Genomic DNA, 72,089 nt, shown 5'->3' with positions numbered 1-72,089 from the left:
AACATAGGTTCAACACTGTGAGTTGAATGCATACATCGCAAAGAAGTTTCACAGAGTACTTCTGGGTGGTTTTTATTTGAAGATATTTCCCTTTCCACAATAGGCCTCAAAGCTTTCCAAATGTCCACTTGCAGATTCCACCAAAAGCGTGTTTCGAAACTGCTCAATCAAAAGAAAGGTTCTACTCTGTGGGATGAATGCACACATCACAAAGTAGTTTCTCAGAATGCTTCTGTGTAGTTTTTATGTGAAGATATTTGTTTTTCCACAGTAGGCCCCAAAGAGCTCCAAATATTCACTTGCAGATTCTACAAAAAGAGTGTTCCAAAACTGCTCAATCATGAAATAGGATCAACCCTGTGAGATGAATGTACGTATGACAGAGAAGTTTCTCAGAATGCTTCTGTGTAGTTTTTATGCGAAGATATTCGATTTTCCACAGTACGCCTCAAAGTTCTCCAATTATCCACTCGTAGATTCTGCAAAAAGAGAGATTCAAAACTGCTCAATCAAAAGATAGTTTCTACTCCATTAGCTGAAAGACCACATCACAAAAAAAGTTTCTCAGGATGCTTCTGTGTAGTTTTTATGTGAAGATATTTGGTTTTCCACAGTAGGCCTCAAAGCGCTCCAAATATCCACTCACAGATTCTGCAAAAAGAGAGATTCAAAACTGCTGAATCAAAAGACAGTTTCAACTCTGTGACTTCAGTGCACAGCTCACAAGGATGTTTCTCAGAATGCTTCTGTGTAGTTTTTATATAAAGATATCTCCTTCTCCAAAATGGATCTCAAAGTTCTCCAAATATTCACTTCCAGATTCTATGGAAAGATTGTCTCAAAACTGCTCAATCAAACCAAAGGTTCAACTCTGTGAGATGAATGCCCACATCACAAAGAAGTTTCTCAGAGTACTTCTGTGTAGTTTCTATTTGAGGATAGTTCCTTTTCCACCACAGACCAGAAAGGGCTCCAAATATCCATTGCAGATGGTACAAAAAGTGAGATTCAAAACTGCTCAATCCAAAGGTAGTTTCAACCATGTGATATGAATGCACACAGCACAGAGAATTTTCTCAAAATGCGTCTGTCTAGTTTTTATTTGAAGATATTTCCTTTTCTACCATAGGCCACAAACGTCTCCAAATATCCACATGCAGCTTCTACAAAAAGAGAGATTCAAAACTTCTCAATCAAAAGATAGGTTCAACTCTGTGAGTTGAAAGCACACCTCACAAAGAAGTTTCTCAGAGTGCTTCTGTGTGTTTTTATGTGAAGATATTTCCTTTTCCACAATAGGCCTCAAAGCTCTCCAAATATCTGCGAGCAGAGTCTACAAAATGAGAGATTCAAAACTGCTCAATGAAAAGATAGGTTCAACTCTGTGAGTTGAATGCACACCTCCAAAGAAGTTTCTCAGAATGCTTCCGTGTAGTTTTTATGTGAAGATATTTACTTTTCCACAGTTGTCCCAAAGCTCTAAAATGTCCACTTGCAGACCCTCCAAAAGAGTGTTTCAGAATTGCTCAATCAAAGGGCAGGTTCAATTCTGTGTGACCAATGCACTCATCACAAAGAAGTTTGTCTGAATGCTTCTGTGTAGAATTGATTTGAAGATAATTCCTTTTCCACCACAGTCCGCAAAGGGCTAAAAATATCCACTTGCCGATTCCACAAAAAGAGAGATTCAAAACTGCTCAATCACAAGATAGGTTCAACTTGGTAATTGGAAAGCACACATGACAAACAATTTCTGAGAATGTTTCTGTGTAGTTTTTAAGGGAAGATATTTGATTTTCAAATGTAGGCCTCAAATCGCTCCAAATATCCACTTGCATATTGTACAAAAAGAGAGATTCAAAACTGGTCACTCAAAAGTTAGGTCCAGCTCTGTGAGCTGAATGCACACATCACAAAGATGTTTCTCAGAAGGTTTCTGTATAGTTTCTATATGAAGATATTTGCTTTTCCACAATATGCCTCAAATCTCCCCAATTATCCACTTGCAGATTCTAGAAAAAGAGTGTTTCAAAACAGCTCAATCAAAATAAACTTTCAACTCTGTGAGATCAATGCACACATCACAAAGAAGTTTCTCAGAATGCTTCTGTGTAGTTTTTTTTGTGAAGATATTTGATTTTCCACAGCAGGCTTCCAAGCACTCCAAATATCCACTCGCAGATTCTGCAAAAAGAGAGATTCAAATCTGCTGAATCAAAAGATAGGTTTAACTCTGTGACTTCAATGCACACCTCACAAGGGTGTTTCTCAGAAAGCTTCTGTGTAGTTTTTATATGAAGATATCTCCTTCTCCAAAGCAGGTCTCAAAGCCCTCCAAATATTCACTTCAAGATTCTACGGAAAGATTGTCTCAACACTGCTAAATCTAAACAAATGTTCAACTCTGTGTGATGAATGCACTCATCACAGAGAAGTTTCTCTGAATGCCTCTGTGTAGTTTTTATTTGAAGATATTTGCTTTTCCAGTATAGGGCGAAATAGGGCTCCAAATATTCACTTGCAGATTCTACAAAAGGAGAGATTCCAAACTGCTCAATCAAAACATAGGTTCAACACTGTGAGTTGAATGCACACATCACAAAGAAGTTTCACAGAGTGCTTCTGGGTAGTTTTTATTTGAGGATATTTCCCTTTCCACAATAGGCCTCAAAGCTTTCCAAATATCCACTTGCAGATTCTGCAAAAAGAGAGATACAAAACTGCTCTATCAAAAGATAGATTCGACTCTGTGAGTTGAATGCCAACATCGCAAAGAAGTTTCTCAGAATGCTTCTCTGCAGCTTTTTTGTGAGTATGTTTCGTTTTCCACCATAGGGCGAAATGGGGCTCCAAATATCCACTTGCATTTCCTACAAAAAGAGAGATTCTAAGCTGCTCAATCAAAACATTGTTTCAACACGGTTAGTTGAATGCACACATCCCAAAGATGTTTTTCAGAGTGCTTCTGTGTGGTTTTTATGTGAAGATACTTCCTTTTCCACAATAGGCCTCAAATCTCTGTAAATATCCACTTGCAGACTCTACAAAGAGTGTTTCCAAACTCCTCAATCATAAGATAGGTTCAACTCCGATAGTTGAATGCACACATCACAAAGAAGTTTCTCAGAAAGCTTCTGTGTAGTTTTTGATGAAGATATCTCCTTCTCTAAAACAGAACTCCAAGCCCTCCAAATATTCACTTCAAGATTCTACGGAAAGATTGTCTCAAAACTCCTAAATCAAAACAAAGTTTCAACTCTGTGTCATGAATGCATTCATCTCAAAGAACTTTCTCTGAATGCTTCTGTGCAGTTTTTATTTGAAGATAATTGCTTTTCCAGTATAGGGCGAAATAGGGCTCCAAATATTCACTTGCAGATTCTACAGAAAGAGAGATTCCAAACTGCTCAATCAAAACATAGGTTCAACACTGTGAGTTGAATGCATACATCGCAAAGAAGTTTCACAGAGTACTTCTGGGTGGTTTTTATTTGAAGATATTTCCCTTTCCACAATAGGCCTCAAAGCTTTCCAAATGTCCACTTGCAGATTCCACCAAAAGAGTGTTTCGAAACTGCTCAATCAAAAGAAAGGTTCTACTCTGTGGGATGAATGCACACATCACAAAGTAGTTTCTCAGAATGCTTCTGTGTAGTTTTTATGTGAAGATATTTGTTTTTCCACAGTAGGCCCCAAATATTCACTTGCAGATTCTACAAAAAGAGTGTTCCAAAACTGCTCAATCATGAAATAGGATCAACCCTGTGAGATGAATGTACGTATGACAGAGAAGTTTCTCAGAATTCTTCTGTGTAGTTTTTATGCGAAGATATTCGACTTTCCACAGTACGCCTCAAAGTTCTCCAATTATCCACTCGTAGATCCCGCAAAAAGAGAGATTCAAAACTGCTCAATCAAAAGATAGTTTCTACTCCATTAGCTGAAAGACCACATCACAAAAAAAGTTTCTCAGGATGCTTCTGTGTAGTTTTTATGTGAAGATATTTGGTTTTCCACAGTAGGCCTCAAAGCGCTCCAAATATCCACTCACAGATTCTGCAAAAAGAGAGATTCAAAACTGCTGAATCAAAAGACAGTTTCAACTCTGTGACTTCAGTGCACACCTCACAAGGATGTTTCTCAGAATGCTTCTGTGGAGTTTTTATATAAAGATATCTCCTTCTCCAAAATGGATCTCAAAGTTCTCCAGATATTCACTTCCAGATTCTATGGAAAGATTGTCTCAAAACTGCTCAATCAAACCAAAGGTTCAACTCTGTGAGATGAATGCCCACATCACAAAGAAGTTTCTCAGAGTACTTCTGTGTAGTTTCTATTTGAGGATAGTTCCTTTTCCACCACAGACCAGAAAGGGCTCCAAATATCCATTGCAGATGGTACAAAAAGTGAGATTCAAAACTGCTCAATCCAAAGGTAGTTTCAACCATGTGATATGAATGCACACAGCACAGAGAATTTTCTCAAAATGCGTCTGTCTAGTTTTTATTTGAAGATATTTCCTTTTCTACCATAGGCCACAAACGTCTCCAAATATCCACATGCAGCTTCTACAAAAAGAGAGATTCAAAACTTCTCAATCAAAAGATAGGTTCAACTCTGTGAGTTGAAAGCACACCTCACAGAGAAGTTTCTCAGAGTGCTTCTGTGTGTTTTTATGTGAAGATATTTCCTTTTCCACAATAGGCCTCAAAGCTCTCCAAATATCTGCGAGCAGAGTCTACAAAATGAGAGATTCAAAACTGCTCAATGAAAAGATAGGTTCAACTCTGTGAGTTGAATGCACACCTCCAAAGAAGTTTCTCAGAATGCTTCCCGTGTAGTTTTTATGTGAAGATATTTACTTTTCCACAGTTGTCCCAAAGCTCTAAAATGTCCACTTGCAGACCCTCCAAAAGAGTGTTTCAGAATTGCTCAATCAAAGGGAAGGTTCAATTCTGTGTGACCAATGCACTCATCACAAAGAAGTTTGTCTGAATGCTTCTGTGTAGAATTGATTTGAAGATAATTCCTTTTCCACCACAGTCCGCAAAGGGCTAAAAATATCCACTTGCCGATTCCACAAAAAGAGAGATTCAAAACTGCTCAATCACAAGATAGGTTCAACTTGGTAATTGGAAAGCACACATGACAAACAATTTCTGAGAATGTTTCTGTGTAGTTTTTAAGGGAAGATATTTGATTTTCAAATGTAGGCCTCAAATCGCTCCAAATATCCACTTGCATATTGTACAAAAAGAGAGATTCAAAACTGGTCACTCAAAAGTTAGGTCCAGCTCTGTGAGCTGAATGCACACATCACAAAGATGTTTCTCAGAAGGTTTCTGTATAGTTTCTATATGAAGATATTTGCTTTTCCACAATATGCCTCAAATCTCCCCAATTATCCACTTGCAGATTCTAGAAAAAGAGTGTTTCAAAACAGCTCAATCAAAATAAACTTTCAACTCTGTGAGATCAATGCACACATCACAAAGGAGGTTTCTCAGAATGCTTCTGTGTAGTTTTTTTTGTGAAGATATTTGATTTTCCACAGCAGGCTTCCAAGCACTCCAAATATCCACTCGCAGATTCTGCAAAAAGAGAGATTCAAATCTGCTGAATCAAAAGATAGGTTTAACTCTGTGACTTCAATGCACACCTCACAAGGGTGTTTCTCAGAAAGCTTCTGTGTAGTTTTTATATGAAGATATCTCCTTCTCCAAAGCAGGTCTCAAAGCCCTCCAAATATTCACTTCAAGATTCTACGGAAAGATTGTCTCAACACTGCTAAATCTAAACAAATGTTCAACTCTGTGTGATGAATGCACTCATCACAGAGAAGTTTCTCTGAATGCCTCTGTGTAGTTTTTATTTGAAGATATTTGCTTTTCCAGTATAGGGCGAAATAGGGCTCCAAATATTCACTTGCAGATTCTACAAAAGGAGAGATTCCAAACTGCTCAATCAAAACATAGGTTCAACACTGTGAGTTGAATGCACACATCACAAAGAAGTTTCACAGAGTGCTTCTGGGTAGTTTTTATTTGAGGATATTTCCCTTTCCACAATAGGCCTCAAAGCTTTCCAAATATCCACTTGCAGATTCTGCAAAAAGAGAGATACAAAACTGCTCTATCAAAAGATAGATTCGACTACTGTGAGTTGAATGCCAACATCGCAAAGAAGTTTCTCAGAATGCTTCTCTGCAGCTTTTTTGTGAGTATGTTTCGTTTTCCACCATAGGGCGAAATGGGGCTCCAAATATCCACTTGCATTTCCTACAAAAAGAGAGATTCTAAGCTGCTCAATCAAAACATTGTTTCAACACGGTTAGTTGAATGCACACATCCCAAAGATGTTTTTCAGAGTGCTTCTGTGTGGTTTTTATGTGAAGATACTTCCTTTTCCACAATAGGCCTCAAATCTCTGTAAATATCCACTTGCAGACTCTACAAAGAGTGTTTCCAAACTGCTCAATCATAAGATAGGTTCAACTCCGATAGTTGAATGCACACATCACAAAGAAGTTTCTCAGAAAGCTTTCTGTGTAGTTTTTGATGAAGATATCTCCTTCTCTAAAACAGAACTCCAAGCCCTCCAAATATTCACTTCAAGATTCTACGGAAAGATTGTCTCAAAACTCCTAAATCAAAACAAAGTTTCAACTCTGTGTCATGAATGCATTCATCTCAAAGAAGTTTCTCTGAATGCTTCTGTGCAGTTTTTATTTGAAGATAATTGCTTTTCCAGTATAGGGCGAAATAGGGCTCCAAATATTCACTTGCAGATTCTACAGAAAGAGAGATTCCAAACTGCTCAATCAAAACGTAGGTTCAACACTGTGAGTTGAATGCATACATCGCAAAGAAGTTTCACAGAGTACTTCTGGGTGGTTTTTATTTGAAGATATTTCCCTTTCCACAATAGGCCTCAAAGCTTTCCAAATGTCCACTTGCAGATTCCACCAAAAGAGTGTTTCGAAACTGCTCAATCAAAAGAAAGGTTCTACTCTGTGGGATGAATGCACACATCACAAAGTAGTTTCTCAGAATGCTTCTGTGTAGTTTTTATGTGAAGATATTTGTTTTTCCACAGTAGGCCCCAAGGAGCTCCAAATATTCACTTGCAGATTCTACAAAAAGAGTGTTCCAAAACTGCTCAATCATGAAATAGGATCAACCCTGTGAGATGAATGTACGTATGACAGAGAAGTTTCTCAGAATGCTTCTGTGTAGTTTTTATGCGAAGATATTCGATTTTCCACAGTACGCCTCAAAGTTCTCCAATTATCCACTCGTAGATTCTGCAAAAAGAGAGATTCAAAACTGCTCAATCAAAAGATAGTTTCTACTCCATTAGCTGAAAGACCACATCACAAAAAAAGTTTCTCAGGATGCTTCTGTGTAGTTTTTATGTGAAGATATTTGGTTTTCCACAGTAGGCCTCAAAGCGCTCCAAATATCCACTCACAGATTCTGCAAAAAGAGAGATTCAAAACTGCTGAATCAAAAGACAGTTTCAACTCTGTGACTTCAGTGCACACCTCACAAGGATGTTTCTCAGAATGCTTCTGTGTAGTTTTTATATAAAGATATCTCCTTCTGCAAAATGGATCTCAAAGTTCTCCAAATATTCACTTCCAGATTCTATGGAAAGATTGTCTCAAAACTGCTCAATCAAACCAAAGGTTCAACTCTGTGAGATGAATGCCCACATCACAAAGAAGTTTCTCAGAGTACTTCTGTGTAGTTTCTATTTGAGGATAGTTCCTTTTCCACCACAGACCAGAAAGGGCTCCAAATATCCATTGCAGATGGTACAAAAAGTGAGATTCAAAACTGCTCAATCCAAAGGTAGTTTCAACCATGTGATATGAATGCACACAGCACAGAGAATTTTCTCAAAATGCGTCTGTCTAGTTTTTATTTGAAGATATTTCCTTTTCTACCATAGGCCACAAACGTCTCCAAATATCCACATGCAGCTTCTACAAAAAGAGAGATTCAAAACTTCTCAATCAAAAGATAGGTTCAACTCTGTGAGTTGAAAGCACACCTCACAAAGAAGTTTCTCAGAGTGCTTCTGTGTGTTTTTATGTGAAGATATTTCCTTTTCCACAATAGGCCTCAAAGCTCTCCAAATATCTGCGAGCAGAGTCTACAAAATGAGAGATTCAAAACTGCTCAATGAAAAGATAGGTTCAACTCTGTGAGTTGAATGCACACCTCCAAAGAAGTTTCTCAGAATGCTTCCGTGTAGTTTTTATGTGAAGATATTTACTTTTCCACAGTTGTCCCAAAGCTCTAAAATGTCCACTTGCAGACCCTCCAAAAGAGTGTTTCAGAATTGCTCAATCAAAGGGAAGGTTCAATTCTGTGTGACCAATGCACTCATCACAAAGAAGTTTGTCTGAATGCTTCTGTGTAGAATTGATTTGAAGATAATTCCTTTTCCACCGCAGTCCGCAAAGGGCTAAAAATATCCACTTGCCGATTCCACAAAAAGAGAGATTCAAAACTGCTCAATCACAAGATAGGTTCAACTTGGTAATTGGAAAGCACACATGACAAACAATTTCTGAGAATGTTTCTGTGTAGTTTTTAAGGGAAGATATTTGATTTTCAAATGTAGGCCTCAAATCGCTCCAAATATCCACTTGCATATTGTACAAAAAGAGAGATTCAAAACTGGTCACTCAAAAGTTAGGTCCAGCTCTGTGAGCTGAATGCACACATCACAAAGATGTTTCTCAGAAGGTTTCTGTATAGTTTCTATATGAAGATATTGGCTTTTCCACAATATGCCTCAAATCTCCCCAATTATCCACTTGCAGATTCTAGAAAAAGAGTGTTTCAAAACAGCTCAATCAAAATAAACTTTCAACTCTGTGAGATCAATGCACACATCACAAAGAAGTTTCTCAGAATGCTTCTGTGTAGTTTTTTTTGTGAAGATATTTGATTTTCCACAGCAGGCTTCCAAGCACTCCAAATATCCACTCGCAGATTCTGCAAAAAGAGAGATTCAAATCTGCTGAATCAAAAGATAGGTTTAACTCTGTGACTTCAATGCACACCTCACAAGGGTGTTTCTCAGAAAGCTTCTGTGTAGTTTTTATATGAAGATATCTCCTTCTCCAAAGCAGGTCTCAAAGCCCTCCAAATATTCACTTCAAGATTCTACGGAAAGATTGTCTCAACACTGCTAAATCTAAACAAATGTTCAACTCTGTGTGATGAATGCACTCATCACAGAGAAGTTTCTCTGAATGCCTCTGTGTAGTTTTTATTTGAAGATATTTGCTTTTCCAGTATAGGGCGAAATAGGGCTCCAAATATTCACTTGCAGATTCTACAAAAGGAGAGATTCCAAACTGCTCAATCAAAACATAGGTTCAACACTGTGAGTTGAATGCACACATCACAAAGAAGTTTCACAGAGTGCTTCTGGGTAGTTTTTATTTGAGGATATTTCCCTTTCCACAATAGGCCTCAAAGCTTTCCAAATATCCACTTGCAGATTCTGCAAAAAGAGAGATACAAAACTGCTCTATCAAAAGATAGATTCGACTCTGTGAGTTGAATGCCAACATCGCAAAGAAGTTTCTCAGAATGCTTCTCTGCAGCTTTTTTGTGAGTATGTTTCGTTTTCCACCATAGGGCGAAATGGGGCTCCAAATATCCACTTGCATTTCCTACAAAAAGAGAGATTCTAAGCTGCTCAATCAAAACATTGTTTCAACACGGTTAGTTGAATGCACACATCCCAAAGATGTTTTTCAGAGTGCTTCTGTGTGGTTTTTATGTGAAGATACTTCCTTTTCCACAATAGGCCTCAAATCTCTGTAAATATCCACTTGCAGACTCTACAAAGAGTGTTTCCAAACTGCTCAATCATAAGATAGGTTCAACTCCGATAGTTGAATGCACACATCACAAAGAAGTTTCTCAGAAAGCTTCTGTGTAGTTTTTGATGAAGATATCTTCTTCTCTAAAACAGAACTCCAAGCCCTCCAAATATTCACTTCAAGATTCTACGGAAAGATTGTCTCAAACTGCTAAATCAAAACAAAGGTTCAACTCTGTGTGATGAATGCATTCATCACAAAGAAGCTTCTCTGAGTGCTTCTGTGCAGTTTTTATTTGAAGATAATTGCTTTTCCAGTATAGGGCGAAATAGGGCTCCAAATATTCACTTGCAGATTCTACAGAAAGAGAGATTCCAAACTGCTCAATCAAAACATAGGTTCAACACTGTGAGTTGAATGCATACATCGCAAAGAAGTTTCACAGAGTACTTCTGGGTGGTTTTTATTTGAAGATATTTCCCTTTCCACAATAGGCCTCAAAGCTTTCCAAATGTCCACTTGCAGATTCCACCAAAAGAGTGTTTCGAAACTGCTCAATCAAAAGAAAGGTTCTACTCTGTGGGATGAATGCACACATCACAAAGTAGTTTCTCAGAATGCTTCTGTGTAGTTTTTATGTGAAGATATTTGTTTTTCCACAGTAGGCCCCAAAGAGCTCCAAATATTCACTTGCAGATTCTACAAAAAGAGTGTTCCAAAACTGCTCAATCATGAAATAGGATCAACCCTGTGAGATGAATGTACGTATGACAGAGAAGTTTCTCAGAATGCTTCTGTGTAGTTTTTATGCGAAGATATTCGATTTTCCACAGTACGCCTCAAAGTTCTCCAATTATCCACTCGTAGATTCTGCAAAAAGAGAGACTCAAAACTGCTCAATCAAAAGATAGTTTCTACTCCATTAGCTGAAAGACCACATCACAAAAAAAGTTTCTCAGGATGCTTCTGTGTAGTTTTTATGTGAAGATATTTGGTTTTCCACAGTAGGCCTCAAAGCGCTCCAAATATCCACTCACAGATTCTGCAAAAAGAGAGATTCAAAACTGCTGAATCAAAAGACAGTTTCAACTCTGTGACTTCAGTGCACACCTCACAAGGATGTTTCTCAGAATGCTTCTGTGTAGTTTTTATATAAAGATATCTCCTTCTCCAAAATGGATCTCAAAGTTCTCCAAATATTCACTTCCAGATTCTATGGAAAGATTGTCTCAAAACTGCTCAATCAAACCAAAGGTTCAACTCTGTGAGATGAATGCCCACATCACAAAGAAGTTTCTCAGAGTACTTCTGTGTAGTTTCTATTTGAGGATAGTTCCTTTTCCACCACAGACCAGAAAGGGCTCCAAATATCCATTGCAGATGGTACAAAAAGTGAGATTCAAAACTGCTCAATCCAAAGGTAGTTTCAACCATGTGATATGAATGCACACAGCACAGAGAATTTTCTCAAAATGCGTCTGTCTAGTTTTTATTTGAAGATATTTCCTTTTCTACCATAGGCCACAAACGTCTCCAAATATCCACATGCAGCTTCTACAAAAAGAGAGATTCAAAACTTCTCAATCAAAAGATAGGTTCAACTCTGTGAGTTGAAAGCACACCTCACAAAGAAGTTTCTCAGAGTGCTTCTGTGTGTTTTTATGTGAAGATATTTCCTTTTCCACAATAGGCCTCAAAGCTCTCCAAATATCTGCGAGCAGAGTCTACAAAATGAGAGATTCAAAACTGCTCAATGAAAAGATAGGTTCAACTCTGTGAGTTGAATGCACACCTCCAAAGAAGTTTCTCAGAATGCTTCCGTGTAGTTTTTATGTGAAGATATTTACTTTTCCACAGTTGTCCCAAAGCTCTAAAATATCCACTTGCAGACCCTCCAAAAGAGTGTTTCAGAATTGCTCAATCAAAGGGAAGGTTCAATTTTGTGTGACCAATGCACTCATCACAAAGAAGTTTGTCTGAATGCTTCTGTGTAGAATTGATTTGAAGATAATTCCTTTTCCACCACAGTCCGCAAAGGGCTAAAAATATCCACTTGCCGATTCCACAAAAAGAGAGATTCAAAACTGCTCAATCACAAGATAGGTTCAACTTGGTAATTGGAAAGCACACATGACAAACAATTTCTGAGAATGTTTCTGTGTAGTTTTTAAGGGAAGATATTTGATTTTCAAATGTAGGCCTCAAATCGCTCCAAATATCCACTTGCATATTGTACAAAAAGAGAGATTCAAAACTGGTCACTCAAAAGTTAGGTCCAGCTCTGTGAGCTGAATGCACACATCACAAAGATGTTTCTCAGAAGGTTTCTGTATAGTTTCTATATGAAGATATTTGCTTTTCCACAATATGCCTCAAATCTCCCCAATTATCCACTTGCAGATTCTAGAAAAAGAGTGTTTCAAAACAGCTCAATCAAAATAAACTTTCAACTCTGTGAGATCAATGCACACATCACAAAGGAGTTTCTCAGAATGCTTCTGTGTAGTTTTTTTTGTGAAGATATTTGATTTTCCACAGCAGGCTTCCAAGCACTCCAAATATCCACTCGCAGATTCTGCAAAAAGAGAGATTCAAATCTGCTGAATCAAAAGATAGGTTTAACTCTGTGACTTCAATGCACACCTCACAAGGGTGTTTCTCAGAAAGCTTCTGTGTAGTTTTTATATGAAGATATCTCCTTCTCCAAAGCAGGTCTCAAAGCCCTCCAAATATTCACTTCAAGATTCTACGGAAAGATTGTCTCAACACTGCTAAATCTAAACAAATGTTCAACTCTGTGTGATGAATGCACTCATCACAGAGAAGTTTCTCTGAATGCCTCTGTGTAGTTTTTATTTGAAGATATTTGCTTTTCCAGTATAGGGCGAAATAGGGCTCCAAATATTCACTTGCAGATTCTACAAAAGGAGAGATTCCAAACTGCTCAATCAAAACATAGGTTCAACACTGTGAGTTGAATGCACACATCACAAAGAAGTTTCACAGAGTGCTTCTGGGTAGTTTTTATTTGAGGATATTTCCCTTTCCACAATAGGCCTCAAAGCTTTCCAAATATCCACTTGCAGATTCTGCAAAAAGAGAGATACAAAACTGCTCTATCAAAAGATAGATTCGACTCTGTGAGTTGAATGCCAACATCGCAAAGAAGTTTCTCAGAATGCTTCTCTGCAGCTTTTTTGTGAGTATGTTTCGTTTTCCACCATAGGGCGAAATGGGGCTCCAAATATCCACTTGCATTTCCTACAAAAAGAGAGATTCTAAGCTGCTCAATCAAAACATTGTTTCAACACGGTTAGTTGAATGCACACATCCCAAAGATGTTTTTCAGAGTGCTTCTGTGTGGTTTTTATGTGAAGATACTTCCTTTTCCACAATAGGCCTCAAATCTCTGTAAATATCCACTTGCAGACTCTACAAAGAGTGTTTCCAAACTGCTCAATCATAAGATAGGTTCAACTCCGATAGTTGAATGCACACATCACAAAGAAGTTTCTCGGAAAGCTTCTGTGTAGTTTTTGATGAAGATATCTTCTTCTCTAAAACAGAACTCCAAGCCCTCCAAATATTCACTTCAAGATTCTACGGAAAGATTGTCTCAAACTGCTAAATCAAAACAAAGGTTCAACTCTGTGTGATGAATGCATTCATCACAAAGAAGTTTCTCTGAGTGCTTCTGTGCAGTTTTTATTTGAAGATAATTGCTTTTCCAGTATAGGGCGAAATAGGGCTCCAAATATTCACTTGCAGATTCTACAGAAAGAGAGATTCCAAACTGCTCAATCAAAACATAGGTTCAACACTGTGAGTTGAATGCATACATCGCAAAGAAGTTTCACAGAGTACTTCTGGGTGGTTTTTATTTGAAGATATTTCCCTTTCCACAATAGGCCTCAAAGCTTTCCAAATGTCCACTTGCAGATTCCACCAAAAGAGTGTTTCGAAACTGCTCAATCAAAAGAAAGGTTCTACTCTGTGGGATGAATGCACACATCACAAAGTAGTTTCTCAGAATGCTTCTGTGTAGTTTTTATGTGAAGATATTTGTTTTTCCACAGTAGGCCCCAAAGAGCTCCAAATATTCACTTGCAGATTCTACAAAAAGAGTGTTCCAAAACTGCTCAATCATGAAATAGGATCAACCCTGTGAGATGAATGTACGTATGACAGAGAAGTTTCTCAGAATGCTTCTGTGTAGTTTTTATGCGAAGATATTCGATTTTCCACAGTACGCCTCAAAGTTCTCCAATTATCCACTCGTAGATTCTGCAAAAAGAGAGATTCAAAACTGCTCAATCAAAAGATAGTTTCTACTCCATTAGCTGAAAGACCACATCACAAAAAAAGTTTCTCAGATGCTTCTGTGTAGTTTTTATGTGAAGATATTTGGTTTTCCACAGTAGGCCTCAAAGCGCTCCAAATATCCACTCACAGATTCTGCAAAAAGAGAGATTCAAAACTGCTGAATCAAAAGACAGTTTCAACTCTGTGACTTCAGTGCACACCTCAAAAGGATGTTTCTCAGAATGCTTCTGTGTAGTTTTCATATAAAGATATCTCCTTCTCCAAAATGGATCTCAAAGTTCTCCAAATATTCACTTCCAGATTCTATGGAAAGATTGTCTCAAAACTGCTCAATCAAACCAAAGGTTCAACTCTGTGAGATGAATGCCCACATCACAAAGAAGTTTCTCAGAGTACTTCTGTGTAGTTTCTATTTGAGGATAGTTCCTTTTCCACCACAGACCAGAAAGGGCTCCATATATCCATTGCAGATGGTACAAAAAGTGAGATTCAAAACTGCTCAATCCAAAGGTAGTTTCAACCATGTGATATGAATGCACACAGCACAGAGAATTTTCTCAAAATGCGTCTGTCTAGTTTTTATTTGAAGATATTTCCTTTTCTACCATAGGCCACAAACGTCTCCAAATATCCACATGCAGCTTCTACAAAAAGAGAGATTCAAAACTTCTCAATCAAAAGATAGGTTCAACTCTGTGAGTTGAAAGCACACCTCACAAAGAAGTTTCTCAGAGTGCTTCTGTGTGTTTTTATGTGAAGATATTTCCTTTTCCACAATAGGCCTCAAAGCTCTCCAAATATCTGCGAGCAGAGTCTACAAAATGAGAGATTCAAAACTGCTCAATGAAAAGATAGGTTCAACTCTGTGAGTTGAATGCACACCTCCAAAGAAGTTTCTCAGAATGCTTCCGTGTAGTTTTTATGTGAAGATATTTACTTTTCCACAGTTGTCCCAAAGCTCTAAAATATCCACTTGCAGACCCTCCAAAAGAGTGTTTCAGAATTGCTCAATCAAAGGGAAGGTTCAATTCTGTGTGACCAATGCACTCATCACAAAGAAGTTTGTCTGAATGCTTCTGTGTAGAATTGATTTGAAGATAATTCCTTTTCCACCACAGTCCGCAAAGGGCTAAAAATATCCACTTGCCGATTCCACAAAAAGAGAGATTCAAAACTGCTCAATCACAAGATAGGTTCAACTTGGTAATTGGAAAGCACACATGACAAACAATTTCTGAGAATGTTTCTGTGTAGTTTTTAAGGGAAGATATTTGATTTTCAAATGTAGGCCTCAAATCGCTCCAAATATCCACTTGCATATTGTACAAAAAGAGAGATTCAAAACTGGTCACTCAAAAGTTAGGTCCAGCTCTGTGAGCTGAATGCACACATCACAAAGATGTTTCTCAGAAGGTTTCTGTATAGTTTCTATATGAAGATATTTGCTTTTCCACAATATGCCTCAAATCTCCCCAATTATCCACTTGCAGATTCTAGAAAAAGAGTGTTTCAAAACAGCTCAATCAAAATAAACTTTCAACTCTGTGAGATCAATGCACACATCACAAAGGAGTTTCTCAGAATGCTTCTGTGTAGTTTTTTTTGTGAAGATATTTGATTTTCCACAGCAGGCTTCCAAGCACTCCAAATATCCACTCGCAGATTCTGCAAAAAGAGAGATTCAAATCTGCTGAATCAAAAGATAGGTTTAACTCTGTGACTTCAATGCACACCTCACAAGGGTGTTTCTCAGAAAGCTTCTGTGTAGTTTTTATATGAAGATATCTCCTTCTCCAAAGCAGGTCTCAAAGCCCTCCAAATATTCACTTCAAGATTCTACGGAAAGATTGTCTCAACACTGCTAAATCTAAACAAATGTTCAACTCTGTGTGATGAATGCACTCATCACAGAGAAGTTTCTCTGAATGCCTCTGTGTAGTTTTTATTTGAAGATATTTGCTTTTCCAGTATAGGGCGAAATAGGGCTCCAAATATTCACTTGCAGATTCTACAAAAGGAGAGATTCCAAACTGCTCAATCAAAACATAGGTTCAACACTGTGAGTTGAATGCACACATCACAAAGAAGTTTCACAGAGTGCTTCTGGGTAGTTTTTATTTGAGGATATTTCCCTTTCCACAATAGGCCTCAAAGCTTTCCAAATATCCACTTGCAGATTCTGCAAAAAGAGAGATACAAAACTGCTCTATCAAAAGATAGATTCGACTCTGTGAGTTGAATGCCAACATCGCAAAGAAGTTTCTCAGAATGCTTCTCTGCAGCTTTTTTGTGAGTATGTTTCGTTTTCCACCATAGGGCGAAATGGGGCTCCAAATATCCACTTGAATTTCCTACAAAAAGAGAGATTCTAAGCTGCTCAATCAAAACATTGTTTCAACACGGTTAGTTGAATGCACACATCCCAAAGATGTTTTTCAGAGTGCTTCTGTGTGGTTTTTATGTGAAGATACTTCCTTTTCCACAATAGGCCTCAAATCTCTGTAAATATCCACTTGCAGACTCTACAAAGAGTGTTTCCAAACTGCTCAATCATAAGATAGGTTCAACTCCGATAGTTGAATGCACACATCACAAAGAAGTTTCTCAGAAAGCTTCTGTGTAGTTTTTGATGAAGATATCTCCTTCTCTAAAACAGAACTCCAAGCCCTCCAAAAATATTCACTTCAAGATTCTACGGAAAGATTGTCTCAAAACTCCTAAATCAAAACAAAGTTTCAACTCTGTGTCATGAATGCATTCATCTCAAAGAAGTTTCTCTGAATGCTTCTGTGCAGTTTTTATTTGAAGATAATTGCTTTTCCAGTATAGGGCGAAATAGGGCTCCAAATATTCACTTGCAGATTCTACAGAAAGAGAGATTCCAAACTGCTCAATCAAAACATACGTTCAACACTGTGAGTTGAATGCATACATCGCAAAGAAGTTTCACAGAGTACTTCTGGGTGGTTTTTATTTGAAGATATTTCCCTTTCCACAATAGGCCTCAAAGCTTTCCAAATGTCCACTTGCAGATTCCACCAAAAGAGTGTTTCGAAACTGCTCAATCAAAAGAAAGGTTCTACTCTGTGGGATGAATGCACACATCACAAAGTAGTTTCTCAGAATGCTTCTGTGTAGTTTTTATGTGAAGATATTTGTTTTTCCACAGTAGGCCCCAAGGAGCTCCAAATATTCACTTGCAGATTCTACAAAAAGAGTGTTCCAAAACTGCTCAATCATGAAATAGGATCAACCCTGTGAGATGAATGTACGTATGACAGAGAAGTTTCTCAGAATGCTTCTGTGTAGTTTTTATGCGAAGATATTCGATTTTCCACAGTACGCCTCAAAGTTCTCCAATTATCCACTCGTAGATTCTGCAAAAAGAGAGATTCAAAACTGCTCAATCAAAAGATAGTTTCTACTCCATTAGCTGAAAGACCACATCACAAAAAAAGTTTCTCAGGATGCTTCTGTGTAGTTTTTATGTGAAGATATTTGGTTTTCCACAGTAGGCCTCAAAGCGCTCCAAATATCCACTCACAGATTCTGCAAAAAGAGAGATTCAAAACTGCTGAATCAAAAGACAGTTTCAACTCTGTGACTTCAGTGCACACCTCACAAGGATGTTTCTCAGCATGCTTCTGTGTAGTTTTTATATAAAGATATCTCCTTCTCCAAAATGGATCTCAAAGTTCTCCAAATATTCACTTCCAGATTCTATGGAAAGATTGTCTCAAAACTGCTCAATCAAACCAAAGGTTCAACTCTGTGAGATGAGTGCACACATCACAAAGAAGTTTCTCAGAGTACTTCTGTGTAGTTTCTATTTGAGGATAGTTCCTTTTCCACCACAGACCAGAAAGGGCTCCAAATATCCATTGCAGATGGTACAAAAAGTGAGATTCAAAACTGCTCAATCCAAAGGTAGTTTCAACCATGTGATATGAATGCACACAGCACAGAGAATTTTCCCAAAATGCGTCTGTCTAGTTTTTATTTGAAGATATTTCCTTTTCTACCATAGGCCACAAACGTCTCCAAATATCCACATGCAGCTTCTACAAAAAGAGAGATTCAAAACTTCTCAATCAAAAGATAGGTTCAACTCTGTGAGTTGAAAGCACACCTCACAAAGAAGTTTCTCAGAGTGCTTCTGTGTGTTTTTATGTGAAGATATTTCCTTTTCCACAATAGGCCTCAAAGCTCTCCAAATATCTGCGAGCAGAGTCTACAAAATGAGAGATTCAAAACTGCTCAATGAAAAGATAGGTTCAACTCTGTGAGTTGAATGCACACCTCCAAAGAAGTTTCTCAGAATGCTTCCGTGTAGTTTTTATGTGAAGATATTTACTTTTCCACAGTTGTCCCAAAGCTCTAAAATGTCCACTTGCAGACCCTCCAAAAGAGTGTTTCAGAATTGCTCAATCAAAGGGAAGGTTCAATTCTGTGTGACCAATGCACTCATCACAAAGAAGTTTGTCTGAATGCTTCTGTGTAGAATTGATTTGAAGATAATTCCTTTTCCACCACAGTCCGCAAAGGGCTAAAAATATCCACTTGCCGATTCCACAAAAAGAGAGATTCAAAACTGCTCAATCACAAGATAGGTTCAACTTGGTAATTGGAAAGCACACATGACAAACAATTTCTGAGAATGTTTCTGTGTAGTTTTTAAGGGAAGATATTTGATTTTCAAATGTAGGCCTCAAATCGCTCCAAATATCCACTTGCATATTGTACAAAAAGAGAGATTCAAAACTGGTCACTCAAAAGTTAGGTCCAGCTCTGTGAGCTGAATGCACACATCACAAAGATGTTTCTCAGAAGGTTTCTGTATAGTTTTTATATGAAGATATATGCTTTTCCACAATATGCCTCAAATCTCCCCAATTATCCACTTGCAGATTCTAGAAAAAGAGTGTTTCAAAACAGCTCAATCAAAATAAACTTTCAACTCTGTGAGATCAATGCACACATCACAAAGAAGTTTCTCAGAATGCTTCTGTGTAGTTTTTTTTGTGAAGATATTTGATTTTCCACAGCAGGCTTCCAAGCACTCCAAATATCCACTCGCAGATTCTGCAAAAAGAGAGATTCAAATCTGCTGAATCAAAAGATAGGTTTAACTCTGTGACTTCAATGCACACCTCACAAGGGTGTTTCTCAGAAAGCTTCTGTGTAGTTTTTATATGAAGATATCTCCTTCTCCAAAGCAGGTCTCAAAGCCCTCCAAATATTCACTTCAAGATTCTACGGAAAGATTGTCTCAACACTGCTAAATCTAAACAAATGTTCAACTCTGTGTGATGAATGCACTCATCACAGAGAAGTTTCTCTGAATGCCTCTGTGTAGTTTTTATTTGAAGATATTTGCTTTTCCAGTATAGGGCGAAATAGGGCTCCAAATATTCACTTGCAGATTCTACAAAAGGAGAGATTCCAAACTGCTCAATCAAAACATAGGTTCAACACTGTGAGTTGAATGCACACATCACAAAGAAGTTTCACAGAGTGCTTCTGGGTAGTTTTTATTTGAGGATATTTCCCTTTCCACAATAGGCCTCAAAGCTTTCCAAATATCCACTTGCAGATTCTGCAAAAAGAGAGATACAAAACTGCTCTATCAAAAGATAGATTCGACTCTGTGAGTTGAATGCCAACATCGCAAAGAAGTTTCTCAGAATGCTTCTCTGCAGCTTTTTTGTGAGTATGTTTCGTTTTCCACCATAGGGCGAAATGGGGCTCCAAATATCCACTTGCATTTCCTACAAAAAGAGAGATTCTAAGCTGCTCAATCAAAACATTGTTTCAACACGGTTAGTTGAATGCACACATCCCAAAGATGTTTTTCAGAGTGCTTCTGTGTGGTTTTTATGTGAAGATACTTCCTTTTCCACAATAGGCCTCAAATCTCTGTAAATATCCACTTGCAGACTCTACAAAGAGTGTTTCCAAACTGCTCAATCATAAGATAGGTTCAACTCCGATAGTTGAATGCACACATCACAAAGAAGTTTCTCAGAAAGCTTCTGTGTAGTTTTTGATGAAGATATCTTCTTCTCTAAAACAGAACTCCAAGCCCTCCAAATATTCACTTCAAGATTCTACGGAAAGATTGTCTCAAACTGCTAAATCAAAACAAAGGTTCAACTCTGTGTGATGAATGCATTCATCACAAAGAAGTTTCTCTGAGTGCTTCTGTGCAGTTTTTATTTGAAGATAATTGCTTTTCCAGTATAGGGCGAAATAGGGCTCCAAATATTCACTTGCAGATTCTACAGAAAGAGAGATTCCAAACTGCTCAATCAAAACATAGGTTCAACACTGTGAGTTGAATGCATACATCGCAAAGAAGTTTCACAGAGTACTTCTGGGTGGTTTTTATTTGAAGATATTTCCCTTTCCACAATAGGCCTCAAAGCTTTCCAAATGTCCACTTGCAGATTCCACCAAAAGAGTGTTTCGAAACTGCTCAATCAAAAGAAAGGTTCTACTGCTGTGGGATGAATGCACACATCACAAAGTAGTTTCTCAGAATGCTTCTGTGTAGTTTTTATGTGAAGATATTTGTTTTTCCACAGTAGGCCCCAAGGAGCTCCAAATATTCACTTGCAGATTCTACAAAAAGAGTGTTCCAAAACTGCTCAATCATGAAATAGGATCAACCCTGTGAGATGAATGTACGTATGACAGAGAAGTTTCTCAGAATGCTTCTGTGTAGTTTTTATGCGAAGATATTCGATTTTCCACAGTACGCCTCAAAGTTCTCCAATTATCCACTCGTAGATTCTGCAAAAAGAGAGATTCAAAACTGCTCAATCAAAAGATAGTTTCTACTCCATTAGCTGAAAGACCACATCACAAAAAAAGTTTCTCAGGATGCTTCTGTGTAGTTTTTATGTGAAGATATTTGGTTTTCCACAGTAGGCCTCAAAGCGCTCCAAATATCCACTCACAGATTCTGCAAAAAGAGAGATTCAAAACTGCTGAATCAAAAGACAGTTTCAACTCTGTGACTTCAGTGCACACCTCACAAGGATGTTTCTCAGCATGCTTCTGTGTAGTTTTTATATAAAGATATCTCCTTCTCCAAAATGGATCTCAAAGTTCCCCAAATATTCACTTCCAGATTCTATGGAAAGATTGTCTCAAAACTGCTCAATCAAACCAAAGGTTCAACTCTGTGAGATGAATGCACACATCACAAAGAAGTTTCTCAGAGTACTTCTGTGTAGTTTCTATTTGAGGATAGTTCCTTTTCCACCACAGACCAGAAAGGGCTCCAAATATCCATTGCAGATGGTACAAAAAGTGAGATTCAAAACTGCTCAATCCAAAGGTAGTTTCAACCATGTGATATGAATGCACACAGCACAGAGAATTTTCTCAAAATGCGTCTGTCTAGTTTTTATTTGAAGATATTTCCTTTTCTACCATAGGCCACAAACGTCTCCAAATATCCACATGCAGCTTCTACAAAAAGAGAGATTCAAAACTTCTCAATCAAAAGATAGGTTCAACTCTGTGAGTTGAAAGCACACCTCACAAAGAAGTTTCTCAGAGTGCTTCTGTGTGTTTTTATGTGAAGATATTTCCTTTTCCACAATAGGCCTCAAAGCTCTCCAAATATCTGCGAGCAGAGTCTACAAAATGAGAGATTCAAAACTGCTCAATGAAAAGATAGGTTCAACTCTGTGAGTTGAATGCACACCTCCAAAGAAGTTTCTCAGAATGCTTCCGTGTAGTTTTTATGTGAAGATATTTACTTTTCCACAGTTGTCCCAAAGCTCTAAAATATCCACTTGCAGACCCTCCAAAAGAGTGTTTCAGAATTGCTCAATCAAAGGGAAGGTTCAATTCTGTGTGACCAATGCACTCATCACAAAGAAGTTTGTCTGAATGCTTCTGTGTAGAATTGATTTGAAGATAATTCCTTTTCCACCACAGTCCGCAAAGGGCTAAAAATATCCACTTGCCGATTCCACAAAAAGAGAGATTCAAAACTGCTCAATCACAAGATAGGTTCAACTTGGTAATTGGAAAGCACACATGACAAAAAATTTCTGAGAATGTTTCTGTGTAGTTTTTAAGGGAAGATATTTGATTTTCAAATGTAGGCCTCAAATCGCTCCAAATATCCACTTGCATATTGTACAAAAAGAGAGATTCAAAACTGGTCACTCAAAAGTTAGGTCCAGCTCTGTGAGCTGAATGCACACATCACAAAGATGTTTCTCAGAAGGTTTCTGTATAGTTTCTATATGAAGATATTGGCTTTTCCACAATATGCCTCAAATCTCCCCAATTATCCACTTGCAGATTCTAGAAAAAGAGTGTTTCAAAACAGCTCAATCAAAATAAACTTTCAACTCTGTGAGATCAATGCACACATCACAAAGAAGTTTCTCAGAATGCTTCTGTGTAGTTTTTTTTGTGAAGATATTTGATTTTCCACAGCAGGCTTCCAAGCACTCCAAATATCCACTCGCAGATTCTGCAAAAAGAGAGATTCAAATCTGCTGAATCAAAAGATAGGTTTAACTCTGTGACTTCAATGCACACCTCACAAGGGTGTTTCTCAGAAAGCTTCTGTGTAGTTTTTATATGAAGATATCTCCTTCTCCAAAGCAGGTCTCAAAGCCCTCCAAATATTCACTTCAAGATTCTACGGAAAGATTGTCTCAACACTGCTAAATCTAAACAAATGTTCAACTCTGTGTGATGAATGCACTCATCACAGAGAAGTTTCTCTGAATGCCTCTGTGTAGTTTTTATTTGAAGATATTTGCTTTTCCAGTATAGGGCGAAATAGGGCTCCAAATATTCACTTGCAGATTCTACAAAAGGAGAGATTCCAAACTGCTCAATCAAAACATAGGTTCAACACTGTGAGTTGAATGCACACATCACAAAGAAGTTTCACAGAGTGCTTCTGGGTAGTTTTTATTTGAGGATATTTCCCTTTCCACAATAGGCCTCAAAGCTTTCCAAATATCCACTTGCAGATTCTGCAAAAAGAGAGATACAAAACTGCTCTATCAAAAGATAGATTCGACTCTGTGAGTTGAATGCCAACATCGCAAAGAAGTTTCTCAGAATGCTTCTCTGCAGCTTTTTTGTGAGTATGTTTCGTTTTCCACCATAGGGCGAAATGGGGCTCCAAATATCCACTTGCATTTCCTACAAAAAGAGAGATTCTAAGCTGCTCAATCAAAACATTGTTTCAACACGGTTAGTTGAATGCACACATCCCAAAGATGTTTTTCAGAGTGCTTCTGTGTGGTTTTTATGTGAAGATACTTCCTTTTCCACAATAGGCCTCAAATCTCTGTAAATATCCACTTGCAGACTCTACAAAGAGTGTTTCCAAACTCCTCAATCATAAGATAGGTTCAACTCCGATAGTTGAATGCACACATCACAAAGAAGTTTCTCAGAAAGCTTCTGTGTAGTTTTTGATGAAGATATCTTCTTCTCTAAAACAGAACTCCAAGCCCTCCAAATATTCACTTCAAGATTCTACGGAAAGATTGTCTCAAACTGCTAAATCAAAACAAATGTTCAACTCTGTGTGATGAATGCATTCATCACAAAGAAGCTTCTCTGAGTGCTTCTGTGCAGTTTTTATTTGAAGATAATTGCTTTTCCAGTATAGGGCGAAATAGGGCTCCAAATATTCACTTGCAGATTCTACAGAAAGAGAGATTCCAAACTGCTCAATCAAAACATAGGTTCAACACTGTGAGTTGAATGCATACATCGCAAAGAAGTTTCACAGAGTACTTCTGGGTGGTTTTTATTTGAAGATATTTCCCTTTCCACAATAGGCCTCAAAGCTTTCCAAATGTCCACTTGCAGATTCCACCAAAAGAGTGTTTCGAAACTGCTCAATCAAAAGAAAGGTTCTACTCTGTGGGATGAATGCACACATCACAAAGTAGTTTCTCAGAATGCTTCTGTGTAGTTTTTATGTGAAGATATTTGTTTTTCCACAGTAGGCCCCAAGGAGCTCCAAATATTCACTTGCAGATTCTACAAAAAGAGTGTTCCGAAACTGCTCAATCATGAAATAGGATCAACCCTGTGAGATGAATGTACGTATGACAGAGAAGTTTCTCAGAATGCTTCTGTGTAGTTTTTATGCGAAGATATTCGACTTTCCACAGTACGCCTCAAAGTTCTCCAATTATCCACTCGTAGATTCTGCAAAAAGAGAGATTCAAAACTGCTCAATCAAAAGATAGTTTCTACTCCATTAGCTGAAAGACCACATCACAAAAAAAGTTTCTCAGGATGCTTCTGTGTAGTTTTTATGTGAAGATATTTGGTTTTCCACAGTAGGCCTCAAAGCGCTCCAAATATCCACTCACAGATTCTGCAAAAAGAGAGATTCAAAACTGCTGAATCAAAAGACAGTTTCAACTCTGTGACTTCAGTGCACACCTCACAAGGATGTTTCTCAGAATGCTTCTGTGTAGTTTTCATATAAAGGTATCTCCTTCTCCAAAATGGATCTCAAAGTTCTCCAAATATTCACTTCCAGATTCTATGGAAAGATTGTCTCAAAACTGCTCAATCAAACCAAAGGTTCAACTCTGTGAGATGAATGCCCACATCACAAAGAAGTTTCTCAGAGTACTTCTGTGTAGTTTCTATTTGAGGATAGTTCCTTTTCCACCACAGACCAGAAAGGGCTCCAAATATCCATTGCAGATGGTACAAAAAGTGAGATTCAAAACTGCTCAATCCAAAGGTAGTTTCAACCATGTGATATGAATGCACACAGCACAGAGAATTTTCTCAAAATGCGTCTGTCTAGTTTTTATTTGAAGATATTTCCTTTTCTACCATAGGCCACAAACGTCTCCAAATATCCACATGCAGCTTCTACAAAAAGAGAGATTCAAAACTTCTCAATCAAAAGATAGGTTCAACTCTGTGAGTTGAAAGCACACCTCACAGAGAAGTTTCTCAGAGTGCTTCTGTGTGTTTTTATGTGAAGATATTTCCTTTTCCACAATAGGCCTCAAAGCTCTCCAAATATCTGCGAGCAGAGTCTACAAAATGAGAGATTCAAAACTGCTCAATGAAAAGATAGGTTCAACTCTGTGAGTTGAATGCACACCTCCAAAGAAGTTTCTCAGAATGCTTCCGTGTAGTTTTTATGTGAAGATATTTACTTTTCCACAGTTGTCCCAAAGCTCTAAAATATCCACTTGCAGACCCTCCAAAAGAGTGTTTCAGAATTGCTCAATCAAAGGGAAGGTTCAATTCCTGTGTGACCAATGCACTCATCACAAAGAAGTTTGTCTGAATGCTTTCTGTGTAGAATTGATTTGAAGATAATTCCTTTTCCACCACAGTCCACAAAGGGCTAAAAATATCCACTTGCCGATTCCACAAAAAGAGAGATTCAAAACTGCTCAATCACAAGATAGGTTCAACTTGGTAATTGGAAAGCACACATGACAAACAATTTCTGAGAATGTTTCTGTGTAGTTTTTAAGGGAAGATATTTGATTTTCAAATGTAGGCCTCAAATCGCTCCAAATATCCACTTGCATATTGTACAAAAAGAGAGATTCAAAACTGGTCACTCAAAAGTTAGGTCCAGCTCTGTGAGCTGAATGCACACATCAAAAAGATGTTTCTCAGAAGGTTTCTGTATAGTTTCTATATGAAGATATTTGCTTTTCCACAATATGCCTCAAATCTCCCCAATTATCCACTTGCAGATTCTAGAAAAAGAGTGTTTCAGAACAGCTCAATCAAAATAAACTTTCAACTCTGTGAGATCAATGCACACATCACAAAGAAGTTTCTCAGAATGCTTCTGTGTAGTTTTTTTTGTGAAGATATTTGATTTTCCACAGCAGGCTTCCAAGCACTCCAAATATCCACTCGCAGATTCTGCAAAAAGAGAGACTCAAATCTGCTGAATCAAAAGATAGGTTTAACTCTGTGACTTCAATGCACACCTCACAATGGTGTTTCTCAGAAAGCTTCTGTGTAGTTTTTATATGAAGATATCTCCTTCTCCAAAGCAGGTCTCAAAGCCCTCCAAATATTCACTTCAAGATTCTACGGAAAGATTGTCTCAACACTGCTAAATCTAAACAAATGTTCAACTCTGTGTGATGAATGCACTCATCACAGAGAAGTTTCTCTGAATGCCTCTGTGTAGTTTTTATTTGAAGATATTTGCTTTTCCAGTATAGGGCGAAATAGGGCTCCAAATATTCACTTGCAGATTCTACAAAAGGAGAGATTCCAAACTGCTCAATCAAAACATAGGTTCAACACTGTGAGTTGAATGCACACATCACAAAGAAGTTTCACAGAGTGCTTCTGGGTAGTTTTTATTTGAGGATATTTCCCTTTCCACAATAGGCCTCAAAGCTTTCCAAATATCCACTTGCAGATTCTGCAAAAAGAGAGATACAAAACTGCTCTATCAAAAGATAGATTCGACTCTGTGAGTTGAATGCCAACATCGCAAAGAAGTTTCTCAGAATGCTTCTCTGCAGCTTTTTTGTGAGTATGTTTCGTTTTCCACCATAGGGCGAAATGGGGCTCCAAATATCCACTTGCATTTCCTACAAAAAGAGAGATTCTAAGCTGCTCAATCAAAACATTGTTTCAACACGGTTAGTTGAATGCACACATCCCAAAGATGTTTTTCAGAGTGCTTCTGTGTGGTTTTTATGTGAAGATACTTCCTTTTCCACAATAGGCCTCAAATCTCTGTAAATATCCACTTGCAGACTCTACAAAGAGTGTTTCCAAACTGCTCAATCATAAGATAGGTTCAACTCCGATAGTTGAATGCACACATCACAAAGAAGTTTCTCAGAAAGCTTCTGTGTAGTTTTTGATGAAGATATCTCCTTCTCTAAAACAGAACTCCAAGCCCTCCAAATATTCACTTCAAGATTCTACGGAAAGATTGTCTCAAACTGCTAAATCAAAACAAAGGTTCAACTCTGTGTGATGAATGCATTCATCACAAAGAAGTTTCTCTGAGTGCTTCTGTGCAGTTTTTATTTGAAGATAATTGCTTTTCCAGTATAGGGCGAAATAGGGCTCCAAATATTCACTTGCAGATTCTACAGAAAGAGAGATTCCAAACTGCTCAATCAAAACATAGGTTCAACACTGTGAGTTGAATGCATACATCGCAAAGAAGTTTCACAGAGTACTTCTGGGTGGTTTTTATTTGAAGATATTTCCCTTTCCACAATAGGCCTCAAAGCTTTCCAAATGTCCACTTGCAGATTCCACCAAAAGAGTGTTTCGAAACTGCTCAATCAAAAGAAAGGTTCTACTCTGTGGGATGAATGCACACATCACAAAGTAGTTTCTCAGAATGCTTCTGTGCAGTTTTTATGTGAAGATAGTTGTTTTTCCACAGTAGGCCCCAAAGAGCTCCAAATATTCACTTGCAGATTCTACAAAAAGAGTGTTCCAAAACTGCTCAATCATGAAATAGGATCAACCCTGTGAGATGAATGTACGTATGACAGAGAAGTTTCTCAGAATGCTTCTGTGTAGTTTTTATGCGAAGATATTCGATTTTCCACAGTACGCCTCAAAGTTCTCCAATTATCCACTCGTAGATTCTGCAAAAAGAGAGATTCAAAACTGCTCAATCAAAAGATAGTTTCTACTCCATTAGCTGAAAGACCACATCACAAAAAAAGTTTCTCAGGATGCTTCTGTGTAGTTTTTATGTGAAGATATTTGGTTTTCCACAGTAGGCCTCAAAGCGCTCCAAATATCCACTCACAGATTCTGCAAAAAGAGAGATTCAAAACTGCTGAATCAAAAGACAGTTTCAACTCTGTGACTTCAGTGCACACCTCACAAGGATGTTTCTCAGAATGCTTCTGTGTAGTTTTCATATAAAGATATCTCCTTCTCCAAAATGGATCTCAAAGTTCTCCAAATATTCACTTCCAGATTCTATGGAAAGATTGTCTCAAAACTGCTCAATCAAACCAAAGGTTCAACTCTGTGAGATGAATGCCCACATCACAAAGAAGTTTCTCAGAGTACTTCTGTGTAGTTTCTATTTGAGGATAGTTCCTTTTCCACCACAGACCAGAAAGGGCTCCAAATATCCATTGCAGATGGTACAAAAAGTGGGATTCAAAACTGCTCAATCCAAAGGTAGTTTCAACCATGTGATATGAATGCACACAGCACAGAGAATTTTCTCAAAATGCGTCTGTCTAGTTTTTATTTGAAGATATTTCCTTTTCTACCATAGGCCACAAACGTCTCCAAATATCCACATGCAGCTTCTACAAAAAGAGAGATTCAAAACTTCTCAATCAAAAGATAGGTTCAACTCTGTGAGTTGAAAGCACACCTCACAAAGAAGTTTCTCAGAGTGCTTCTGTGTGTTTTTATGTGAAGATATTTCCTTTTCCACAATAGGCCTCAAAGCTCTCCAAATATCTGCGAGCAGAGTCTACAAAATGAGAGATTCAAAACTGCTCAATGAAAAGATAGGTTCAACTCTGTGAGTTGAATGCACACCTCCAAAGAAGTTTCTCAGAATGCTTCCGTGTAGTTTTTATGTGAAGATATTTACTTTTCCACAGTTGTCCCAAAGCTCTAAAATATCCACTTGCAGACCCTCCAAAAGAGTGTTTCATAATTGCTCAATCAAAGGGAAGGTTCAATTCTGTGTGACCAATGCACTCATCACAAAGAAGTTTGTCTGAATGCTTCTGTGTAGAATTGATTTGAAGATAATTCCTTTTCCACCACAGTCCGCAAAGGGCTAAAAATATCCACTTGCCGATTCCACAAAAAGAGAGATTCAAAACTGCTCAATCACAAGATAGGTTCAACTTGGTAATTGGAAAGCACACATGACAAACAATTTCTGAGAATGTTTCTGTGTAGTTTTTAAGGGAAGATATTTGATTTTCAAATGTAGGCCTCAAATCGCTCCAAATATCCACTTGCATATTGTACAAAAAGAGAGATTCAAAACTGGTCACTCAAAAGTTAGGTCCAGCTCTGTGAGCTGAATGCACACATCACAAAGATGTTTCTCAGAAGGTTTCTGTATAGTTTCTATATGAAGATATTTGCTTTTCCACAATATGCCTCAAATCTCCCCAATTATCCACTTGCAGATTCTAGAAAAAGAGTGTTTCAAAACAGCTCAATCAAAATAAACTTTCAACTCTGTGAGATCAATGCACACATCACAAAGAAGTTTCTCAGAATGCTTCTGTGTAGTTTTTTTTGTGAAGATATTTGATTTTCCACAGCAGGCTTCCAAGCACTCCAAATATCCACTCGCAGATTCTGCAAAAAGAGAGATTCAAATCTGCTGAATCAAAAGATAGGTTTAACTCTGTGACTTCAATGCACACCTCACAAGGGTGTTTCTCAGAAAGCTTCTGTGTAGTTTTTATATGAAGATATCTCCTTCTCCAAAGCAGGTCTCAAAGCCCTCCAAATATTCACTTCAAGATTCTACGGAAAGATTGTCTCAACACTGCTAAATCTAAACAAATGTTCAACTCTGTGTGATGAATGCACTCATCACAGAGAAGTTTCTCTGAAGGCCTCTGTGTAGTTTTTATTTGAAGATATTTGCTTTTCCAGTATAGGGCGAAATAGGGCTCCAAATATTCACTTGCAGATTCTACAAAAGGAGAGATTCCAAACTGCTCAATCAAAACATAGGTTCAACACTGTGAGTTGAATGCACACATCACAAAGAAGTTTCACAGGGTGCTTCTGGGTAGTTTTTATTTGAGGATATTTCCCTTTCCACAATAGGCCTCAAAGCTTTCCAAATATCCACTTGCAGATTCTGCAAAAAGAGAGATACAAAACTGCTCTATCAAAAGATAGATTCGACTCTGTGAGTTGAATGCCAACATCGCAAAGAAGTTTCTCAGAATGCTTCTCTGCAGCTTTTTTGTGAGTATGTTTCGTTTTCCACCATAGGGCGAAATGGGGCTCCAAATATCCACTTGCATTTCCTACAAAAAGAGAGATTCTAAGCTGCTCAATCAAAACATTGTTTCAACACGGTTAGTTGAATGCACACATCCCAAAGATGTTTTTCAGAGTGCTTCTGTGTGGTTTTTATGTGAAGATACTTCCTTTTCCACAATAGGCCTCAAATCTCTGTAAATATCCACTTGCAGACTCTACAAAGAGTGTTTCCAAACTGCTCAATCATAAGATAGGTTCAACTCCGATAGTTGAATGCACACATCACAAAGAAGTTTCTCGGAAAGCTTCTGTGTAGTTTTTGATGAAGATATCTCCTTCTCTAAAACAGAACTCCAAGCCCTCCAAATATTCACTTCAAGATTCTACGGAAAGATTGTCTCAAACTGCTAAATCAAAACAAAGGTTCAACTCTGTGTGATGAATGCATTCATCACAAAGAAGTTTCTCTGAGTGCTTCTGTGCAGTTTTTATTTGAAGATAATTGCTTTTCCAGTATAGGGCGAAATAGGGCTCCAAATATTCACTTGCAGATTCTACAGAAAGAGAGATTCCAAACTGCTCAATCAAAACATAGGTTCAACACTGTGAGTTGAATGCATACATCGCAAAGAAGTTTCACAGAGTACTTCTGGGTGGTTTTTATTTGAAGATATTTCCCTTTCCACAATAGGCCTCAAAGCTTTCCAAATGTCCACTTGCAGATTCCACCAAAAGAGTGTTTCGAAACTGCTCAATCAAAAGAAAGGTTCTACTCTGTGGGATGAATGCACACATCACAAAGTAGTTTCTCAGAATGCTTCTGTGTAGTTTTTATGTGAAGATATTTGTTTTTCCACAGTAGGCCCCAAAGAGCTCCAAATATTCACTTGCAGATTCTACAAAAAGAGTGTTCCAAAACTGCTCAATCATGAAATAGGATCAACTCTGTGAGATGAATGTACGTATGACAGAGAAGTTTCTCAGAATGCTTCAGTGTAGTTTTTATGCGAAGATATTCGATTTTCCACAGTACGCCTCAAAGTTCTCCAATTATCCACTCGTAGATTCTGCAAAAAGAGAGATTCAAAACTGCTCAATCAAAAGATAGTTTCTACTCCATTAGCTGAAAGACCACATCACAAAAAAAGTTTCTCAGGATGCTTCTGTGTAGTTTTTATGTGAAGATATTTGGTTTTCCACAGTAGGCCTCAAAGCGCTCCAAATATCCACTCACAGATTCTGCAAAAAGAGAGATTCAAAACTGCTGAATCAAAAGACAGTTTCAACTCTGTGACTTCAGTGCACACCTCACAAGGATGTTTCTCAGAATGCTTCTGTGTAGTTTTTATATAAAGATATCTCCTTCTCCAAAATGGATCTCAAAGTTCTCCAAATATTCACTTCCAGATTCTATGGAAAGATTGTCTCAAAACTGCTCAATCAAACCAAAGGTTCAACTCTGTGAGATGAATGCACACATCACAAAGAAGTTTCTCAGAGTACTTCTGTGTAGTTTCTACTTGAGGATAGTTCCTTTTCCACCACAGACCAGAAAGGGCTCCAGATATCCATTGCAGATGGTACAAAAAGTGAGATTCAAAACTGCTCAATCCAAAGGTAGTTTCAACCATGTGATATGAATGCACACAGCACAGAGAATTTTCTCAAAATGCGCCTGTCTAGTTTTTATTTGAAGATATTTCCTTTTCTACCATAGGCCACAAACGTCTCCAAATATCCACATGCAGCTTCTACAAAAAGAGAGATTCAAAACTTCTCAATCAAAAGATAGGTTCAACTCTGTGAGTTGAAAGCACACCTCACAAAGAAGTTTCTCAGAGTGCTTCTGTGTGTTTTTATGTGAAGATATTTCCTTTTCCACAATAGGCCTCAAAGCTCTCCAAATATCTGCGAGCAGAGTCTACAAAATGAGAGATTCAAAACTGCTCAATGAAAAGATAGGTTCAACTCTGTGAGTTGAATGCACACCTCCAAAGAAGTTTCTCAGAATGCTTCCGTGCAGTTTTTATGTGAAGATATTTACTTTTCCACAGTTGTCCCAAAGCTCTAAAATGTCCACTTGCAGACCCTCCAAAAGAGTGTTTCAGAATTGCTCAATCAAAGGGAAGGTTCAATTCTGTGTGACCAATGCACTCATCACAAAGAAGTTTGTCTGAATGCTTCTGTGTAGAATTGATTTGAAGATAATTCCTTTTCCACCACAGTCCGCAAAGGGCTAAAAATATCCACTTGCCGATTCCACAAAAAGAGAGATTCAAAACTGCTCAATCACAAGATAGGTTCAACTTGGTAATTGGAAAGCACACATGACAAACAATTTCTGAGAATGTTTCTGTGTAGTTTTTAAGGGAAGATATTTGATTTTCAAATGTAGGCCTCAAATCGCTCCACTTGCATATTGTACAAAAAGAGAGATTCAAAACTGGTCACTCAAAAGTTAGGTCCAGCTCTGTGAGCTGAATGCACACATCACAAAGATGTTTCTCAGAAGGTTTCTGTATAGTTTCTATATGAAGATATTTGCTTTTCCACAATATGCCTCAAATCTCCCCAATTATCCACTTGCAGATTCTAGAAAAAGAGTGTTTCAAAACAGCTCAATCAAAATAAACTTTCAACTCTGTGAGATCAATGCACACATCACAAAGAAGTTTCTCAGAATGCTTCTGTGTAGTTTTTTTTGTGAAGATATTTGATTTTCCACAGCAGGCTTCCAAGCACTCCAAATATCCACTCGCAGATTCTGCAAAAAGAGAGATTCAAATCTGCTGAATCAAAAGATAGGTTTAACTCTGTGACTTCAATGCACACCTCACAAGGGTGTTTCTCAGAAAGCTTCTGTGTAGTTTTTATATGAAGATATCTCCTTCTCCAAAGCAGGTCTCAAAGCCCTCCAAATATTCACTTCAAGATTCTACGGAAAGATTGTCTCAACACTGCTAAATCTAAACAAATGTTCAACTCTGTGTGATGAATGCACTCATCACAGAGAAGTTTCTCTGAATGCCTCTGTGTAGTTTTTATTTGAAGATATTTGCTTTTCCAGTATAGGGCGAAATAGGGCTCCAAATATTCACTTGCAGATTCTACAAAAGGAGAGATTCCAAACTGCTCAATCAAAACATAGGTTCAACACTGTGAGTTGAATGCACACATCACAAAGAAGTTTCACAGAGTGCTTCTGGGTAGTTTTTATTTGAGGATATTTCCCTTTCCACAATAGGCCTCAAAGCTTTCCAAATATCCACTTGCAGATTCTGCAAAAAGAGAGATACAAAACTGCTCTATCAAAAGATAGATTCGACTCTGTGAGTTGAATGCCAACATCGCAAAGAAGTTTCTCAGAATGCTTCTCTGCAGCTTTTTTGTGAGTATGTTTCGTTTTCCACCATAGGGCGAAATGGGGCTCCAAATATCCACTTGCATTTCCTACAAAAAGAGAGATTCTAAGCTGCTCAATCAAAACATTGTTTCAACACGGTTAGTTGAATGCACACATCCCAAAGATGTTTTTCAGAGTGCTTCTGTGTGGTTTTTATGTGAAGATACTTCCTTTTCCACAATAGGCCTCAAATCTCTGTAAATATCCACTTGCAGACTCTACAAAGAGTGTTTCCAAACTGCTCAATCATAAGATAGGTTCAACTCCGATAGTTGAATGCACACATCACAAAGAAGTTTCTCGGAAAGCTTCTGTGTAGTTTTTGATGAAGATATCTTCTTCTCTAAAACAGAACTCCAAGCCCTCCAAATATTCACTTCAAGATTCTACGGAAAGATTGTCTCAAACTGCTAAATCAAAACAAAGGTTCAACTCTGTGTGATGAATGCATTCATCACAAAGAAGTTTCTCTGAGTGCTTCTGTGCAGTTTTTATTTGAAGATAATTGCTTTTCCAGTATAGGGCGAAATAGGGCTCCAAATATTCACTTGCAGATTCTACAGAAAGAGAGATTCCAAACTGCTCAATCAAAACATAGGTTCAACACTGTGAGTTGAATGCATACATCGCAAAGAAGTTTCACAGAGTACTTCTGGGTGGTTTTTATTTGAAGATATTTCCCTTTCCACAATAGGCCTCAAAGCTTTCCAAATGTCCACTTGCAGATTCCACCAAAAGAGTGTTTCGAAACTGCTCAATCAAAAGAAAGGTTCTACTCTGTGGGATGAATGCACACATCACAAAGTAGTTTCTCAGAATGCTTTCTGTGTAGTTTTTATGTGAAGATATTTGTTTTTCCACAGTAGGCCCCAAGGGAGCTCCAAATATTCACTTGCAGATTCTACAAAAAGAGTGTTCCGAAACTGCTCAATCATGAAATAGGATCAACCCTGTGAGATGAATGTACGTATGACAGAGAAGTTTCTCAGAATGCTTCTGTGTAGTTTTTATGCGAAGATATTCGATTTTCCACAGTACGCCTCAAAGTTCTCCAATTATCCACTCGTAGATTCTGCAAAAAGAGAGATTCAAAACTGCTCAATCAAAAGATAGTTTCTACTCCATTAGCTGAAAGACCACATCACAAAAAAAGTTTCTCAGGATGCTTCTGTGTAGTTTTTATGTGAACATATATTGGTTTTCCACAGTAGGCCTCAAAGCGCTCCAAATATCCGCTCACAGACTCTGCAAAAAGAGAGATTCAAAACTGCTGAATCAAAAGACAGTTTCAACTCTGTGACTTCAGTGCACACCTCACAAGGATGTTTCTCAGAATGCTTCTGTGTAGTTTTTATATAAAGATATCTCCTTCTCCAAAATGGATCTCAAAGTTCTCCAAATATTCACTTCCAGATTCTATGGAAAGATTGTCTCAAAACTGCTCAATCAAACCAAAGGTTCAACTCTGTGAGATGAATGCCCACATCACAAAGAAGTTTCTCAGAGTACTTCTGTGTAGTTTCTATTTGAGGATAGTTCCTTTTCCACCACAGACCAGAAAGGGCTCCAAATATCCATTGCAGATGGTACAAAAAGTGAGATTCAAAACTGCTCAATCCAAAGGTAGTTTCAACCATGTGATATGAATGCACACAGCACAGAGAATTTTCTCAAAATGCGTCTGTCTAGTTTTTATTTGAAGATATTTCCTTTTCTACCATAGGCCACAAACGTCTCCAAATATCCACATGCAGCTTCTACAAAAAGAGAGATTCAAAACTTCTCAATCAAAAGATAGGTTCAACTCTGTGAGTTGAAAGCACACCTCACAAAGAAGTTTCTCAGAGTGCTTCTGTGTGTTTTTATGTGAAGATATTTCCTTTTCCACAATAGGCCTCAAAGCTCTCCAAATATCTGCGAGCAGAGTCTACAAAATGAGAGATTCAAAACTGCTCAATGAAAAGATAGGTTCAACTCTGTGAGTTGAATGCACACCTCCAAAGAAGTTTCTCAGAATGCTTCCGTGTAGTTTTTATGTGAAGATATTTACTTTTCCACAGTTGTCCCAAAGCTCTAAAATGTCCACTTGCAGACCCTCCAAAAGAGTGTTTCAGAATTGCTCAATCAAAGGGAAGGTTCAATTCTGTGTGACCAATGCACTCATCACAAAGAAGTTTGTCTGAATGCTTCTGTGTAGAATTGATTTGAAGATAATTCCTTTTCCACCACAGTCCGCAAAGGGCTAAAAATATCCACTTGCCGATTCCACAAAAAGAGAGATTCAAAACTGCTCAATCACAAGATAGGTTCAACTTGGTAATTGGAAAGCACACATGACAAACAATTTCTGAGAATGTTTCTGTGTAGTTTTTAAGGGAAGATATTTGATTTTCAAATGTAGGCCTCAAATCGCTCCAAATATCCACTTGCATATTGTACAAAAAGAGAGATTCAAAACTGGTCACTCAAAAGTTAGGTCCAGCTCTGTGAGCTGAATGCACACATCACAAAGATGTTTCTCAGAAGGTTTCTGTATAGTTTTTATATGAAGATATTTGCTTTTCCACAATATGCCTCAAATCTCCCCAATTATCCACTTGCAGATTCTAGAAAAAGAGTGTTTCAAAACAGCTCAATCAAAATAAACTTTCAACTCTGTGAGATCAATGCACACATCACAAAGAAGTTTCTCAGAATGCTTCTGTGTAGTTTTTTTTGTGAAGATATTTGATTTTCCACAGCAGGCTTCCAAGCACTCCAAATATCCACTCGCAGATTCTGCAAAAAGAGAGATTCAAATCTGCTGAATCAAAAGATAGGTTTAACTCTGTGACTTCAATGCACACCTCACAAGGGTGTTTCTCAGAAAGCTTCTGTGTAGTTTTTATATGAAGATATCTCCTTCTCCAAAGCAGGTCTCAAAGCCCTCCAAATATTCACTTCAAGATTCTACTGAAAGATTGTCTCAACAATGCTAAATCTAAACAAATGTTCAACTCTGTGTGATGAATGCACTCATCACAGAGAAGTTTCTCTGAATGCCTCTGTGTAGTTTTTATTTGAAGATATTTGCTTTTCCAGTATAGGGCGAAATAGGGCTCCAAATATTCACTTGCAGATTCTACAAAAGGAGAGATTCCAAACTGCTCAATCAAAACATAGGTTCAACACTGTGAGTTGAATGCACACATCACAAAGAAGTTTCACAGAGTGCTTCTGGGTAGTTTTTATTTGAGGATATTTCCCTTTCCACAATAGGCCTCAAAGCTTTCCAAATATCCACTTGCAGATTCTGCAAAAAGAGAGATACAAAACTGCTCTATCAAAAGATAGATTCGACTCTGTGAGTTGAATGCCAACATCGCAAAGAAGTTTCTCAGAATGCTTCTCTGCAGCTTTTTTGTGAGTATGTTTCGTTTTCCACCATAGGGCGAAATGGGGCTCCAAATATCCACTTGCATTTCCTACAAAAAGAGAGATTCTAAGCTGCTCAATCAAAACATTGTTTCAACACGGTTAGTTGAATGCACACATCCCAAAGATGTTTCTCAGAGTGCTTCTGTGTGATTTTTATGTGAAGATACTTCCTTTTCCACAATAGGCCTCAAATCTCTGTAAATATCCACTTGCAGACTCTACAAAGAGTGTTTCCAAACTGCTCAATCATAAGATAGGTTCAACTCCAATAGTTGAATGCACACATCACAAAGAAGTTTCTCAGAAAGCTTCTGTGTAGTTTTTGATGAAGATATCTTCTTCTCTAAAACAGAACTCCAAGCCCTCCAAATATTCACTTCAAGATTCTACGGAAAGATTGTCTCAAAACTCCTAAATCAAAACAAAGTTTCAACTCTGTGTCATGAATGCATTCATCTCAAAGAAGTTTCTCTGAATGCTTCTGTGCAGTTTTTATTTGAAGATAATTGCTTTTCCAGTATAGGGCGAAATAGGGCTCCAAATATTCACTTGCAGATTCTACAGAAAGAGAGATTCCAAACTGCTCAATCAAAACATAGGTTCAACACTGTGAGTTGAATGCATACATCGCAAAGAAGTTTCACAGAGTACTTCTGGGTGGTTTTTATTTGAAGATATTTCCCTTTCCACAATAGGCCTCAAAGCTTTCCAAATGTCCACTTGCAGATTCCACCAAAAGAGTGTTTCGAAACTGCTCAATCAAAAGAAAGGTTCTACTCTGTGGGATGAATGCACACATCACAAAGTAGTTTCCCAGAATGCTTCTGTGTAGTTTTTATGTGAAGATATTTGTTTTTCCACAGTAGGCCCCAAAGAGCTCCAAATATTCACTTGCAGATTCTACAAAAAGAGTGTTCCAAAACTGCTCAATCATGAAATAGGATCAACCCTGTGAGATGAATGTACGTATGACAGAGAAGTTTCTCAGAATGCTTCTGTGTAGTTTTTATGCGAAGATATTCGATTTTCCACAGTACGCCTCAAAGTTCTCCAATTATCCACTCGTAGATCCTGCAAAAAGAGAGATTCAAAACTGCTCAATCAAAAGATAGTTTCTACTCCATTAGCTGAAAGACCACATCACAAAAAAAGTTTCTCAGGATGCTTCTGTGTAGTTTTTATGTGAAGATATTTGGTTTTCCACAGTAGGCCTCAAAGCGCTCCAAATATCCACTCACAGATTCTGCAAAAAGAGAGATTCAAAACTGCTGAATCAAAAGACAGTTTCAACTCTGTGACTTCAGTGCACACCTCACAAGGATGTTTCTCAGAATGCTTCTGTGTAGTTTTCATATAAAGATATCTCCTTCTCCAAAATGGATCTCAAAGTTCTCCAAATATTCACTTCCAGATTCTATGGAAAGATTGTCTCAAAACTGCTCAATCAAACCAAAGGTTCAACTCTGTGAGATGAATGCCCACATCACAAAGAAGTTTCTCAGAGTGCTTCTGTGTAGTTTCTATTTGAGGATAGTTCCTTTTCCACCACAGACCAGAAAGGGCTCCAAATATCCATTGCAGATGGTACAAAAAGTGAGATTCAAAACTGCTCAATCCAAAGGTAGTTTCAACCATGTGATATGAATGCACACAGCACAGAGAATTTTCTCAAAATGCGTCTGTCTAGTTTTTATTTGAAGATATTTCCTTTTCTACCATAGGCCACAAACGTCTCCAAATATCCACATGCAGCTTCTACAAAAAGAGAGATTCAAAACTTCTCAATCAAAAGATAGGTTCAACTCTGTGAGTTGAAAGCACACCTCACAAAGAAGTTTCTCAGAGTGCTTCTGTGTGTTTTTATGTGAAGATATTTCCTTTTCCACAATAGGCCTCAAAGCTCTCCAAATATCTGCGAGCAGAGTCTACAAAATGAGAGATTCAAAACTGCTCAATGAAAAGATAGGTTCAACTCTGTGAGTTGAATGCACACCTCCAAAGAAGTTTCTCAGAATGCTTCCGTGCAGTTTTTATGTGAAGATATTTACTTTTCCACAGTTGTCCCAAAGCTCTAAAATGTCCACTTGCAGACCCTCCAAAAGAGTGTTTCAGAATTGCTCAATCAAAGGGAAGGTTCAATTCTGTGTGACCAATGCACTCATCACAAAGAAGTTTGTCTGAATGCTTCCTGTGTAGAATTGATTTGAAGATAATTCCTTTTCCACCACAGTCCGCAAAGGGCTAAAAATATCCACTTGCCGATTCCACAAAAAGAGAGATTCAAAACTGCTCAATCACAAGATAGGTTCAACTTGGTAATTGGAAAGCACACATGACAAACAATTTCTGAGAATGTTTCTGTGTAGTTTTTAAGGGAAGATATTTGATTTTCAAATGTAGGCCTCAAATCGCTCCAAATATCCACTTGCATATTGTACAAAAAGAGAGATTCAAAACTGGTCACTCAAAAGTTAGGTCCAGCTCTGTGAGCTGAATGCACACATCACAAAGATGTTTCTCAGAAGGTTTCTGTATAGTTTCTATATGAAGATATTTGCTTTTCCACAATATGCCTCAAATCTCCCCAATTATCCACTTGCAGATTCTAGAAAAAGAGTGTTTCAAAACAGCTCAATCCAAATAAACTTTCAACTCTGTGAGATCAATGCACACATCACAAAGAAGTTTCTCAGAATGCTTCTGTGTAGTTTTTTTTGTGAAGATATTTGATTTTCCACAGCAGGCTTCCAAGCACTCCAAATATCCACTCGCAGATTCTGCAAAAAGAGAGATTCAAATCTGCTGAATCAAAAGATAGGTTTAACTCTGTGACTTCAATGCACACCTCACAAGGGTGTTTCTCAGAAAGCTTCTGTGTAGTTTTTATATGAAGATATCTCCTTCTCCAAAGCAGGTCTCAAAGCCCTCCAAATATTCACTTCAAGATTCTACGGAAAGATTGTCTCAACACTGCTAAATCTAAACAAATGTTCAACTCTGTGTGATGAATGCACTCATCACAGAGAAGTTTCTCTGAATGCCTCTGTGTAGTTTTTATTTGAAGATATTTGCTTTTCCAGTATGGGGCGAAATAGGGCTCCAAATATTCACTTGCAGATTCTACAAAAAGAAAGATTCCAAACTGCTCAATCAAAATATAGGTTCAACATTGTGAGTTGAATGCACACATCACAAAAATTTCACAGAGTGCTTCTGGGTAGTTTTTATTTGAGGATATTTCCCTTTCCACAATAGGCCTCAAAGCTTTCCAAATATCCACTTGCAGATTCTGCAAAAAGAGAGATACAAAACTGCTCTATCAAAAGATAGATTCGACTCTGTGAGTTGAATGCCAACATCGCAAAGAAGTTTCTCAGAATGCTTTCTCTGCAGCTTTTTTGTGAGTATGTTTCGTTTTCCACCATAGGGCGAAATGGGGCTCCAAATATCCACTTGCATTTCCTACAAAAATAGAGATTCTAAGCTGCTCAATCAAAACATTGTTTCAACACGGTTAGTTGAATGCACATATCCCAAAGATTTTTTTCAGAGTGCTTCTGTGTGGTTTTTATGTGAAGATACTTCCTTTTCCACAATAGGCCTCAAATCTCTGTAAATATCCACTTGCAGACTCTACAAAGAGTGTTTCCAAACTCCTCAATCATAAGATAGGTTCAACTCCGATAGTTGAATGCACACATCACAAAGAAGTTTCTCGGAAAGCTTCTGTGTAGTTTTTGATGAAGATATCTTCTTCTCTAAAACAGAACTCCAAGCCCTCCAAATATTCACTTCAAGATTCTACGGAAAGATTGTCTCAAACTGCTGAATCAAAACAAAGGTTCAACTCTGTGTGATGAATGCATTCATCACAAAGAAGTTTCTCTGAGTGCTTCTGTGCAGTTTTTATTTGAAGATAATTGCTTTTCCAGTATAGGGCGAAATAGGGCTCCAAATATTCACTTGCAGATTCTACAGAAAGAGAGATTCCAAACTGCTCAATCAAAACATAGGTTCAACACTGTGAGTTGAATGCATACATCGCAAAGAAGTTTCACAGAGTACTTCTGGGTGGTTTTTATTTGAAGATATTTCCCTTTCCACAATAGGCCTCAAAGCTTTCCGAATGTCCACTTGCAGATTCCACCAAAAGTGTGTTTCGAAACTGCTCAATCAAAAGAAAGGTTCTACTCTGTGGGATGAATGCACACATCACAAAGTAGTTTCTCAGAATGCTTCTGTGTAGTTTTTATGTGAAGATATTTGTTTTTCCACAGTAGGCCCCAAAGAGCTCCAAATATTCACTTGCAGATTCTACAAAAAGAGTGTTCCAAAACTGCTCAATCATGAAATAGGATCAACCCTGTGAGATGAATGTACGTATGACAGAGAAGTTTCTCAGAATGCTTCTGTGTAGTTTTTATGCGAAGATATTCGATTTTCCACAGTACGCCTCAAAGTTCTCCAATTATCCACTCGTAGATCCTGCAAAAAGAGAGATTCAAAACTGCTCAATCAAAAGATAGTTTCTACTCCATTAGCTGAAAGACCACATCACAAAAAAAGTTTCTCAGGATGCTTCTGTGTAGTTTTTATGTGAAGATATTTGGTTTTCCACAGTAGGCCTCAAAGCGCTCCAAATATCCACTCACAGATTCTGCAAAAAGAGAGATTCAAAACTGCTGAATCAAAAGACAGTTTCAACTCTGTGACTTCAGTGCACACCTCACAAGGATGTTTCTCAGAATGCTTCTGTGTAGTTTTCATATAAAGATATCTCCTTCTCCAAAATGGATCCCAAAGTTCTCCAAATATTCACTTCCAGATTCTATGGAAAGATTGTCTCAAAACTGCTCAATCAAACCAAAGGTTCAACTCTGTGAGATGAATGCCCACATCACAAAGAAGTTTCTCAGAGTACTTCTGTGTAGTTTCTATTTGAGGATAGTTCCTTTTCCACCACAGACCAGAAAGGGCTCCAAATATCCATTGCAGATGGTACAAAAAGTGAGATTCAAAACTGCTCAATCCAAAGGTAGTTTCAACCATGTGATATGAATGCACACAGCACAGAGAATTTTCTCAAAATGCGTCTGTCTAGTTTTTATTTGAAGATATTTCCTTTTCTACCATAGGCCACAAACGTTTCCAAATATCCACATGCAGCTTCTACAAAAAGAGAGATTCAAAACTTCTCAATCAAAAGATAGGTTCAAATCTGTGAGTTGAAAGCACACCTCACAAAGAAATTTCTCAGAGTGCTTCTGTGTGTTTTTATGTGAAGATATTTCCTTTTCCACAATAGGCCTCAAAGCTCTCCAAATATCTGCGAGCAGAGTCTACAAAATGAGAGATTCAAAACTGCTCAATGAAAAGATAGGTTCAACTCTGTGAGTTGAATGCACACCTCCAAAGAAGTTTCTCAGAATGCTTCCGTGTAGTTTTTATGTGAAGATATTTACTTTTCCACAGTTGTCCCAAAGCTCTAAAATATCCACTTGCAGACCCTCCAAAAGAGTGTTTCAGAATTGCTCAATCAAAGGGAAGGTTCAATTCTGTGTGACCAATGCACTCATCACAAAGAAGTTTGTCTGAATGCTTCTGTGTAGAATTGATTTGAAGATAATTCCTTTTCCACCACAGTCCGCAAAGGGCTAAAAATATCCACTTGCCGATTCCACAAAAAGAGAGATTCAAAACTGCTCAATCACAAGATAGGTTCAACTTGGTAATTGGAAAGCACACATGACAAACAATTTCTGAGAATGTTTCTGTGTAGTTTTTAAGGGAAGATATTTGATTTTCAAATGTAGGCCTCAAATCGCTCCAAATATCCACTTGCATATTGTACAAAAAGAGAGATTCAAAACTGGTCACTCGAAAGTTACGTCCAGCTCTGTGAGCTGAATGCACACATCACAAAGATGTTTCTCAGAAGGTTTCTGTATACTTTTTATATGAAGATATTTGCTTTTCCACAATATGCCTCAAATCTCCCCAATTATCCACTTGCAGATTCTAGAAAAAGAGTGTTTCAAAACAGCTCAATCAAAATAAACTTTCAACTCTGTGAGATCAATGCACACATCACAAAGAAGTTTCTCAGAATGCTTCTGTGTAGTTTTTTTTGTGAAGATATTTGATTTTCCACAGCAGGCTTCCAAGCACTCCAAATATCCACTCGCAGATTCTGCAAAAAGAGAGATTCAAATCTGCTGAATCAAAAGATAGGTTTAACTCTGTGACTTCAATGCACACCTCACAAGGGTGTTTCTCAGAAAGCTTCTGTGTAGTTTTTATATGAAGATATCTCCTTCTCCAAAGCAGGTCTCAAAGCCCTCCAAATATTCACTTCAAGATTCTACGGAAAGATTGTCTCAACACTGCTAAATCTAAACAAATGTTCAACTCTGTGTGATGAATGCACTCATCACAGAGAAGTTTCTCTGAATGCCTCTGTGTAGTTTTTATTTGAAGATATTTGCTTTTCCAGTATAGGGCGAAATAGGGCTCCAAATATTCACTTGCAGATTCTACAAAAGGAGAGATTCCAAACTGCTCAATCAAAACATAGGTTCAACACTGTGAGTTGAATGCACACATCACAAAGAAGTTTCACAGAGTGCTTCTGGGTAGTTTTTATTTGAGGATATTTCCCTTTCCACAATAGGCCTCAAAGCTTTCCAAATATCCACTTGCAGATTCTGCAAAAAGAGAGATACAAAACTGCTCTATCAAAAGATAGATTCGACTCTGTGAGTTGAATGCCAACATCGCAAAGAAGTTTCTCAGAATGCTTCTCTGCAGCTTTTTTGTGAGTATGTTTCGTTTTCCACCATAGGGCGAAATGGGGCTCCAAATATCCACTTGCATTTCCTACAAAAAGAGAGATTCTAAGCTGCTAAATCAAAACATTGTTTCAACACGGTTAGTTGAATGCACACATCCCAAAGATGTTTTTCAGAGTGCTTCTGTGTGGTTTTTAGGTGAAGATACTTCCTTTTCCACAATAGGCCACAAATCTCTGTAAATATCCACTTGCAGACTCTACAAAGAGTGTTTCCAAACTCCTCAATCATAAGATAGGTTCAACTCCGATAGTTGAATGCACACATCACAAAGAAGTTTCTCAGAAAGCTTCTGTGTAGTTTTTGATGAAGATATCTCCTTCTCTAAAACAGAACTCCAAGCCCTCCAAATATTCACTTCAAGATTCTACGGAAAGATTGTCTCAAACTGCTAAATCAAAACAAAGGTTCAACTCTGTGTGATGAATGCATTCATCACAAAGAAGTTTCTCTGAGTGCTTCTGTGCAGTTTTTATTTGAAGATAATTGCTTTTCCAGTATAGGGCGAAATAGGGCTCCAAATATTCACTTGCAGATTCTACAGAAAGAGAGATTCCAAACTGCTCAATCAAAACATAGGTTCAACACTGTGAGTTGAATGCATACATCACAAAGAAGTTTCACAGAGTACTTCTGGGTGGTTTTTATTTGAAGATATTTCCCTTTCCACAATAGGCCTCAAAGCTTTCCAAATGTCCACTTGCAGATTCCACCAAAAGAGTGTTTCGAAACTGCTCAATCAAAAGAAAGGTTCTACTCTGTGGGATGAATGCACACATCACAAAGTAGTTTCTCAGAATGCTTCTGTGTAGTTTTTATGTGAAGATATTTGTTTTTCCACAGTAGGCCCCAAAGAGCTCCAAATATTCACTTGCAGATTCTACAAAAAGAGTGTTCCAAAACTGCTCCATCATGAAATAGGATCAACCCTGTGAGATGAATGTACGTATGACAGAGAAGTTTCTCAGAATGCTTCTGTGTAGTTTTTATGCGAAGATATTCGACTTTCCACAGTACGCCTCAAAGTTCTCCAATTAGCCACTCGTAGATCCTGCAAAAAGAGAGATTCAAAACTGCTCAATCAAAAGATAGTTTCTACTCCATTAGCTGAAAGACCACATCACAAAAAAAGTTTCTCAGGATGCTTCTGTGTAGTTTTTATGTGAAGATATTTGGTTTTCCACAGTAGGCCTCAAAGCGCTCCAAATATCCACTCACAGATTCTGCAAAAAGAGAGATTCAAAACTGCTGAATCAAAAGACAGTTTCAACTCTGTGACTTCAGTGCACACCTCACAAGGATGTTTCTCAGAATGCTTCTGTGTAGTTTTTATATAAAGATATCTCCTTCTCCAAAATGGATCTCAAAGTTCTCCAAATATTCACTTCCAGATTCTATGGAAAGATTGTCTCAAAACTGCTCAATCAAACCAAAGGTTCAACTCTGTGAGATGAATGCACACATCACAAAGAAGTTTTTCAGAGTACTTCTGTGTAGTTTCTATTTGAGGATAGTTCCTTTTCCACCACAGACCAGAAAGGGCTCCAAATATCCATTGCAGATGGTACAAAAAGTGAGATTCAAAACTGCTTAATCCAAAGGTAGTTTCAACCATGTGATATGAATGCACACAGCACAGAGAATTTTCTCAAAATGCGTCTGTCTAGTTTTTATTTGAAGATATTTCCTTTTCTACCACAGGCCACAAACGTCTCCAAATATCCACATGCAGCTTCTACAAAAAGAGAGATTCAAAACTTCTCAATCAAAAGATAGGTTCAACTCTGTGAGTTGAAAGCACACCTCACAAAGAAGTTTCTCAGAGTGCTTCTGTGTGTTTTTATGTGAAGATATTTCCTTTTCCACAATAGGCCTCAAAGCTCTCCAAATATCTGCGAGCAGAGTCTACAAAATGAGAGATTCAAAACTGCTCAATGAAAAGATAGGTTCAACTCTGTGAGTTGAATGCACACCTCCAAAGAAGTTTCTCAGAATGCTTCCGTGTAGTTTTTATGTGAAGATATTTACTTTTCCACAGTTGTCCCAAAGCTCTAAAATGTCCACTTGCAGACCCTCCAAAAGAGTGTTTCAGAATTGCTCAATCAAAGGGAAGGTTCAATTCTGTGTGACCAATGCACTCATCACAAAGAAGTTTGTCTGAATGCTTCTGTGTAGAATTGATTTGAAGATAATTCCTTTTCCACCACAGTCCGCAAAGGGCTAAAAATATCCACTTGCCGATTCCACAAAAAGAGAGATTCAAAACTGCTCAATCACAAGATAGGTTCAACTTGGTAATTGGAAAGCACACATGACAAACAATTTCTGAGAATGTTTCTGTGTAGTTTTTAAGGGAAGATATTTGATTTTCAAATGTAGGCCTCAAATCGCTCCAAATATCCACTTGCATATTGTACAAAAAGAGAGATTCAAAACTGGTCACTCAAAAGTTAGGTCCAGCTCTGTGAGCTGAATGCACACATCACAAAGATGTTTCTCAGAAGGTTTCTGTATAGTTTCTATATGAAGATATTTGCTTTTCCACAATATGCCTCAAATCTCCCCAATTATCCACTTGCAGATTCTAGAAAAAGAGTGTTTCAAAACAGCTCAATCAAAATAAACTTTCAACTCTGTGAGATCAATGCACACATCACAAAGAAGTTTCTCAGAATGCTTCTGTGTAGTTTTTTTTGTGAAGATATTTGATTTTCCACAGCAGGCTTCCAAGCACTCCAAATATCCACTCGCAGATTCTGCAAAAAGAGAGATTCAAACTGCTGAATCAAAAGATAGGTTTAACTCTGTGACTTCAATGCACACCTCACAAGGGTGTTTCTCAGAAAGCTTCTGTGTAGTTTTTATATGAAGATATCTCCTTCTCCAAAGCAGGTCTCAAAGCCCTCCAAATATTCACTTCAAGATTCTACGGAAAGATTGTCTCAACACTGCTAAATCTAAACAAATGTTCAACTCTGTGTGATGAATGCACTCATCACAGAGAAGTTTCTCTGAATGCCTCTGTGTAGTTTTTATTTGAAGATATTTGCTTTTCCAGTATAGGGCGAAATAGGGCTCCAAATATTCACTTGCAGATTCTACAAAAGGAGAGATTCCAAACTGCTCAATCAAAACATAGGTTCAACACTGTGAGTTGAATGCACACATCACAAAGAAGTTTCACAGAGTGCTTCTGGGTAGTTTTTATTTGAGGATATTTCCCTTTCCACAATAGGCCTCAAAGCTTTCCAAATATCCACTTGCAGATTCTGCAAAAAGAGAGATACAAAACTGCTCTATCAAAAGATAGATTCGACTCTGTGAGTTGAATGCCAACATCGCAAAGAAGTTTCTCAGAATGCTTCTCTGCAGCTTTTTTGTGAGTATGTTTCGTTTTCCACCATAGGGCGAAATGGGGCTCCAAATATCCACTTGCATTTCCTACAAAAAGAGAGATTCTAAGCTGCTCAATCAAAACATTGTTTCAACACGGTTAGTTGAATGCACACATCCCAAAGATGTTTTTCAGAGTGCTTCTGTGTGGTTTTTATGTGAAGATACTTCCTTTTCCACAATAGGCCTCAAATCTCTGTAAATATCCACTTGCAGACTCTACAAAGAGTGTTTCCAAACTGCTCAATCATAAGATAGGTTCAACTCCGATAGTTGAATGCACACATCACAAAGAAGTTTCTCAGAAAGCTTCTGTGTAGTTTTTGATGAAGATATCTTCTTCTCTAAAACAGAACTCCAAGCCCTCCAAATATACACTTCAAGATTCTACGGAAAGATTGTCTCAAAACTCCTAAATCAAAACAAAGTTTCAACTCTGTGTCATGAATGCATTCATCTCAAAGAAGTTTCTCTGAGTGCTTCTGTGCAGTTTTTATTTGAAGATAATTGCTTTTCCAGTATAGGGCGAAATAGGGCTCCAAATATTCACTTGCAGATTCTACAGAAAGAGAGATTCCAAACTGCTCAATCAAAACATAGGTTCAACACTGTGAGTTGAATGCGTACATCGCAAAGAAGTTTCACAGAGTACTTCTGGGTGGTTTTTATTTGAAGATATTTCCCTTTCCACAATAGGCCTCAAAGCTTTCCAAATGTCCACTTGCAGATTCCACCAAAAGAGTGTTTCGAGACTGCTCAATCAAAAGAAAGGTTCTACTCTGTGGGATGAATGCACACATCACAAAGTAGTTTCTCAGAATGCTTCTGTGTAGTTTTTATGTGAAGATATTTGTTTTTCCACAGTAGGCCCCAAGGAGCTCCAAATATTCACTTGCAGATTCTACAAAAAGAGTGTTCCAAAACTGCTCAATCATGAAATAGGATCAACCCTGTGAGATGAATGTACGTATGACAGAGAAGTTTCTCAGAATGCTTCTGTGTAGTTTTTATGCGAAGATATTCGACTTTCCACAGTACGCCTCAAAGTTCTCCAATTATCCACTCGTAGATCCCGCAAAAAGAGAGATTCAAAACTGCTCAATCAAAAGATAGTTTCTACTCCATTAGCTGAAAGACCACATCACAAAAAAAGTTTCTCAGGATGCTTCTGTGTAGTTTTTATGTGAAGATATTTGGTTTTCCACAGTAGGCCTCAAAGCGCTCCAAATATCCACTCACTGATTCTGCAAAAAGAGAGATTCAAAACTGCTGAATCAAAAGACAGTTTCAACTCTGTGACTTCAGTGCACACCTCACAAGGATGTTTCTCAGAATGCTTCTGTGTAGTTTTAATATAAAGATATCTCCTTCTCCAAAATGGATCTCAAAGTTCTCCAAATATTCACTTCCAGATTCTATGGAAAGATTGTCTCAAAACTGCTCAATCAAACCAAAGGTTCAACTCTGTGAGATGAATGCCTACATCACAAAGAAGTTTCTCAGAGTAATTCTGTGTAGTTTCTATTTGAGGATAGTTCCTTTTCCACCACAGACCAGAAAGGGCTCCAAATATCCATTGCAGATGGTACAAAAAGTGAGATTCAAAACTGCTCAATCCAAAGGTAGTTTCAACCATGTGATATGAATGCACACAGCACAGAGAATTTTCTCAAAATGCGTCTGTCTAGTTTTTATTTGAAGATATTTTCTTTTCTACCATAGGCCACAAACGTCTCCAAATATCCACATGCAGCTTCTACAAAAAGAGAGATTCCAAACTTCTCAATCAAAAGATAGGTTCAACTCTGTGAGTTGAATGCACACCTCCAAAGAAGTTTCTCAGAATGCTTCCGTGTAGTTTTTATGTGAAGATATTTACTTTTCCACAGTTGTCACAAAGCTCTAAAATGTCCACTTGCAGACCCTCCAAAAGAGTGTTTCAGAATTGCTCAATCAAAGGGAAGGTTCAATTCTGTGTGACCAATGCACTCATCACAAAGAAGTTTGTCTGAATGCTTCTGTGTAGAATTGATTTGAAGATAATTCCTTTTCCACCACAGTCCGCAAAGGGCTAAAAATATCCACTTGCCGATTCCACAAAAAGAGAGATTCAAAACTGCTCAATCACAAGATAGGTTCAACTTGGTAATTGGAAAGCACACATGACAAACAATTTCTGAGAATGTTTCTGTGTAGTTTTTAAGGGAAGATATTTGATTTTCAAATGTAGGCCTCAAATCGCTCCAAATATCCACTTGCATATTGTACAAAAAGAGAGATTCAAAACTGGTCACTCGAAAGTTACGTCCAGCTCTGTGAGCTGAATGCACACATCACAAAGATGTTTCTCAGAAGGTTTCTGTATACTTTTTATATGAAGATATTTGCTTTTCCACAATATGCCTCAAATCTCCCCAATTATCCACTTGCAGATTCTAGAAAAAGAGTGTTTCAAAACAGCTCAATCAAAATAAACTTTCAACTCTGTGAGATCAATGCACACATCACAAAGAAGTTTCTCAGAATGCTTCTGTGTAGTTTTTTTTGTGAAGATATTTGATTTTCCACAGCAGGCTTCCAAGCACTCCAAATATCCACTCGCAGATTCTGCAAAAAGAGAGATTCAAATCTGCTGAATCAAAAGATAGGTTTAACTCTGTGACTTCAATGCACACCTCACAAGGGTGTTTCTCAGAAAGCTTCTGTGTAGTTTTTATATGAAGATATCTCCTTCTCCAAAGCAGGTCTCAAAGCCCTCCAAATATTCACTTCAAGATTCTACGGAAAGATTGTCTCAACACTGCTAAATCTAAACAAATGTTCAACTCTGTGTGATGAATGCACTCATCACAGAGAAGTTTCTCTGAATGCCTCTGTGTAGTTTTTATTTGAAGATATTTGCTTTTCCAGTATAGGGCGAAATAGGGCTCCAAATATTCACTTGCAGATTCTACAAAAGGAGAGATTCCAAACTGCTCAATCAAAACATAGGTTCAACACTGTGAGTTGAATGCACACATCACAAAGAAGTTTCACAGAGTGCTTCTGGGTAGTTTTTATTTGAGGATATTTCCCTTTCCACAATAGGCCTCAAAGCTTTCCAAATATCCACTTGCAGATTCTGCAAAAAGAGAGATACAAAACTGCTCTATCAAAAGATAGATTCGACTCTGTGAGTTGAATGCCAACATCGCAAAGAAGTTTCTCAGAATGCTTCTCTGCAGCTTTTTTGTGAGTATGTTTCGTTTTCCACCATAGGGCGAAATGGGGCTCCAAATATCCACTTGCATTTCCTACAAAAAGAGAGATTCTAAGCTGCTCAATCAAAACATTGTTTCAACACGGTTAGTTGAATGCACACATCCCAAAGATGTTTTTCAGAGTGCTTCTGTGTGGTTTTTATGTGAAGATACTTCCTTTTCCACAATAGGCCTCAAATCTCTGTAAATATCCACTTGCAGACTCTACAAAGAGTGTTTCCAAACTCCTCAATCATAAGATAGGTTCAACTCCGATAGTTGAATGCACACATCACAAAGAAGTTTCTCAGAAAGCTTCTGTGTAGTTTTTGATGAAGATATCTCCTTCTCTAAAACAGAACTCCAAGCCCTCCAAATATTCACTTCAAGATTCTACGGAAAGATTGTCTCAAACTGCTAAATCAAAACAAAGGTTCAACTCTGTGTGATGAATGCATTCATCACAAAGAAGTTTCTCTGAGTGCTTCTGTGCAGTTTTTATTTGAAGATAATTGCTTTTCCAGTATAGGGCGAAATAGGGCTCCAAATATTCACTTGCAGATTCTACAGAAAGAGAGATTCCAAACTGCTCAATCAAAACATAGGTTCAACACTGTGAGTTGAATGCATACATCGCAAAGAAGTTTCACAGAGTACTTCTGGGTGGTTTTTATTTGAAGATATTTCCCTTTCCACAATAGGCCTCAAAGCTTTCCAAATGTCCACTTGCAGATTCCACCAAAAGAGTGTTTCGAAACTGCTCAATCAAAAGAAAGGTTCTACTCTGTGGGATGAATGCACACATCACAAAGTAGTTTCTCAGAATGCTTCTGTGTAGTTTTTATGTGAAGATATTTGTTTTTCCACAGTAGGCCCCAAAGAGCTCCAAATATTCACTTGCAGATTCTACAAAAAGAGTGTTCCAGAACTGCTCAATCATGAAATAGGATCAACCCTGTGAGATGAATGTACGTATGACAGAGAAGTTTCTCAGAATGCTTCTGTGTAGTTTTTATGCGAAGATATTCGATTTTCCACAGTACGCCTCAAAGTTCTCCAATTATCCACTCGTAGATTCTGCAAAATGAGAGATTCAAAACTGCTCAATCAAAAGATAGTTTCTACTCCATTAGCTGAAAGACCACATCACAAAAAAAGTTTCTCAGGATGCTTCTGTGTAGTTTTTATGTGAAGATATTTGGTTTTCCACAGTAGGCCTCAAAGCGCTCCAAATATCCACTCACAGATTCTGCAAAAAGAGAGATTCAAAACTGCTGAATCAAAAGACAGTTTCAACTCTGTGACTTCAGTGCACACCTCACAAGGATGTTTCTCAGAATGCTTCTGTGTAGTTTTCATATAAAGTTATCTCCTTCTCCAAAATGGATCTCAAAGTTCTCCAAATATTCACTTCCAGATTCTATGGAAAGATTGTCTCAAAACTGCTCAATCAAACCAAAGGTTCAACTCTGTGAGATGAATGCCCACATCACAAAGAAGTTTCTCAGAGTACTTCTGTGTAGTTTCTATTTGAGGATAGTTCCTTTTCCACCACAGACCAGAAAGGGCTCCAAATATCCATTGCAGATGGTACAAAAAGTGAGATTCAAAACTGCTCAATCCAAAGGTAGTTTCAACCATGTGATATGAATGCACACAGCACAGAGAATTTTCTCAAAATGCGTCTGTCTAGTTTTTATTTGAAGATATTTCCTTTTCTACCATAGGCCACAAACGTCTCCAAATATCCACATGCAGCTTCTACAAAAAGAGAGATTCAAAACTTCTCAATCAAAAGATAGGTTCAACTCTGTGAGTTGAAAGCACACCTCACAGAGAAGTTTCTCAGAGTGCTTCTGTGTGTTTTTATGTGAAGATATTTCCTTTTCCACAATAGGCCTCAAAGCTCTCCAAATATCTGCGAGCAGAGTCTACAAAATGAGAGATTCAAAACTGCTCAATGAAAAGATAGGTTCAACTCTGTGAGTTGAATGCACACCTCCAAAGAAGTTTCTCAGAATGCTTCCGTGTAGTTTTTATGTGAAGATATTTACTTTTCCACAGTTGTCCCAAAGCTCTAAAATGTCCACTTGCAGACCCTCCAAAAGAGTGTTTCAGAATTGCTCAATCAAAGGGAAGGTTCAATTCTGTGTGACCAATGCACTCATCACAAAGAAGTTTGTCTGAATGCTTCTGTGTAGAATTGATTTGAAGATAATTCCTTTTCCACCACAGTCCGCAAAGGGCTAAAAATATCCACTTGCCGATTCCACAAAAAGAGAGATTCAAAACTGCTCAATCACAAGATAGGTTCAACTTGGTAATTGGAAAGCACACATGACAAACAATTTCTGAGAATGTTTCTGTGTAGTTTTTAAGGGAAGATATTTGATTTTCAAATGTAGGCCTCAAATCGCTCCAAATATCCACTTGCATATTGTACAAAAAGAGAGATTCAAAACTGGTCACTCAAAAGTTAGGTCCAGCTCTGTGAGCTGAATGCACACATCACAAAGATGTTTCTCAGAAGGTTTCTGTATAGTTTCTATATGAAGATATTTGCTTTTCCACAATATGCCTCAAATCTCCCCAATTATCCACTTGCAGATTCTAGAAAAAGAGTGTTTCAAAACAGCTCAATCAAAATAAACTTTCAACTCTGTGAGATCAATGCACACATCACAAAGAAGTTTCTCAGAATGCTTCTGTGTAGTTTTTTTTGTGAAGATATTTGATTTTCCACAGCAGGCTTCCAAGCACTCCAAATATCCACTCGCAGATTCTGCAAAAAGAGAGATTCAAATCTGCTGAATCAAAAGATAGGTTTAACTCGGTGACTTCAATGCACACCTCACAAGGGTGTTTCTCAGAAAGCTTCTGTGTAGTTTTTATATGAAGATATCTCCTTCTCCAAAGCAGGTCTCAAAGCCCTCCAAATATTCACTTCAAGATTCTACGGAAAGATTGTCTCAACACTGCTAAATCTAAACAAATGTTCAACTCTGTGTGATGAATGCACTCATCACAGAGAAGTTTCTCTGAATGCCTCTGTGTAGTTTTTATTTGAAGATATTTGCTTTTCCAGTATAGGGCGAAATAGGGCTCCAAATATTCACTTGCAGATTCTACAAAAGGAGAGATTCCAAACTGCTCAATCAAAACATAGGTTCAACACTGTGAGTTGAATGCACACATCACAAAGAAGTTTCACAGAGTGCTTCTGGGTAGTTTTTATTTGAGGATATTTCCCTTTCCACAATAGGCCTCAAAGCTTTCCAAATATCCACTTGCAGATTCTGCAAAAAGAGAGATACAAAACTGCTCTATCAAAAGATAGATTCGACTCTGTGAGTTGAATGCCAACATCGCAAAGAAGTTTCTCAGAATGCTTCTCTGCAGCTTTTTTGTGAGTATGTTTCGTTTTCCACCATAGGGCGAAATGGGGCTCCAAATATCCACTTGCATTTCCTACAAAAAGAGAGATTCTAAGCTGCTCAATCAAAACATTGTTTCAACACGGTTAGTTGAATGCACACATCCCAAAGGTGTTTTTCAGAGTGCTTCTGTGTGGTTTTTATGTGAAGATACTTCCTTTTCCACAATAGGCCTCAAATCTCTGTAAATATCCACTTGCAGACTCTACAAAGAGTGTTTCCAAACTGCTCAATCATAAGATAGGTTCAACTCCGATAGTTGAATGCACACATCACAAAGAAGTTTCTCAGAAAGCTTCTGTGTAGTTTTTGATGAAGATATCTCCTTCTCTAAAACAGAACTCCAAGCCCTCCAAATATTCACTTCAAGATTCTACGGAAAGATTGTCTCAAAACTCCTAAATCAAAACAAAGTTTCAACTCTGTGTCATGAATGCATTCATCTCAAAGAACTTTCTCTGAATGCTTCTGTGCAGTTTTTATTTGAAGATAATTGCTTTTCCAGTATAGGGCGAAATAGGGCTCCAAATATTCACTTGCAGATTCTACAGAAAGAGAGATTCCAAACTGCTCAATCAAAACATAGGTTCAACACTGTGAGTTGAATGCATACATCGCAAAGAAGTTTCACAGAGTACTTCTGGGTGGTTTTTATTTGAAGATATTTCCCTTTCCACAATAGGCCTCAAAGCTTTCCAAATGTCCACTTGCAGATTCCACCAAAAGAGTGTTTCGAAACTGCTCAATCAAAAGAAAGGTTCTACTCTGTGGGATGAATGCACACATCACAAAGTAGTTTCTCAGAATGCTTCCTGTGTAGTTTTTATGTGAAGATATTTGTTTTTCCACAGTAGGCCCCAAAGAGCTCCAAATATTCACTTGCAGATTCTACAAAAAGAGTGTTCCAAAACTGCTCAATCATGAAATAGGATCAACCCTGTGAGATGAATGTACGTATGACAGAGAAGTTTCTCAGAATGCTTCTGTGTAGTTTTTATGCGAAGATATTCGACTTTCCACAGTACGCCTCAAAGTTCTCCAATTATCCACTCGTAGATCCTGCAAAAAGAGAGATTCAAAACTGCTCAATCAAAAGATAGTTTCTACTCCATTAGCTGAAAGACCACATCACAAAAAAAGTTTCTCAGGATGCTTCTGTGTAGTTTTTATGTGAAGATATTTGGTTTTCCACAGTAGGCCTCAAAGCGCTCCAAATATCCACTCACAGATTCTGCAAAAAGAGAGATTCAAAACTGCTGAATCAAAAGACAGTTTCAACTCTGTGACTTCAGTGCACACCTCACAAGGATGTTTCTCAGAATGCTTCTGTGTAGTTTTTATATAAAGATATCTCCTTCTCCAAAATGGATCTCAAAGTTCTCCAAATATTCACTTCCAGATTCTATGGAAAGATTGTCTCAAAACTGCTCAATCAAACCAAAGGTTCAACTCTGTGAGATGAATGCCCACATCACAAAGAAGTTTCTCAGAGTACTTCTGTGTAGTTTCTATTTGAGGATAGTTCCTTTTCCACCACAGACCAGAAAGGGCTCCAAATATCCATTGCAGATGGTACAAAAAGTGAGATTCAAAACTGCTCAATCCAAAGGTAGTTTCAACCATGTGATATGAATGCACACAGCACAGAGAATTTTCTCAAAATGCGTCTGTCTAGTTTTTATTTGAAGATATTTCCTTTTCTACCATAGGCCACAAACGTCTCCAAATATCCACATGCAGCTTCTACAAAAAGAGAGATTCAAAACTTCTCAATGAAAAGATAGGTTCAACTCTGTGAGTTGAAAGCACACCTCACAAAGAAGTTTCTCAGAGTGCTTCTGTGTGTTTTTATGTGAAGATATTTCCTTTTCCACAATAGGCCTCAAAGCTCTCCAAATATCTGCGAGCAGAGTCTACAAAATGAGAGATTCAAAACTGCTCAATGAAAAGATAGGTTCAACTCTGTGAGTTGAATGCACACCTCCAAAGAAGTTTCTCAGAATGCTTCCGTGTAGTTTTTATGTGAAGATATTTACTTTTCCACAGTTGTCCCAAAGCTCTAAAATGTCCACTTGCAGACCCTCCAAAAGAGTGTTTCAGAATTGCTCAATCAAAGGGAAGGTTCAATTCTGTGTGACCAATGCACTCATCACAAAGAAGTTTGTCTGAATGCTTCTGTGTAGAATTGATTTGAAGATAATTCCTTTTCCACCACAGTCCGCAAAGGGCTAAAAATATCCACTTGCCGATTCCACAAAAAGAGAGATTCAAAACTGCTCAATCACAAGATAGGTTCAACTTGGTAATTGGAAAGCACACATGACAAACAATTTCTGAGAATGTTTCTGTGTAGTTTTTAAGGGAAGATATTTGATTTTCAAATGTAGGCCTCAAATCGCTCCAAATATCCACTTGCATATTGTACAAAAAGAGAGATTCAAAACTGGTCACTCAAAAGTTAGGTCCAGCTCTGTGAGCTGAATGCACACATCACAAAGATGTTTCTCAGAAGGTTTCTGTATAGTTTCTATATGAAGATATTGGCTTTTCCACAATATGCCTCAAATCTCCCCAATTATCCACTTGCAGATTCTAGAAAAAGAGTGTTTCAAAACAGCTCAATCAAAATAAACTTTCAACTCTGTGAGATCAATGCACACATCACAAAGAAGTTTCTCAGAATGCTTCTGTGTAGTTTTTTTTGTGAAGATATTTGATTTTCCACAGCAGGCTTCCAAGCACTCCAAATATCCACTCGCAGATTCTGCAAAAAGAGAGATTCAAATCTGCTGAATCAAAAGATAGGTTTAACTCTGTGACTTCAATGCACACCTCACAAGGGTGTTTCTCAGAAAGCTTCTGTGTAGTTTTTATATGAAGATATCTCCTTCTCCAAAGCAGGTCTCAAAGCCCTCCAAATATTCACTTCAAGATTCTACGGAAAGATTGTCTCAACACTGCTAAATCTAAACAAATGTTCAACTCTGTGTGATGAATGCACTCATCACAGAGAAGTTTCTCTGAATGCCTCTGTGTAGTTTTTATTTGAAGATATTTGCTTTTCCAGTATAGGGCGAAATAGGGCTCCAAATATTCACTTGCAGATTCTACAAAAGGAGAGATTCCAAACTGCTCAATCAAAACGTAGGTTCAACACTGTGAGTTGAATGCACACATCACAAAGAAGTTTCACAGAGTGCTTCTGGGTAGTTTTTATTTGAGGATATTTCCCTTTCCACAATAGGCCTCAAAGCTTTCCAAATATCCACTTGCAGATTCTGCAAAAAGAGAGATACAAAACTGCTCTATCAAAAGATAGATTCGACTCTGTGAGTTGAATGCCAACATCGCAAAGAAGTTTCTCAGAATGCTTCTCTGCAGCTTTTTTGTGAGTATGTTTCGTTTTCCACCATAGGGCGAAATGGGGCTCCAAATATCCACTTGCATTTCCTACAAAAGGAGAGATTCTAAGCTGCTCAATCAAAACATTGTTTCAACACGGTTAGTTGAATGCACACATCCCAAAGATGTTTTTCAGAGTGCTTCTGTGTGGTTTTTATGTGAAGATACTTCCTTTTCCACAATAGGCCTCAAATCTCTGTAAATATCCACTTGCAGACTCTACAAAGAGTGTTTCCAAACTGCTCAATCATAAGATAGGTTCAACTCCGATAGTTGAATGCACACATCACAAAGAAGTTTCTCAGAAAGCTTCTGTGTAGTTTTTGATGAAGATATCTCCTTCTCTAAAACAGAACTCCAAGCCCTCCAAATATTCACTTCAAGATTCTACGGAAAGATTGTCTCAAAACTCCTAAATCAAAACAAAGTTTCAACTCTGTGTCATGAATGCATTCATCTCAAAGAACTTTCTCTGAATGCTTCTGTGCAGTTTTTATTTGAAGATAATTGCTTTTCCAGTATAGGGCGAAATAGGGCTCCAAATATTCACTTGCAGATTCTACAGAAAGAGAGATTCCAAACTGCTCAATCAAAACATAGGTTCAACACTGTGAGTTGAATGCATACATCGCAAAGAAGTTTCACAGAGTACTTCTGGGTGGTTTTTATTTGAAGATATTTCCCTTTCCACAATAGGCCTCAAAGCTTTCCAAATGTCCACTTGCAGATTCCACCAAAAGAGTGTTTCGAAACTGTTCAATCAAAAGAAAGGTTCTACTCTGTGGGATGAATGCACACATCACAAAGTAGTTTCTCAGAATGCTTCTGTGTAGTTTTTATGTGAAGATATTTGTTTTTCCACAGTAGGCCCCAAAGAGCTCCAAATATTCACTTGCAGATTCTACAAAAAGAGTGTTCCAAAACTGCTCAATCATGAAATAGGATCAACCCTGTGAGATGAATGTACGTATGACAGAGAAGTTTCTCAGAATGCTTTCTGTGTAGTTTTTATGCGAAGATATTCGATTTTCCACAGTACGCCTCAAAGTTCTCCAATTATCCACTCGTAGATTCTGCAAAAAGAGAGATTCAAAACTGCTCAATCAAAAGATAGTTTCTACTCCATTAGCTGCAAGACCACATCACAAAAAAAGTTTCTCAGGATGCTTCTGTGTAGTTTTTATGTGAAGATATTTGGTTTTCCACAGTAGGCCTCAAAGCGCTCCAAATATCCACTCACAGATTCTGCAAAAAGAGAGATTCAAAACTGCTGAATCAAAAGACAGTTTCAACTCTGTGACTTCAGTGCACACCTCACAAGGATGTTTCTCAGAATGCTTCTGTGTAGTTTTTATATAAAGATATCTCCTTCTCCAAAATGGATCTCAAAGTTCTCCAAATATTCACTTCCAGATTCTATGGAAAGATTGTCTCAAAACTGCTCAATCAAACCAAAGTTTCAACTCTGTGAGATGAATGCCCACATCACAAAGAAGTTTCTCAGAGTACTTCTGTGTAGTTTCTATTTGAGGATAGTTCCTTTTCCACCACAGACCAGAAAGGGCTCCAAATATCCATTGCAGATGGTACAAAAAGTGAGATTCAAAACTGCTCAATCCAAAGGTAGTTTCAACCATGTGATATGAATGCACACAGCACAGAGAATTTTCTCAAAATGCGTCTGTCTAGTTTTTATTTGAAGATATTTCCTTTTCTACCATAGGCCACAAACGTCTCCAAATATCCACATGCAGCTTCTACAAAAAGAGAGATTCAAAACTTCTCAATCAAAAGATAGGTTCAACTCTGTGAGTTGAAAGCACACCTCACAGAGAAGTTTCTCAGAGTGCTTCTGTGTGTTTTTATGTGAAGATATTTCCTTTTCCACAATAGGCCTCAAAGCTCTCCAAATATCTGCGAGCAGAGTCTACAAAATGAGAGATTCAAAACTGCTCAATGAAAAGATAGGTTCAACTCTGTGAGTTGAATGCACACCTCCAAAGAAGTTTCTCAGAATGCTTCCGTGTAGTTTTTATGTGAAGATATTTACTTTTCCACAGTTGTCCCAAAGCTCTAAAATGTCCACTTGCAGACCCTCCAAAAGAGTGTTTCAGAATTGCTCAATCAAAGGGAAGGTTCAATTCTGTGTGACCAATGCACTCATCACAAAGAAGTTTGTCTGAATGCTTCTGTGTAGAATTGATTTGAAGATAATTCCTTTTCCACCACAGTCCGCAAAGGGCTAAAAATATCCACTTGCCGATTCCACAAAAAGAGAGATTCAAAACTGCTCAATCACAAGATAGGTTCAACTTGGTAATTGGAAAGCACACATGACAAACAATTTCTGAGAATGTTTCTGTGTAGTTTTTAAGGGAAGATATTTGATTTTCAAATGTAGGCCTCAAATCGCTCCAAATATCCACTTGCATATTGTACAAAAAGAGAGATTCAAAACTGGTCACTCAAAAGTTAGGTCCACTCTGTGAGCTGAATGCACACATCACAAAGATGTTTCTCAGAAGGTTTCTGTATAGTTTCTATATGAAGATATTTGCTTTTCCACAATATGCCTCAAATCTCCCCAATTATCCACTTGCAGATTCTAGAAAAAGAGTGTTTCAAAACAGCTCAATCAAAATAAACTTTCAACTCTGTGAGATCAATGCACACATCACAAAGAAGTTTCTCAGAATGCTTCTGTGTAGTTTTTTTTGTGAAGATATTTGATTTTCCACAGCAGGCTTCCAAGCACTCCAAATATCCACTCGCAGATTCTGCAAAAAGAGAGATTCAAATCTGCTGAATCAAAAGATAGGTTTAACTCTGTGACTTCAATGCACACCTCACAAGGGTGTTTCTCAGAAAGCTTCTGTGTAGTTTTTATATGAAGATATCTCCTTCTCCAAAGCAGGTCTCAAAGCCCTCCAAATATTCACTTCAAGATTCTACGGAAAGATTGTCTCAACACTGCTAAATCTAAACAAATGTTCAACTCTGTGTGATGAATGCACTCATCACAGAGAAGTTTCTCTGAATGCCTCTGTGTAGTTTTTATTTGAAGATATTTGCTTTTCCAGTATAGGGCGAAATAGGGCTCCAAATATTCACTTGCAGATTCTACAAAAGGAGAGATTCCAAACTGCTCAATCAAAACATAGGTTCAACACTGTGAGTTGAATGCACACATCACAAAGAAGTTTCACAGAGTGCTTCTGGGTAGTTTTTATTTGAGGATATTTCCCTTTCCACAATAGGCCTCAAAGCTTTCCAAATATCCACTTGCAGATTCTGCAAAAAGAGAGATACAAAACTGCTCTATCAAAAGATAGATTCGACTCTGTGAGTTGAATGCCAACATCGCAAAGAAGTTTCTCAGAATGCTTCTCTGCAGCTTTTTTGTGAGTATGTTTCGTTTTCCACCATAGGGCGAAATGGGGCTCCAAATATCCACTTGCATTTCCTACAAAAAGAGAGATTCTAAGCTGCTCAATCAAAACATTGTTTCAACACGGTTAGTTGAATGCACACATCCCAAAGATGTTTTTCAGAGTGCTTCTGTGTGGTTTTTATGTGAAGATACTTCCTTTTCCACAATAGGCCTCAAATCTCTGTAAATATCCACTTGCAGACTCTACAAAGAGTGTTTCCAAACTGCTCAATCATAAGATAGGTTCAACTCCGATAGTTGAATGCACACATCACAAAGAAGTTTCTCAGAAAGCTTCTGTGTAGTTTTTGATGAAGATATCTCCTTCTCTAAAACAGAACTCCAAGCCCTCCAAATATTCACTTCAAGATTCTACGGAAAGATTGTCTCAAAACTCCTAAATCAAAACAAAGTTTCAACTCTGTGTCATGAATGCATTCATCTCAAAGAACTTTCTCTGAATGCTTCTGTGCAGTTTTTATTTGAAGATAATTGCTTTTCCAGTATAGGGCGAAATAGGGCTCCAAATATTCACTTGCAGATTCTACAGAAAGAGAGATTCCAAACTGCTCAATCAAAACATAGGTTCAACACTGTGAGTTGAATGCATACATCGCAAAGAAGTTTCACAGAGTACTTCTGGGTGGTTTTTATTTGAAGATATTTCCCTTTCCACAATAGGCCTCAAAGCTTTCCAAATGTCCACTTGCAGATTCCACCAAAAGAGTGTTTCGAAACTGCTCAATCAAAAGAAAGGTTCTACTGCTGTGGGATGAATGCACACATCACAAAGTAGTTTCTCAGAATGCTTCTGTGTAGTTTTTATGTGAAGATATTTGTTTTTCCACAGTAGGCCCCAAAGAGCTCCAAATATTCACTTGCAGATTCTACAAAAAGAGTGTTCCAAAACTGCTCAATCATGAAATAGGATCAACCCTGTGAGATGAATGTACGTATGACAGAGAAGTTTCTCAGAATGCTTCTGTGTAGTTTTTATGCGAAGATATTCGACTTTCCACAGTACGCCTCAAAGTTCTCCAATTATCCACTCGTAGATCCTGCAAAAAGAGAGATTCAAAACTGCTCAATCAAAAGATAGTTTCTACTCCATTAGCTGAAAGACCACATCACAAAAAAAGTTTCTCAGGATGCTTCTGTGTAGTTTTTATGTGAAGATATTTGGTTTTCCACAGTAGGCCTCAAAGCGCTCCAAATATCCACTCACAGATTCTGCAAAAAGAGAGATTCAAAACTGCTGAATCAAAAGACAGTTTCAACTCTGTGACTTCAGTGCACACCTCACAAGGATGTTTCTCAGAATGCTTCTGTGTAGTTTTTATATAAAGATATCTCCTTCTCCAAAATGGATCTCAAAGTTCTCCAAATATTCACTTCCAGATTCTATGGAAAGATTGTCTCAAAACTGCTCAATCAAACCAAAGGTTCAACTCTGTGAGATGAATGCCCACATCACAAAGAAGTTTCTCAGAGTACTTCTGTGTAGTTTCTATTTGAGGATAGTTCCTTTTCCACCACAGACCAGAAAGGGCTCCAAATATCCATTGCAGATGGTACAAAAAGTGAGATTCAAAACTGCTCAATCCAAAGGTAGTTTCAACCAGGTGATATGAATCCACACAGCACAGAGAATTTTCTCAAAATGCGTCTGTCTAGTTTTTATTTGAAGATATTTCCTTTTCTACCATAGGCCACAAACGTCTCCAAATATCCACATGCAGCTTCTACAAAAAGAGAGATTCAAAACTTCTCAATCAAAAGATAGGTTCAACTCTGTGAGTTGAAAGCACACCTCACAAAGCAGTTTCTCAGAGTGCTTCTGTGTGTTTTTAGGTGAAGATATTTCCTTTTCCACAATAGGCCTCAAAGCTCTCCAAATATCTGCGAGCAGAGTCTACAAAATGAGAGATTCAAAACTGCTCAATGAAAAGATAGGTTCAACTCTGTGAGTTGAATGCACACCTCCAAAGAAGTTTCTCAGAATGCTTCCGTGTAGTTTTTATGTGAAGATATTTACTTTTCCACAGTTGTCCCAAAGCTCTAAAATGTCCACTTGCAGACCCTCCAAAAGAGTGTTTCAGAATTGCTCAATCAAAGGGAAGGTTCAATTCTGTGTGACCAATGCACTCATCACAAAGAAGTTTGTCTGAATGCTTCTGTGTAGAATTGATTTGAAGATAATTCCTTTTCCACCACAGTCCGCAAAGGGCTAAAAATATCCACTTGCCGATTCCACAAAAAGAGAGATTCAAAACTGCTCAATCACAAGATAGGTTCAACTTGGTAATTGGAAAGCACACATGACAAACAATTTCTGAGAATGTTTCTGTGTAGTTTTTAAGGGAAGATATTTGATTTTCAAATGTAGGCCTCAAATCGCTCCAAATATCCACTTGCATATTGTACAAAAAGAGAGATTCAAAACTGGTCACTCAAAAGTTAGGTCCAGCTCTGTGAGCTGAATGCACACATCACAAAGATGTTTCTCAGAAGGTTTCTGTATAGTTTCTATATGAAGATATTTGCTTTTCCACAATATGCCTCAAATCTCCCCAATTATCCACTTGCAGATTCTAGAAAAAGAGTGTTTCAAAACAGCTCAATCAAAATAAACTTTCAACTCTGTGAGATCAATGCACACATCACAAAGAAGTTTCTCAGAATGCTTCTGTGTAGTTTTTTTTGTGAAGATATTTGATTTTCCACAGCAGGCTTCCAAGCACTCCAAATATCCACTCGCAGATTCTGCAAAAAGAGAGATTCAAATCTGCTGAATCAAAAGATAGGTTTAACTCTGTGACTTCAATGCACACCTCACAAGGGTGTTTCTCAGAAAGCTTCTGTGTAGTTTTTATATGAGGATATCTCCTTCTCCAAAGCAGGTCTCAAAGCCCTCCAAATATTCACTTCAAGATTCTACGGAAAGATTGTCTCAACACTGCTAAATCTAAACAAATGTTCAACTCTGTGTGATGAATGCACTCATCACAGAGACGTTTCTCTGAATGCCTCTGTGTAGTTTTTATTTGAAGATATTTGCTTTTCCAGTATAGGGCGAAATAGGGCTCCAAATATTCACTTGCAGATTCTACAAAAGGAGAGATTCCAAACTGCTCAATCAAAACATAGGTTCAACACTGTGAGTTGAATGCACACATCACAAAGAAGTTTCACAGAGTGCTTCTGGGTAGTTTTTATTTGAGGATATTTCCCTTTCCACAATAGGCCTCAAAGCTTTCCAAATATCCACTTGCAGATTCTGCAAAAAGAGAGATACAAAACTGCTCTATCAAAAGATAGATTCGACTCTGTGAGTTGAATGCCAACATCGCAAAGAAGTTTCTCAGAATGCTTCTCTGCAGCTTTTTTGTGAGTATGTTTCGTTTTCCACCATAGGGCGAAATGGGGCTCCAAATATCCACTTGCATTTCCTACAAAAAGAGAGATTCTAAGCTGCTCAATCAAAACATTGTTTCAACACGGTTAGTTGAATGCACACATCCCAAAGATGTTTTTCAGAGTGCTTCTGTGTGGTTTTTATGTGAAGATACTTCCTTTTCCACAATAGGCCTCAAATCTCTGTAAATATCCACTTGCAGACTCCACAAAGAGTGTTTCCAAACTGCTCAATCATAAGATAGGTTCAACTCCGATAGTTGAATGCACACATCACAAAGAAGTTTCTCAGAAAGCTTCTGTGTAGTTTTTGATGAAGATATCTTCTTCTCTAAAACAGAACTCCAAGCCCTCCAAATATTCACTTCAAGATTCTACGGAAAGATTGTCTCAAACTGCTAAATCAAAACAAAGGTTCAACTCTGTGTGATGAATGCATTCATCACAAAGAAGTTTCTCTGAGTGCTTCTGTGCAGTTTTTATTTGAAGATAATTGCTTTTCCAGTATAGGGCGAAATAGGGCTCCAAATATTCACTTGCAGATTCTACAGAAAGAGAGATTCCAAACTGCTCAATCAAAACATAGGTTCAACACTGTGAGTTGAATGCATACATCGCAAAGAAGTTTCACAGAGTACTTCTGGGTGGTTTTTATTTGAAGATATTTCCCTTTCCACAATAGGCCTCAAAGCTTTCCAAATGTCCACTTGCAGATTCCACCAAAAGAGTGTTTCGAAACTGCTCAATCAAAAGAAAGGTTCTACTCTGTGGGATGAATGCACACATCACAAAGTAGTTTCTCAGAATGCTTCTGTGTAGTTTTTATGTGAAGATATTTGTTTTTCCACAGTAGGCCCCAAAGAGCTCCAAATATTCACTTGCAGATTCTACAAAAAGAGTGTTCCAAAACTGCTCAATCATGAAATAGGATCAACCCTGTGAGATGAATGTACGTATGACAGAGAAGTTTCTCAGAATGCTTCTGTGTAGTTTTTATGCGAAGATATTCGACTTTCCACAGTACGCCTCAAAGTTCTCCAATTATCCACTCGTAGATCCTGCAAAAAGAGAGATTCAAAACTGCTCAATCAAAAGATAGTTTCTACTCCATTAGCTGAAAGACCACATCACAAAAAAAGTTTCTCAGGATGCTTCTGTGTAGTTTTTATGTGAAGATATTTGGTTTTCCACAGTAGGCCTCAAAGCGCTCCAAATATCCACTCACAGATTCTGCAAAAAGAGAGATTCAAAACTGCTGAATCAAAAGACAGTTTCAACTCTGTGACTTCAGTGCACACCTCACAAGGATGTTTCTCAGAATGCTTCTGTGTAGTTTTTATATAAAGATATCTCCTTCTCCAAAATGGATCTCAAAGTTCTCCAAATATTCACTTCCAGATTCTATGGAAAGATTGTCTCAAAACTGCTCAATCAAACCAAAGGTTCAACTCTGTGAGATGAATGCCCACATCACAAAGAAGTTTCTCAGAGTACTTCTGTGTAGTTTCTATTTGAGGATAGTTCCTTTTCCACCACAGACCAGAAAGGGCTCCAAATATCCATTGCAGATGGTACAAAAAGTGAGATTCAAAACTGCTCAATCCAAAGGTAGTTTCAACCATGTGATATGAATGCACACAGCACAGAGAATTTTCTCAAAATGCGTCTGTCTAGTTTTTATTTGAAGATATTTCCTTTTCTACCATAGGCCACAAACGTCTCCAAATATCCACATGCAGCTTCTACAAAAAGAGAGATTCAAAACTTCTCAATCAAAAGATAGGTTCAACTCTGTGAGTTGAAAGCACACCTCACAGAGAAGTTTCTCAGAGTGCTTCTGTGTGTTTTTATGTGAAGATATTTCCTTTTCCACAATAGGCCTCAAAGCTCTCCAAATATCTGCGAGCAGAGTCTACAAAATGAGAGATTCAAAACTGCTCAATGAAAAGATAGGTTCAACTCTGTGAGTTGAATGCACACCTCCAAAGAAGTTTCTCAGAATGCTTCCGTGTAGTTTTTATGTGAAGATATTTACTTTTCCACAGTTGTCCCAAAGCTCTAAAATGTCCACTTGCAGACCCTCCAAAAGAGTGTTTCAGAATTGCTCAATCAAAGGGAAGGTTCAATTCTGTGTGACCAATGCACTCATCACAAAGAAGTTTGTCTGAATGCTTCTGTGTAGAATTGATTTGAAGATAATTCCTTTTCCACCACAGTCCGCAAAGGGCTAAAAATATCCACTTGCCGATTCCACAAAAAGAGAGATTCAAAACTGCTCAATCACAAGATAGGTTCAACTTGGTAATTGGAAAGCACACATGACAAACAATTTCTGAGAATGTTTCTGTGTAGTTTTTAAGGGAAGATATTTGATTTTCAAATGTAGGCCTCAAATCGCTCCAAATATCCACTTGCATATTGTACAAAAAGAGAGATTCAAAACTGGTCACTCAAAAGTTAGGTCCAGCTCTGTGAGCTGAATGCACACATCACAAAGATGTTTCTCAGAAGGTTTCTGTATAGTTTCTATATGAAGATATTTGCTTTTCCACAATATGCCTCAAATCTCCCCAATTATCCACTTGCAGATTCTAGAAAAAGAGTGTTTCAAAACAGCTCAATCAAAATAAACTTTCAACTCTGTGAGATCAATGCACACATCACAAAGAAGTTTCTCAGAATGCTTCTGTGTAGTTTTTTTTGTGAAGATATTTGATTTTCCACAGCAGGCTTCCAAGCACTCCAAATATCCACTCGCAGATTCTGCAAAAAGAGAGATTCAAATCTGCTGAATCAAAAGATAGGTTTAACTCTGTGACTTCAATGCACACCTCACAAGGGTGTTTCTCAGAAAGCTTCTGTGTAGTTTTTATATGAAGATATCTCCTTCTCCAAAGCAGGTCTCAAAGCCCTCCAAATATTCACTTCAAGATTCTATGGAAAGATTGTCTCAACACTGCTAAATCTAAACAAATGTTCAACTCTGTGTGATGAATGCACTCATCACAGAGAAGTTTCTCTGAATGCCTCTGTGTAGTTTTTATTTGAAGATATTTGCTTTTCCAGTATAGGGCGAAATAGGGCTCCAAATATTCACTTGCAGATTCTACAAAAGGAGAGATTCCAAACTGCTCAATCAAAACATAGGTTCAACACTGTGAGTTGAATGCACACATCACAAAGAAGTTTCACAGAGTGCTTCTGGGTAGTTTTTATTTGAGGATATTTCCCTTTCCACAATAGGCCTCAAAGCTTTCCAAATATCCACTTGCAGATTCTGCAAAAAGAGAGATACAAAACTGCTCTATCAAAAGATAGATTCGACTCTGTGAGTTGAATGCCAACATCGCAAAGAAGTTTCTCAGAATGCTTCTCTGCAGCTTTTTTGTGAGTATGTTTCGTTTTCCACCATAGGGCGAAATGGGGCTCCAAATATCCACTTGCATTTCCTACAAAAAGAGAGATTCTAAGCTGCTCAATCAAAACATTGTTTCAACACGGTTAGTTGAATGCACACATCCCAAAGATGTTTTTCAGAGTGCTTCTGTGTGGTTTTTATGTGAAGATACTTCCTTTTCCACAATAGGCCTCAAATCTCTGTAAATATCCACTTGCAGACTCTACAAAGAGTGTTTCCAAACTGCTCAATCATAAGATAGGTTCAACTCCGATAGTTGAATGCACACATCACAAAGAAGTTTCTCAGAAAGCTTCTGTGTAGTTTTTGATGAAGATATCTCCTTCTCTAAAACAGAACTCCAAGCCCTCCAAATATTCACTTCAAGATTCTACGGAAAGATTGTCTCAAAACTCCTAAATCAAAACAAAGTTTCAACTCTGTGTCATGAATGCATTCATCTCAAAGAAGTTTCTCTGAATGCTTCTGTGCAGTTTTTATTTGAAGATAATTGCTTTTCCAGTATAGGGCGAAATAGGGCTCCAAATATTCACTTGCAGATTCTACAGAAAGAGAGATTCCAAACTGCTCAATCAAAACATAGGTTCAACACTGTGAGTTGAATGCATACATCGCAAAGAAGTTTCACAGAGTACTTCTGGGTGGTTTTTATTTGAAGATATTTCCCTTTCCACAATAGGCCTCAAAGCTTTCCAAATGTCCACTTGCAGATTCCACCAAAAGAGTGTTTCGAAACTGCTCAATCAAAAGAAAGGTTCTACTCTGTGGGATGAATGCACACATCACAAAGTAGTTTCTCAGAATGCTTCTGTGTAGTTTTTATGTGAAGATATTTGTTTTTCCACAGTAGGCCCCAAGGAGCTCCAAATATTCACTTGCAGATTCTACAAAAAGAGTGTTCCAAAACTGCTCAATCATGAAATAGGATCAACCCTGTGAGATGAATGTACGTATGACAGAGAAGTTTCTCAGAATGCTTCTGTGTAGTTTTTATGCGAAGATATTCGATTTTCCACAGTACGCCTCAAAGTTCTCCAATTATCCACTCGTAGATTCTGCAAAAAGAGAGATTCAAACCTGCTCAATCAAAAGATAGTTTCTACTCCATTAGCTGAAAGACCACATCACAAAAAAAGTTTCTCAGGATGCTTCTGTGTAGTTTTTATGTGAAGATATTTGGTTTTCCACAGTAGGCCTCAAAGCGCTCCAAATATCCACTCACAGATTCTGCAAAAAGAGAGATTCAAAACTGCTGAATCAAAAGACAGTTTCAACTCTGTGACTTCAGTGCACACCTCACAAGGATGTTTCTCAGAATGCTTCTGTGTAGTTTTTATATAAAGATATCTCCTTCTCCAAAATGGATCTCAAAGTTCTCCAAATATTCACTTCCAGATTCTATGGAAAGATTGTCTCAAAACTGCTCAATCAAACCAAAGGTTCAACTCTGTGAGATGAATGCCCACATCACAAAGAAGTTTCTCAGAGTACTTCTGTGTAGTTTCTATTTGAGGATAGTTCCTTTTCCACCACAGACCAGAAAGGGCTCCAAATATCCATTGCAGATGGTACAAAAAGTGAGATTCAAAACTGCTCAATCCAAAGGTAGTTTCAACCATGTGATATGAATGCACACAGCACAGAGAATTTTCTCAAAATGCGTCTGTCTAGTTTTTATTTGAAGATATTTCCTTTTCTACCATAGGCCACAAACGTCTCCAAATATCCACATGCAGCTTCTACAAAAAGAGAGATTCAAAACTTCTCAATCAAAAGATAGGTTCAACTCTGTGAGTTGAAAGCACACCTCACAGAGAAGTTTCTCAGAGTGCTTCTGTGTGTTTTTATGTGAAGATATTTCCTTTTCCACAATAGGCCTCAAAGCTCTCCAAATATCTGTGAGCAGAGTCTACAAAATGAGAGATTCAAAACTGCTCAATGAAAAGATAGGTTCAACTCTGTGAGTTGAATGCACACCTCCAAAGAAGTTTCTCAGAATGCTTCCGTGTAGTTTTTATGTGAAGATATTTACTTTTCCACAGTTGTCCCAAAGCTCTAAAATGTCCACTTGCAGACCCTCCAAAAGAGTGTTTCAGAATTGCTCAATCAAAGGGAAGGTTCAATTCTGTGTGACCAATGCACTCATCACAAAGAAGTTTGTCTGAATGCTTCTGTGTAGAATTGATTTGAAGATAATTCCTTTTCCACCACAGTCCGCAAAGGGCTAAAAATATCCACTTGCCGATTCCACAAAAAGAGAGATTCAAAACTGCTCAATCACAAGATAGGTTCAACTTGGTAATTGGAAAGCACACATGACAAACAATTTCTGAGAATGTTTCTGTGTAGTTTTTAAGGGAAGATATTTGATTTTCAAATGTAGGCCTCAAATCGCTCCAAATATCCACTTGCATATTGTACAAAAAGAGAGATTCAAAACTGGTCACTCAAAAGTTAGGTCCAGCTCTGTGAGCTGAATGCACACATCACAAAGATGTTTCTCAGAAGGTTTCTGTATAGTTTTTATATGAAGATATTTGCTTTTCCACAATATGCCTCAAATCTCCCCAATTATCCACTTGCAGATTCTAGAAAAAGAGTGTTTCAAAACAGCTCAATCAAAATAAACTTTCAACTCTGTGAGATCAATGCACACATCACAAAGAAGTTTCTCAGAATGCTTCTGTGTAGTTTTTTTTGTGAAGATATTTGATTTTCCACAGCAGGCTTCCAAGCACTCCAAATATCCACTCGCAGATTCTGCAAAAAGAGAGATTCAAATCTGCTGAATCAAAAGATAGGTTTAACTCTGTGACTTCAATGCACACCTCACAAGGGTGTTTCTCAGAAAGCTTCTGTGTAGTTTTTATATGAAGATATCTCCTTCTCCAAAGCAGGTCTCAAAGCCCTCCAAATATTCACTTCAAGATTCTACGGAAAGATTGTCTCAACACTGCTAAATCTAAACAAATGTTCAACTCTGTGTGATGAATGCACTCATCACAGAGAAGTTTCTCTGAATGCCTCTGTGTAGTTTTTATTTGAAGATATTTGCTTTTCCAGTATAGGGCGAAATAGGGCTCCAAATATTCACTTGCAGATTCTACAAAAGGAGAGATTCCAAACTGCTCAATCAAAACATAGGTTCAACACTGTGAGTTGAATGCACACATCACAAAGAAGTTTCACAGAGTGCTTCTGGGTAGTTTTTATTTGAGGATATTTCCCTTTCCACAATAGGCCTCAAAGCTTTCCAAATATCCACTTGCAGATTCTGCAAAAAGAGAGATACAAAACTGCTCTATCAAAAGATAGATTCGACTCTGTGAGTTGAATGCCAACATCGCAAAGAAGTTTCTCAGAATGCTTCTCTGCAGCTTTTTTGTGAGTATGTTTCGTTTTCCACCATAGGGCGAAATGGGGCTCCAAATATCCACTTGCATTTCCTACAAAAAGAGAGATTCTAAGCTGCTCAATCAAAACATTGTTTCAACACGGTTAGTTGAATGCACACATCCCAAAGATGTTTTTCAGAGTGCTTCTGTGTGGTTTTTATGTGAAGATACTTCCTTTTCCACAATAGGCCTCAAATCTCTGTAAATATCCACTTGCAGACTCTACAAAGAGTGTTTCCAAACTGCTCAATCATAAGATAGGTTCAACTCCGATAGTTGAATGCACACATCACAAAGAAGTTTCTCAGAAAGCTTCTGTGTAGTTTTTGATGAAGATATCTTCTTCTCTAAAACAGAACTCCAAGCCCTCCAAATATTCACTTCAAGATTCTACGGAAAGATTGTCTCAAAACTCCTAAATCAAAACAAAGTTTCAACTCTGTGTCATGAATGCATTCATCTCAAAGAAGTTTCTCTGAATGCTTCTGTGCAGTTTTTATTTGAAGATAATTGCTTTTCCAGTATAGGGCGAAATAGGGCTCCAAATATTCACTTGCAGATTCTACAGAAAGAGAGATTCCAAACTGCTCAATCAAAACATAGGTTCAACACTGTGAGTTGAATGCATACATCGCAAAGAAGTTTCACAGAGTACTTCTGGGTGGTTTTTATTTGAAGATATTTCCCTTTCCACAATAGGCCTCAAAGCTTTCCAAATGTCCACTTGCAGATTCCACCAAAAGAGTGTTTCGAAACTGCTCAATCAAAAGAAAGGTTCTACTCTGTGGGATGAATGCACACATCACAAAGTAGTTTCTCAGAATGCTTCTGTGTAGTTTTTATGTGAAGATATTTGTTTTTCCACAGTAGGCCCCAAAGAGCTCCAAATATTCACTTGCAGATTCTACAAAAAGAGTGTTCCAAAACTGCTCCATCATGAAATAGGATCAACCCTGTGAGATGAATGTACGTATGACAGAGAAGTTTCTCAGAATGCTTCTGTGTAGTTTTTATGCGAAGATATTCGACTTTCCACAGTACGCCTCAAAGTTCTCCAATTATCCACTCGTAGATCCTGCAAAAAGAGAGATTCAAAACTGCTCAATCAAAAGATAGTTTCTACTCCATTAGCTGAAAGACCACATCACAAAAAAAGT

General features: G+C 37.8%; 1 annotated feature.

Annotated features, from left to right (window-relative positions):
* Positions 1 to 72,089: part of a centromere (Linear centromere model derived predominantly from reads generated in PMID: 17803354. This region does not represent an actual centromere sequence, as long-range ordering of repeats and unmapped WGS contigs is not provided by the model. For details of model production, see http://arxiv.org/abs/1307.0035.) that runs on past both edges of the window.

The sequence above is a fragment of the Homo sapiens genome, chromosome 15, assembly GCF_000001405.40.
Source record: "Homo sapiens chromosome 15, GRCh38.p14 Primary Assembly".
Taxonomy (NCBI): Eukaryota; Metazoa; Chordata; class Mammalia; order Primates; family Hominidae; genus Homo; species Homo sapiens.
Note: the sequence above shows the minus strand (reverse complement) of the source record. Positions and strands in the feature narration are given on the sequence as shown.